Source organism: Schistocerca cancellata, chromosome 5 (genome assembly GCF_023864275.1).
Source record: "Schistocerca cancellata isolate TAMUIC-IGC-003103 chromosome 5, iqSchCanc2.1, whole genome shotgun sequence".
NCBI classification, from domain to species: Eukaryota; Metazoa; Arthropoda; class Insecta; order Orthoptera; family Acrididae; genus Schistocerca; species Schistocerca cancellata.
The window spans coordinates 194,165,923-194,238,011 of NC_064630.1; the positions used below are offsets into that span (position 1 = coordinate 194,165,923).

Below are 72,089 nucleotides of genomic sequence, written 5' to 3' on the forward strand. Positions count from 1 at the left end.
CAAACTCAGATGCAGGCAGGGTCAGTAGTAGTCCTGTATGATAGTTGTGAATGTGCCTTTATTATGTCTACATCTGATGAATGACTTAATCTGATAACTGATACAGTCTATTTTGAATGTGCCTGTCTGCCACTTCATACCTTTGTTATGTGGTGAGTTACAATATACCTATTTTATGTTGTTGACTGTCAAACAATGTTAGACATGGAAAGAAATTATTTTTTGCTGATGAAAGCAACATCATAATCACACACAAAATACCAGAACCACTAGTAGAGAAAGCAAATTAATTGCCAAAGAATGTTTACAACTGACCATCATACAATAATTTTACAGTGAACATATGGGAAACAAGCAGCAAGAATTTCACCTTAAGAGGAAAAATCTGTAACATTAAATTCAGGTGAATATTTCATAGACTGCATAACAAACATCAATTTTTTAGGATTTAATATTAACTCTCACTTTTAGTGGAATGAACAAGCAAATGCATTAGCACAGAAAATGTCGTTAGCATGCTGTGCCCTCACTGCCTCACATCAGTGTGTAATGGACAATGATTTATAGCTACATACTGTTTGTGTATGCAGTTCATCTTTCACACCAAGTAAGGTGGTGCAGTGTTTACCACACTGGATTGGCATTTGGGGGGATGGCAGTTCAAACTTGTTTCCGGCCATCCTGATTTAGGTTTTCCATGATTTCCCTAAATCACTTCAGGTAAATGCTGGGATGTTTCCTTTGAAAGGGCACAGCCTACTTTCTTCTCTAATCTGATGGGACTGGTGACCTTGATGTTTGGTTCCCTCCCCCCAAAATCAATCAACCAATCATCTTTAGCTGTGGAACTATTGTTTGCAGGTTTCATGCACAATATCAGGACACAGTCTGCATAACAAAAAGTGTCATTAGAATAATAATTAAAACTGGTAACCGAGCTCTCTATAAACATCTATTTAGAAAGCTGGACATTCTCACTGCACCATGTCAGTATATCTACAAATCTGTTATGAACATAAAGAATAACATCAGTAATTGTCTCACAAGCAGCACATATTCAAGATCATGGAACAACAGCCAGCAGACAGATTTGCTGCAACATTGATGCACCCCAGTGACAACCCTGGAGACAAGACTGTCAGCATGTACTTTCAGATGAGTTTTAGTTTTGTACAGCTTCACAATGGACATGTGTGGAGCCTCCAAGGAGAACAAACATTTGCAGACTGTATTCTTTATTGTCTCGTACGTCAAGACCTGGTTAATGGTATGGGATGCAACTATGTACACAACACCATCACTTCTAGTTCACCTAGCTGGTATTATGGACTGTAGCTGTTACATTTCTCATGTGCTAAGGCAGGTGGTTGTACATTATCTTCAAGGTAAAAAAAAGGTAAGACTGCATTGTGCACATGTTGTCCTGATCTGCCATGATACAGGGTGTGCTAACTGTTCCCCAGCACATTCTTCAGCTCTCTCAGAAACTGAAAACATCTGGTCATGAATTGCTGAGAGATTGTCGTACCATCACTATCAACGACTATCTAGCATTACGTTGGAGCAGCATGGAAAGAAATGTCTTTCATTCAAGCTAGGTTTGACTTGTTTGGACTACACTTATTGAATTTACCAGAAGTTAACAAACAAGTAACACTACACAACATATTCTACAAGTGAATAAAATTGTACAAGAAATTGCCCCAGGTGGTTAAATAGCTAACGTCCCAATAATTAGATAATTAATAACTAAATAACTTACATTACAAAATCAAAGTTATTTAGACAACACAGATTAGGAAGTGGCAAAAGTTACCTTCCATACACATTATAGAAATGGACATATGTATGTGGGTGTTTCACATTTCTTCCTAAATCACTAGACTGATTTCAACCAAACTTGGTACTTACATTCTTTATTGTCCAGTAACAATTGTTGTGCGGGTGGGGGGTGACGGGGGTGGAGAAGGTCCTACCTATCATAGTTCAGGGGATATGACATCAAAAATAAAGAGAGGAATAAAAAACTGCTCCTTCTGTGCTACCAACTCTATTCACAGTAAATTTTTCAGGCAGTGTCCATATATACTGCTAAATGCACATACTGTATCATGGTACCACACATAGTTAAGGAGATATGATAGCATCAAAAATGAGGTGCACGGAAAACTGTGCATGACATTTAAATTTATTACTTCTTTAGTGCTAACTCTATTCACAACCTATTTTACAGCCAGTATCTACATATGCCACTAAATATAGAAAAATAAGAGGGTAAATCAAAAACCAAAGAGACTTTGAGAAAAGAATATTTATTCTAATGATAGAAAACTAAAACATAACCTCACTGCATTTCAACATATTTTGTGCAATGTTTTACAAGCTTTTTGATTCTGTTGGAAAAGAATTTTTTTGATTTCACCTCTAACCAATTTCTATCTTATCAATGACATCTGCATTGGTTGCAAATCTTCTTCCCCTGAGCTCAATGGTACAAACATATGGAAATTACTGAGTCAAGTATGGACTGTATGGTGGCTGTTCCAGAGATTTGAATCCAAGCTCCTATATTTTTTCAGCCGTCTGTTTGACAGAGTGTGACCAAGCATTATCTTGCTGCAGGATGACACCTTTTCAATGTTTTCTGTGATGTTTGGATCTGGTTGCAGGTTTCAGTTTAATTAGCAACATATCACAATATATCTCACTGTTCACAGTTTTATCATTTAAATTTCTTAACTTATGGTGATGATGGGTGCTTCCAAAGCTTGCTCGCAGTCTTACAGTTTTTGTTCATGATCTACAATAATGATTTGCTGTAAAAGTACATCTCCCACTTGATGATAATGGGCCAAATGTTTATGAGAGCTATCCATCCTTTGCCCCTTATGCTGCACTGACAATTGTTTCAGTACTCACCTTGCATACAATTTCCGAAAATTTAGCTGTAGTGTAAGATGGAATGTGCTGAACCATGACTGATGCGTAAAGTATTGACAATTTCATCCACTGTAATTAATCTGTTTCCCTCACAATAACCTCAGTGATTTCCCAAATGTCCTCAGTTGTTGACATTAATGGCCTGCCTGATCTTTCCTCATCATATAGAGAACTTCTTCCCTTTTTGATGCACTCTATCCATTCATAGATGATTTGTGATAAACAGCTGCCACCTTACTGCATTTGCATTCAATGAATAATTTCCACAGATTTAACACCTTTCATAAATGAAAATCAAATCACTGCCCTTTCCTCTGTGGTACAGACCGACAATGGAGTTGCCCTGTTTCACAGTCTTCGACAATACAATGGCTAACACAGGCAAAAGGGTGACACATTGTATAGAATTGCTGCAGATGACACTACTTCAGCCCTGGATACTAGAACTGTTAACAGGTCCTATGGTGAGAAATTGCAAAAGTCCATTTACTTTTTGACTTACCCTTGTATATCATTGTATGACACATGGTTCAAGAGATATGACGTCATAAACACAGATGTGCAAAAAAAATTGCCACATCATGCATGATGTTTCACTTTATTATTTCTTTGCTGCTAACTCTATTCGCAACATATTTCACTGACAGTATCCAAATATGCTGCTGAATGTATCTACACAGATATGTCACTGTACAACATGTAGTTCAAGGGATATGACATCATAAACACTGAGATAAAAGAAAAACTCCCACTTCATGCATGTCATTTAAATTTCTTATTACTAACCAACTGAACATATTCTGATAAAATTCGGTAACAAGAGAGCCTGAGCCCAGAGGAAGAATGCTGATTTGAAGAATATTATGTGAATTAGGGAAAATATTTACTCTTTGAAAAAGCTATTTAGTCTTCGACTTGTGGCAACTAAAAAGGCAATAACTTTGAATTTTGGAAATAATGAAGTTGAATGGGATCAATTTTTGGACAAGCATGACTTTCCCATGTAAGTGGAAATAATGAAGTTGAATGGGATCAATTTTTAGACAAGCACGACTTTCCTATGTAAGCAGACTGAGGTGTGGACCTCTTTCTCAATGTTTATCTCTCAAGCTCTCTGGCTTTAATGTTGATGTGACTTGTTCTAATATGCTTGTTCAAATTTATGAATAATAAAGTAGTTACCATGTTTTTAAATGGTGTTTATTGTATTTAGTTCCAACCACCTATGCCAGTTAACAACAGTGATGACACTGATTTTGCGGATTGTTCATAAGAGTCTCATTTTGCAGGTGCGGCTTAGATTTGAGTGCGGCTTAGATTAAAGTAAATACAGTATGTTCGTGGATAGTTGGAAGAGCAATCTGGACAATCCGAGTGAATGCTTTGACCATTCAGAAAACCCAACACGAACCCCATCAAACATTTATAGGACATAATTGGGAGGTTACTTAATGCACAAAATCCTGCACTGGCAACACTTTTGCAGTTATGGACAGCTACAGAGGCAGCACAGCTCAACATTTATGGAGGGGCTTCCAATGTCTGGTTGACTCCATGCAACATCAAGTTGTTGCATTATGCAAAAGAAGGTCCAACACAATCATAGTAGGTCACCTCAGTGTTTGGCTACTATGTGCATTATCCAATATTTGAGAATGAGACCACTTAATGACTTACAACAAATTTTACACATAACTTCAAACCTGTACAAAAATGTTTCTCGCTTTCAAGCCCCATAGAAATTATGAAAGGAAAGAGTTTATCACTTACTACATTTTCGCTGTTCATGCAGTAAAACTGTTGCATCAGGATGACAACATGATGTTTAAATTTACTGTTTCTTTGCTACTAACTCTAGTCTCAATACATTTAGCAGCATTATCCACATATGCTGCTGAATGTACCTACAAAATTGTATAACTGTGGGAAGGAAGTGAACAGGAAGGAAGGGGGCAGGGGGGTGGACATAGAAAGGAAAGAGACAGCGAGAGCAGCAGGAGGAGATGGGCAAAGAGAGAACAGAGTAGCTGATAGAAAGATAGAGGTGTGGGAGGAGATGGACAAGGAGAGAGGGGAATAATGAGACTGACTGTGACTGTCCATCTCCTCCCACACCTCTATCTTTCTATCAGCTACTCTGTTCTCTCTTTGCCCATCTCCTCCAATTGTTTCCTTATTTCAATAAAGGAGACATGTCTGATATCATCTTGTAAATCATTTATAGCTGAATAAATAATTAACTAACATTTCTTGGAAATCATAGATTGTTACCGTATAGAAGAGTTGCTGAGTCACAGTTGCTGTTCATGCAGTAAAACTGTTGCATCAGGATGACAACATGATGTTTAAATTTACTGTTTCTTTGCTACTAACTCTAGTCTCAATACATTTAGCAGCATTATCCACATATGCTGCTGAATGTACCTACAAAATTTTATAACTGTGGGGAGGAAGTGAACAGGAAGGAAGGGGGCAGGGGGGTGGACATAGAAAGGAAAGAGACAGTGAGAGGAGCAGGAGGAGATGGGCAAAGAGAGAACAGAGTAGCTGATAGACAGATAGAGGTGTGGGAGGAGATGGAAAAGGAGAGAGGGGAATAATGAGACTGACTGCTGGAACTGAAATAAATACATACTCAAGTAATGGCAGTTACTCAGCTAGTTATTTAACTATAAACAACTGCCATTCTGCAGTAAACTGCCATGGTTCAATAATCATTATTGTAAAATTCTATGTCCAGGATTTGTGACTGAATATTCTATCCTCTTTCCATTCTCTTGACCTTAACATTTCTTTCATAGCAATGAGATTTGTGACAGCTTTCTCAGACAGGCCAAGGAAACACAATGAAAATTCAATAGAATGTCAGAAGTATCATCAACGTCCTGTTGCCAGAATTGGAGTGTAGCATAATGTAGTGTGCATGTGTAGTGTTGGCATTGACCAGTTATGTGATACAGATGAGTAATGGCAGTGTTAATGTATATTTTGATAACATAATATTACTGTATGCATGAATTAGTTAATTTAAAAAACAATTGTTTCCTTATTTCAATAAAGGAGACATGTCTGATATCATCTTGTAAATCATTTATGGCTGAATAAACAATTAACTAACATTTCTTGGAAATCATAGATTGTTACCATATAGAGGAGTTGCTGAGTCACAGGCAGCCACAATGAAAAATAATGCTAGAAATATTCAGCTTTCAGACTAAGTCATCAGAAGTGAAAAACACACACACATTCATATGAGCATAGCTCCTACACAAATGTCCACTGTCATCTCTGAGTTCTAAGACATGATAGACCTGTTGATGACTCAGCACCTCCTCTGTGTGGTGAGTAGCAATTTATCCTTTCTATGTTGTTGTTATTCCATCCTGGACTTGATTTTAACTAACAAATCGTTTATGACCTCACTTATTCTTTTTACTGCCACAGCTACAGTCAGTACTTCCATAAAAGTACTGAGTGCAGTATTAATTAATAAAATAATGTATAGTATATCAAAACATCTAATTTTTAACAATGGTCTCACTTATTTGCATGTGAGTAAAATGTAACTGTTTTCTTTTTTGGACTTACTCATCTCCACATGCTATCATATAAAGACATGCTCCCAACCAAAGAGACCCAAAAAATAAAAGGAGAAGATATTTAAACAATCTCAGCAGTGTAACATTTACATTAAATTTTTCCTCCATCTGGCTTAGCTGCCGAAGTACCTGTGGAATGTAAAACCATTTCTTTTACATTAATTGCCATCTGTTATCACAGTAACTCATAAATGGAAGAACAAATTCAACTCACCTCTTTTAACTTTATCACTCTGTTTAACATTACAATATCTTCCAGTCTTTTATTTTTACCAGAAAAAACAGCTCTAACAAAGAGCTCTAATGGTACTGTGGCAATTATATCTAATATAAAACCACTTTCAGAAAATTTTACAGCTGCTATCTCTGACACTGTTTTTGCAAACCCTGGAAGTTAGAACATGTGTGAATAAGAGCAAAACAAAGAAATGGAGCAGGATATATTCTTGATATAGTTTTTAAAAAAGCTATAAAAGCACCTAGCATCAGCAAATACTACATGCATCTTGCATCAGAAAATACCAGGAGCTGTAATTCTTAATGGTCCACATCAAATTTTAACAATGAAATCAATTTTTGACAAAATAATTTAATTGAATAGATAAAATATCTATTCAGGTGGCAGAACACACATACCCTTTACTTCTCATCCTATGTGGTTAAGTCTACCCTGACCCGCAATTTTGGGTGACTTTGCTGAAATCTACCCTTTGTCATAGACGTCTCCAGTCCTTTACCTTCACCCCTCTTCCCTCCCCTTCAACCCTTCTGTCTGATGTAGGAGCTACTGTCTCCGAAATCTTCCCTAAGTACAGCCTTCTTTTATGTATGTGTTCCAACATCAAATTTTAAGTAACACACATTGTAAACATATTGAATGTGCGTGTTTGACATAGCTGAGTCAATGTAAGAAGATCCCTGACAGCTGCAGCGAGCTGGCCATGGCATCTTCATGCAACTGCCTTAGTAACATGATTCTGTAAATGTCTCCAAGGCAATTCATCAATGCTGTTGAAGATGGCTATTGGTTTTGCCTGAGGCCATTAGCACAATGCAGCTGAAAGCTGGCAACAGCCCTGCTAGGTGTCAGGCATATTCTTAGCTGACTTGACAATAGTTATGTCAACTAAATTTCATTCAGAAATGTTGATCAATGACTTGCTCTTATAAAATCTATATCTTGTAACCATTTTATTATTATATAAAAGTTAGGGAAACTGAATGAATTTAATTGGTAAACAATTCACTAAACAACATTTGGAGTACATCTGACATGGTCATAATGACAACACAATGGTTCAGATGTTTATGTAGTGTACTACAAAAATTCTGTTTATTGTTTTGAGGAATAAATCACAAAGTAAAAATTTCAGCATATAACACTTATTGAATATCAGATTATCAACACTATATGTGTTTATTCTCTCTCTCTCTCTCTCTCTCTCTCTCTCTCTCTCTCTCTCTCTCTCTCTCACACACACACACACACACACACACACACACAAACACACTTCTCTTTGGCTACAGATGATACAATGTAGACCTATAGGTCTGTGTCCTGTAATGGCTATTATGAGATGTTCAGCTAACAACTTTACACAACATTCTTACAGCATGTTTCTTCAGGATAATTACTTTTTTAATCTTAGCTACATTGCTCAATATATTATGCCATAGGAAAGTAGTGAGTGAAAATATGGAAAATAGGATGTCAGTGGTACCTGTAAATTTACAAAATAAGATAAATTTTTGGTCATGAAAACAGTGAAGGTAGCATACAACAAATTTCAAATTCCTCAGAATTGTAACACTTACCTGGAACACAGATAATTAGCAATACAGTTCAGCCACACATTGTACATAAGTGTAATACAATTTTCATTGTGGATAAAAGAAATGATAATGAAATGGATTTCTCACTCAGAAATCATATTTGAGAGTTGGCTGTTTCTGAAAAGATTGTTTTACACCTCATGTAAGAAGTACAAACATCTACCAGCATGTGTCATTATGAAAATGGCAGGAACATGGCCTGTTGAGACTGCAGTATATTGTTCTGTGATATTACTTCTTGCATTGATTAGGACTGCTTGCACTGACCAGTAGTTCATGACTGAGAGTTGAATACAGAATTAACAGATTCAGGAAAGCCATATTCAATGCTTTGCAAGGTCCAAATGTTTCCTCCTACCCACTGTCATATCTCTAGAACTTTTATGGACATATATATTGTTCACTCACCCGTGCAGGATTCTGCAGTCATCCCACATACCTTGAATCATGAAATGGGCTTGTTTGCAACAAGACAAATGTCCACATGGATAAGTCTATGGCATCTACAGTCAAAGGCAAAACACGATAGTAACAAGTCTCCCAAATGAATTACATAATGCATGTGAGCATTGTCACAGAAAAATTTGTGATGACCCTGACATAAGTTATCAGTTTGACTGGAAACAGATGGTTCTCTGATGTATCATGGCATTTATGAAATCAAAAAATGTTTATTTTCACCAAATTTCAAACTATAATCAAATGCATCACAGTTTAAAAATGCTGTGTTGTGTTGTTGTAGTCTTCAGTCCTAAGATTTGTTTGATGTAGCTCCCCATGCTATTCTGTCCTGTGTGAGACTCTCCTTCTCCAAATAACTACTGCAACCTGCATCCTTCTGAATCTGTTTATGGTATTCATCATTCATCTCTTGATCCCCCTCTACAATTTTTAACCCCCCTCCCCCACCCCCACCCCCCTCCCCGCCACACACACTTTCAAGTACTTAACTGTAGATCCCTTTATGTCTCAAAATGTGTCCTATCAACTGATCCCTTCTTTTGGTCAAGTTGTGCCACAAAATGCTTGTCTCCCCAATTCTTTTTGGTACTGTCTCATTATTTACCTGTTCCATCCATTTAATCTTCAACATTCTTCTGTAGCACAACATTTTGAAAGCTTATATTCTCTTTTTGTTTAAACTATTTTTTGTCCATGTTTTTCTTCCATACATGGCTACACTCCAGGCAAATAATTTCAGAAAATACTTCCTAAAACTTAAATCTTCATTCAGTGTTAACAATTTTCTCTTCTTTGGGAATGCTTGTCTTGCCATTGCCAGTCTACATTTTATATCCCCTCTAATTCAGTCACCATCAGCCATTTTACTGCCCAAAGAGCAAAACTCATTTACTACTTTAAGTGTCTCATTTTCTAATTTGATTCTCTCAGCATCACCTGATTGAATTTGACAACATTTCATTAGCCTTGTTTTGCTTTTGTTGATGTTCTTCTTATAGCCTCCCTTCAAGACAATGTCCATTCTGTTCAGCTGCTCTTCCAAGTTTTTTGGTGTCTCTGACAGAATTGCAGTGTCATGGGCAAACCTTAAAGTTTTTATTTCTTTTCCCTGAACTTTAATTACTACTCCAAATGTTTATATTGTTTCCTTTACTGTTTGTTCAGTGTACAGATTGAATAACGTGGGGTATGGATTATGACGCTGTCTCACTCCCTTCTCATCCTCTGCTTCCCTTTCATGCCCCTTGACTCTTATAGCTTTTGTCTGCTTTCTGTACAATAAGTAAACAGCCTTTCACTCACTGTATTTTACCCCTGCTAGCTTTAGAATTGCAAAGAGAGTATCCCAATCAATACTGTCAAAAGCTTTCTCTAAGTCTACAAATGCTGTAAGCATAGATTTGCCTTTTCTGAACTTATCTACTAACATACGTTGTAGGATCAGTATTGCCTTGCATGTTCCTACATTTCTCTGGAAACCAAACCAATCTTCCCTGAGGTCAGCTTCTACCAGTTTTTCTATTCTTCTGTAAAGAATTCATGCTAGTATTTTGCAACCATGTGTTTTGCAAATTGATAGTTTGGTAATTTTCACACCTGTCAGCACCTGCTTTCTTTGGAATTGAAAATATTACATTCTTCTTGAAGTCTGAGGGTATTCTGCCTGTCTCATTTATCTTGCTCACCAGATAGAAGCGTTTTTTCATGGCTGGTTCTCCCAGGCTATCAGTAGTTCTAAAGCAATGTTGTCCACCTGAGGTGCCTTGTTTTGAGTTAGGTCTTGGAGTGCTCTGTCAAATTCTTTGTGCAGTATCATAGCTTCCATATCATCTTCATCGACATCCTCTTCCATTTCCATAATATTGCCTTCTAGTTTATCTCCCTTGTATCAATCTTCTATATAATACTTCCACTTCCTTGCTTAAAACTGGTTTTCCATATGAGCTCATGATATTAATATACATTGTTCTATTTTCTCCGAAGATTTCTTTCAATTTTCCTATATGTAGCATCTACCTTTTCCCTGATGATATAAGCTTCTAAATCATTACATTTGTCCTCTAGCCATTCCTGCTTAGCCAATTTGGACTTCCTGTCAGTCTCTTCTTTAGAGATTTCTATTCCCTTTTGCTTGACTTATTTACTGCATTTTTTTATTCCTCTCTTTCATCAATTACATTCAATACCTCTTGTGTTATCCAAGGATTTTCGCTAGATCTTGCCTTTTTAGATATCTGATCTTCTGCTGCCTTTACTATTTCATGTCTGAAAGCTGGAAATTCTTTTTCTACTGTATTCCTTTCCCCTGCTCTTGAAAATCTTTCCTAATGCTCCCTCTGAAACTCTCAACAACCTCTGGTCCTTTCAGGTTATCCAGGTCCTATCTTGATAAATTACTACCTTTTTTTGCAATTTCTTCAGGTTTAATCTACAGTTTATAACTGATAAATTGTGGTCAGCATACACGTCCGCCCCTGTAAATTGTGCTACAATTTATCATGTGGTTCCAAAAACTCTGTCTTACCACTTCATAAACAATCTGAAACCTTCTGGTGGCTTCAGGTCTCTTCCACACGTACAACCTTCTTTCATGAGTCTTAAACCAAGTGTTGGTGATGATTAAATTATGCTCTGTGCAAAATTCTACCAGGTGGCTGCCTATTTCATTCCTTTTCCTGATTCCATATTCACCTACAATTTTTCCTTTTCCTACTGTCAAGTTCCAGTCCCCCCTCAAAATTAAATTTTCGTCTCCTTTAACTACCTGAAAAATTTATTTTATCACATCATACGTTTCTTCATTGTCTTCATTGTCTGCAGAGGTAAACTTGTAGTATTGTGGTAGGATAGGCTATCTTGGCCATGATAATGCATTCACTATTCTGTTCGTAGCTTAATCTCATTGCTGATTTCTTATTCACTATTAAACCCACCCCTGTATTACATTTATTTGATTTTGTATTTAAAACCCTTTATTCACCTGACCAGAAACCGTGTTTCTCCTGCCACCAAACTTCACTAACTCCCTCTGTATCTAACTTTACCTTTTTAAATTTCTTAACCTACCTGCCCAATTAAGGGAGCTGAACTTCCACTCTCTGATCCATAGAATGCCAGTATTGTTCCTCCTGATGATCTGAGTGGTCCCAACCCAGAGATCCGAATACAGGACTATTTCACCTCTAGAATATTTTACTCAAGTGGATGCTACCATCATTTAACCATACAGTAGAGCTGCATGGCCTCAAGAAAAATTACATCTGTAGTTTCCCCTTGTTTTCAGACTTTTGCAGTAACAGCAGAGCAAGGCCGATTTGATTGACATTACAAAGCCAGTTCACTCAATCATCCAGGCTGTTGCCCCTGGAACTACTGAAAAGACTGCTGCCCCTCTTCAGGAACCAACATTTGTTTAGCCTCTCAGCAGATATATGTCCATTGTGGTTGAATCTGGCTATCTGTATCACTGAGACACCCAAGTTACCCCACCCATGGCAAGACCCATGTTACTTGGTTCATGTGTGGATGGGTGGTGTGGGGGGGGGGGGGGGGGAATTAGTAGTAGTAGTAGTAGTAGTAGTAGTAGTAGTAGTGGTAGAAGTAGTAGTTTATTCATCCAGAGATAATTTACATTGCATGGATTTTGTCAGAAAATACATAGTAAATAAAAATAAATACACACACACACACACACACAGACACACATACATACAACCACACACACACACACATACATACAACCACACACACACACACACACACACACACACACACACACAAACACATATACACACATATAAGGATGTAAAGTATCATACAAATACAAGGGTTCACAGTACCCTACACAACCTTGGATTAAAACTGCACATACAACTTTGATTAATTACATAAAAGATATTTTTCATGGAATACTCAGTTCAGATTTAAATTAAAAAAAAAAAAAAACAGTTGTTAACGCTTCTGTTCAAAATGCTGATTCAGTTCATAGCAAACATTTGGCAGAAAATACAATTTACACTGACTATGGGATATGAAATCAACATAACATATGAAGACAATTATTTGCTACTAGGTTGTTGAAGGTATTCATTTATGCTATAATAGCAGTTAGTCCTTAAATACTTGAATATTGCTCCTTTAAATGTAGACAATATTTTTATTTGTTTTATATGTGCTGGAAGTTTGTTACACAATTTCCTACCTTCAATGTTTGTTTCTGTGCAATAGCCTTGTTTACTCTTTTTATTTAGATATCATTGCACATTTTTCTATTCTATGAATGCAGACCTGAGACGGTTTTGAAATTTTCAATACACCTTTTTATGTTAATTACACTTTTTTGTATGCAGAGGCATGACAGAAGTTGAATATTGAGCTGTTGCAATTGCTGCTTGGAGGGTGTACTGTGTGAATGTAAGGAGACAGTTTTGCTACACTGTTTACTAGACACGTTACAAATTGCTAGTAGTGCAATGCAAGCAGAACTTAACTTGCTAGTGAGATAGTGGATGCAGTCTTTCCAATCTAACTTTTTTTCTATATGGACACCTAGAGTTTTGTGACAGCTACTCTCTTTACTTCTTTATTTCGTATTCTGAGATCCGGTTCATTTTGTGACTTAGTTTTCCTGAAATGGATGTAATTATTTTTTTAAATATTTAAAGTTAAATATTCCACAACTTTAGTTACAGATCTTGATTTACATCAGTTATATCAACATTTGTACTGTCAGCAAACGGGGTTATATTACCACTGATTGGAATTTTGATGTCACTCACATAAATTAGAAATAAGAGAAGTACTAGAACACTTCACTGTGGTATTCCAACTGTCACAATCAGATCTTTAAGCAATACTTTGGTTTTTAATGTTAGCTGATTTAATTTCTTCTACCTGGTGTGTTATAATGATAAAAAATACATATATGAATGGAATAAAATTTAAAGGATAATACAACTGCATTATTGGAAATGCTCTGCTAGTATGAATTTAGGCTATTTGGATTTTCTCTCTTACATTTTGACTGTAGATGCACACATCCAACTTCAGAGACACCAGTGCATGTCAAAAAATTAAGAAGATACTCCTTACTTGGCTCCACTTCACTTCAATAAAAATACTTAGTACTGTTCTTAACTATTTTCTTATCATACACACTTAAAATACATAACACTTGTAATACTTCATATTTTAAGCATTACATCTTAACCATCCTTCCACATGTGTGAGAGGGGAAAAAATCATGTACAAAGGAAATTTTTTTTCTTTTGAAATTTCAGATAACAAAGCTACTGGTCTATAATTTCCCACTTCATACATATTATGCTTTTTATACAGGGGTTTTATTTTTGAAATTTTTAATCTTTGAGGAAACACTCCTTTGTAATTTGCTAGCATAAGATTTCTGAGTAGCACACCGTGATCATCTTTTAAAACAATGTCTCCTTCACTTGTAACATTTTTATTTATTTTTTACTGCTTTTGTAATAAAACATCACGAAAATGTTTTCGTGGTGAAGTTTGGGATGTGTATCATTGTTTATCACAAGAAAAACAATGTTCAGCATACCACATCTTAATACACATATTCTCCACCAATTATGAATGTATCTTGTGTAATTTGGGGTGCTGCTTCTTGATGCTGCCATAGGTTCATTTTGATGTTACTGCATCAACACATAGAATTTAAATAATAGTTTGAATAAGTTTCAGTGCTTCTTGCTTACAGTAAATTCCATTTCATACACTAGATGTTCGGCGGTGAAGGTAAAACTTACAAAGTCTGAATACATGCTGTTAACACAATATTTGGTCTAAGACTAGAGTAAGACTGGCATAAGACTGAACTATGGCAGCGTACATACCACCTTTACTTACATGGTTTTAAACAATTACTGTCATAGTTACATATTGAATTTTGAATTTATAGAAGTAAAATTTTTACATACATCTACCCAAATTACACAGAAATTTACACAGTATAAAAGTGAATAATTTCATACAAAAATGGGAAAGAATCTGTTTCTATTAAGACTATAAATTACATCTGTTATTATTGTAACAACATATCATTAATTTGCATGAATTATTTCACTGACTTAAAGGAACATCATCCTATCGTTTTCAGGTGAACTGAGGGATTAGTTCTATTGAATAAAAGGCCTAGATTTTATTAATTAAATTTTGTACAAGTAAAATTATACATTTTTATATGGTTGTAATTACAGTGCTATTAACCAACACCAATTAAACCATGAGAATGCTAAATTGTGAATGAAAAATCATCATGTTATATTTTTATTAGGGATACGAACAATTTCTGGCTTAAAAACATAAAACAGCTGTCTCTCAATGACTTACAAATGCCAGAATTTTAATCGTTAATTAATTCATAATTATAATAGCAAAATTATTCCTAGCATGTTCCTGAAGTTTCTACTGTGTGTAAATTATGATGGTACATTAGTTCTTAACTCAATATGTTTCCTTCTTTCTATAGAGTGGTGAGACACAATGTAAACAATATCAAAGCAACAGTTTAAATTAGAGTAAATTACTAATATGATATATATGCCCTCTTTGGGGAAGTGGAGATGAGACTGGATTAGGACACAGGGACCCAAGGGATTGTGATATTACAATACCCCCCAAAGAGGTTTGACTATCGACTTCTAAATCTCTGGATAAAATTAAGGGAACATAATCATGACCAGTGAAACAGAAAAACAATTTGACAATTAGTGTGTGGAATATATCTACTAACATAATTAAATTTTACAGGTAATATATGATTTTAATACAAGGTATGTGTTATTGTGTACATGTTATATACAAAGTTTAGTGAGTCAGATTTATCATATACAAAATGAATCTTGTCACTGTACTAGAAAAAAAAATACAAATGTAGAAACTTTCACAGTTTTATCATTTTTGTGCTCTTTTTGATGCACTCCATTGTATGTTCCATTAGATTTCTTATCACCACAGTCAATGTTCATAGATTATTACCTAAGCAATTGTGTTTTACTTCTAAAAGAAACATGTTAATGTGAGATTATTTCTCACAAGTCTCTGTTTAGTTGGGAGTCAAGATATGGATATAGTATCACATAAATTATCATATTTTTTAAAATATGCAGTCACAAGTAAATTGTGGCCATACTTCCATTTTTTTGAGACAAGAACTTGCCTCAACCAGAATGCCAGACATTTGAAGTTATATAAAACCAATTTCAAAGTCAAAATTTAACAGACCAAAGAAATGTATCATCTTCCAAATGTAATGGTCAGAATGATTGCATCTATATCAGTGTCCTTAAATAAATGTGAATGTAGATCAGTAAACAAAATTACTGGTTTCTCAGTGTAACACCTCTGTCATTACAACTACTCTACCTCTTACCTTTATGAGTTTCCAAATGCAGTGAACAGTATTTCAGTATAAAGTGTTGTTTTTTTATCATACTCCATTTCACATCATTTTATTTCAGCTCCTACCTCGGTTCATTTCAAAATTGTATTGTATTGTTTTGAGAATTTCCATGCAAATTCTAGAATCACTTGTTTTGAAGACATGATATTTTAGACATGAATGGGAGAAACGAACCCTAAGTGTATGATTCCTGTATTATAGAGTCATGGTTATCAAGCCAACTCTGTTGTAAATATAACTTAATTGTTTCTAATATGAGACAACATGGGTAACTTACAATAAGTCAATTGTTTATGTGAGAAGTGTGACTTTTATTCTTTGAGGAAGTTCAAATATACCAGTAGTTGTTGAAAAGTATTCTTCGAGTACCTCATTATTCCACAAAGAGAGAGAGAGTCTTAAAGGTTCCTGTGACTAGCATCATTCATCGGAGAAGAAGTCTGTAGAGACTCCAGAAGCCGGCTATCTAGAGAAGTAGACTGGCTGCACATTCCCAAGTAAGTCAACTCATGTAAGAGAAGTGGTGAGTTTGCACATGCACTTTACACACTCTTAGTTGTCAAAAATGTTAGAACATGGCGACCCGTGAAAAAGAACATGAAAAACAGGAATTTTAAGACCAAAAATGAGAAAGATGTATATTGTATGTTGCCATATCAACCAAATCAAATCCAATAAAGATTTTGCTCCAAGACTTTGAAACATGACCAAGTATTCAAAAGAGAAAAAAATTTGAATTGAGCAATAGTAAAGAAGATTCCAGTGTGTTTCTTTAAGAGGATATCCACCGAGATCACTCTGATTAAGAAGACCTGGTGTAGGGAGTACACAGCTCTCACACACATTGCAGGGATGCAGATGTGGAAACCAACATCCGATGCTGCTGGCATCAGTTGCTGTTCACTGCTGCTGACCTGCTTCCACTGCCGCTCACCGACGCCTATGCAGAAACCAACAACTGATGCCATCAGCACCAGTTGCTGTTCACCGGTGCTGATTATGCGTCTGCTCATTGACACAGCACAGATTCTACACCGTGTGAGCGTAAAGCAGAACGTTATTGTTTTAATACAACATGGTATAAACCATATAATAAACTTTGAAGTTAATTTCTAAATGCTCACAAGGTCTAAAGTTTGTAAAACTATAGATCACATTCAGCATGTTGGAGAGATGTCAGAACTGACCATGGCTATGAGAGTCACTAAAGAAGGGCCTGACTGGTCTGAGTTAGTAAATCTAATCAAAGCTCAGAATCTTAGGATAGACTCACTACATTCTAACTCAAATGCTCAGGGGGAAGCTTTGAAGGCTCAGAGTCTTAAGTTAGACTCAGTAAATTCTCAGTTAAATGAAGTTTTAAATGCTCAGAGTCTGCAGTTAAATTCTAAACTAGATGCACAGAGTGCGACTTTAAGTAGAGAACTAGACTCGGTGCAGTCCTAACTGAATGCCCAAACAATGAATTTAGGATTATTAAATGTGAAAGACAACTCACAGAGCAAAGAATTTGGTAATCTTTGCCAAGTCATGGATGCTTTAAAGACTGACTAGTAAAGTAGAGGATTTGAAATTAGACTTAAGGAAAGAATTAAGCAATTCATTGGACATTCATGTAAATCAACTGTTCATTGACTTAAGTCAGAAACAGAATGATCAATTACAAGATTTAGCAAAAAAGTTAGAGTTTGATGAGGAAAAATGTAATACTGTAGAATCAGAAGTCAATGAAAAGTTAAGATCATTTGAAAATGTATGCAATGTTAAGTTTGATGCTGTAAAGCAGGGATTGCATACTTTAAAAGATAGTGTTGAAAAGAAAGATAAGTTAATGCCAATAATCCAATCACAAATTACAGGTGTAAGTACGTGAGGGTGCCTAATGTAGAAAGAAGCTTCCAAGACAAGATAGCAAACTCTGATATATTAAATATAAGTAGTTTGAAGGAACAATTTTAAGGAATCATAGATCGAAAAGTCACTGAGAGAATGACATCCGAGAATGTGTCACCTATTAGAGAATCATCACAAAATCTTTATTAGTTTCTCAAATATACATATATCCCACAATTGTTAATTAATCAAAACACAGTGTAACTTCCAATTCAGAAATATGGTGGACTGTACAATGTAAAGATTTATTCTGTGTTTGTAATACAGTGTGATAAAGCAAAATTAAAGTTTACAGCATTAAATCTAACCTACCATACCAGACAAAATGTAAACAAAGATGCTGTGACTTACCAAAAGAGAAAGCACTGGTAGATAGACACAATAAAAAACACACAAACACACACACAAATTTCAAGCTTTCGCAACCCAAGGTTGCTTCATCAGGAAAGAGTGAAGGAGAGGGAAAGATGAAAGGATGTGGGTTTTAAGGGAGAGGGTAAGGAGTCATTCCAATCCCGGGAGCAGAAAGACTTACCTTAGGGGGAAAAAAGGACAGGTATACACTCTCTCTCGAGCGCACACACACACACACACACACACACACACACACACACACACACACATACACATACACACACACACACACACACACACACACACACACATCCGCACATACTGGTCTGTATGTGTGTGGATGGATATGTGTGTGTGTGCATGTGTGTGTGTGCGCGAGTGCATACCTGTCCTTTTTCCCCCCTAAGGTAAGTCTTTCTGCTCCCGGGATTGGAATGACCCCCCTAAGAAGAGAGATGATGAGACCCACTAAACAAAAGCGCTGGCAGGTCGATATATATATATATATATATATATATATATATATATATATATATATATATATATATATATATATATATAGTTATAATAGAAGGAAACAATCCACGAAGGAAAAATATATCTAAAAACAAAGATGATGTGACTTACCAAATGAAAGTGCTGGCAGGTCGACAGACACACAGACGAACACAAACATGCACACAAAATTCAAGCTTTCGCAACAAACTGTTGCCTCATCAGGAAAGAGGGAAGGATCATCTTTGTTTTTATATATATATATATATATATATATATATATATATATATATCAGCAACAGCACACCTCACAAAACACATACCATATTAACAAAGTTAAGAGTACAAATGCTTACATTATTTTTGTGGTACAATATGTCTGGTTCCTATTACTAGAAACAGTCAAAGAGAGGGGGAGAGAAGAACAGTCTAGGAGCATTCTTCTCTCGTACTAACTGCATACAAGTTATTACATTTAAGGAGTTTACTCCTTGATATTAAGATTAAATTTAATATTTGCTATGAAATAGGAGAATTTTATGCCGGCTATATATATATATATATATATAGCCGGCATAAAATTCTCCTATTTCATAGCAAATATTAAATTTAATCTTAATATCAAGGAGTAAACTCCTTAAATGTAATAACTTGCATGCAGTTAGTACGAGAGAAGAATGCTCCTAGACTGTTCTTCTCTCCCCCTCTCTTTGACTGTTTCTAGTAATAGGAACCAGACATATTGTACCACAAAAATAATGTAAGCATTTGTACTCTTAACTTTGTTAATATGGTATGTGTTTTGTGAGGTGTGCTGTTGCTGATTCTGTGCTTTTCCCTACTCAAAATCCAAACTGGTCAACAGACAGTAAGTTGTATTTATTTAAATAATTCATTAGCCTATCTTTCATAATAGTTTCTAATATTTTTGCAATGTATGAGAGTAGAGTAATTGGCCTATAATTTTCAATTTTTACTGCATCACCTTTTTTGAAGAGAGGTTGTAATTTAGCGTATTTTAAATAGTCTGGAAAGTAGCCCTGCTTGAAAGATTGATTCATTATATCTACTAAAGGTGGAAGTAGGCTCTTGATACAGTCCTTAATTATAAAAATGGGGACTTCATCCAGACCAGCTGAGATTTTGTTTTTCAGTTTGCTGACTGCTTTGTAGATTTCTTCCTGTGTTGTAAGGAATAACACCACTGAGTGTGATACACCACTGTTTGGCTTTTTGACCTGAGGAGCTGTTAGAAAATTTTCCTGTAATTTTATTCCTATGCTACTAAAATAATCATTTATACTGTTTGCCAAATATATTGGTTCTTTTATTAGAGTCCCTTCCTCTTTGATTTTCAAGTTTGACAGATTCATTTTCCTGGTACCAGTTTCCTGCTTTACAGTCTTCCATACTGCCTTATTTTTATTTTCAGCAGAGAGCACCAGTTTGGAGTTATGAGCTCTCTTTGCTGCAAGCAATATTTTCCTGTAAGTTTTCCTATATCTTTTATAAAAGAGTTAGAAAGCAGGATTAGTTTGGCTGTGTTAAATGGAGCTCAGTTACTTTAGTGTTTCAGACGATTTTTTGATGCCTTTTGTGACCCACTTGTTTTTTCCTGCTGTTGATAATGGACGTAACACTTTAGGAAATGTTTCTTCAAAATTGTGCAGGGAGACCCCCCCCCCCAAGAGGGATCATTGCCGATAAAATTTTATTAAATATTTTTTTCCATTCATAATGTACTGCTGTATCCGGCTTGGGTATACTGTGGTGGAAGGTGCTGGCCGGAAGACCATGGTCAGCACATTCCTGCCACGTGCTCCTTGGTCAGGCTCTAGTCCCACAGGTTGGTTATGCTGACGAGCATATGCTACTAGCAAGGGGCATTGGCGGAATCAATCCTCCAATCAGAGACTAGTCATGTGATTGCGTGGGGACACCGCCGGGAGCAGTGAGGGCAGCTTGGAAACAGCTCCACTCTCTCTTAGCTTCAGACCTCGGCCCTGAGTAGTAGCTCCTCTAGCCTCTGCCTCTCTCCTCAAACTTCCTGATGAAAAGACGGCAACCCCTCTTGGGGCTGCTCAGCCCTATGTAGGCACCCATGTATCATCTTTACATGAATAAATATGGTCCATTCAACTTAATTCCAGTGCCCAAGAGACAAGCAATTCATACAATGTTTTGGATAGCTATATGTGTCTTTCAACAAGTGGACAGTGAAGTGTGGTAACATTAACATACATGTGCAATTAAATAATTTCTAAGTATTGTGTCTTACAATGCCTGATACGTCAATAAGTGAACTGTAGTTATTCGAGACAATACTTACCTCATCAATGGATGCTGTTGGCCAGGGTTGTCTCTACTGAAAATGTGAGTGTGATGGGTAATAATGATGCCCAGACTGTCAGAATGGAGATCTTCTGCCACACTGTCAGATTTTCAACAATAAGCACACACCCACTGCACCCAGAATGAAGGCAAATGACATGACAATTCTTTAATATGTAATACTCATGTGGAGGTGTGACCCTCAAAGTGAAATCAACACTAAAAAAATAAGTGCATGCACGTGCAATGGTAGCAACTAGCATATTGACCGTTAGTGTCCCATGCTTAGCCGTCAAACCTATTAGTGCACAAGTGCAAAACCCTGCAGCAAGGCCAAAGCAAACTGAACATTATTGTCAGTGCACTAAATTCAAATATGTAATGAACTATCATATTACATATATACTCTTACAATTTCTAGTAGAACTTTAACATACATAGCATAAGTTGACATATCCATTCCATTGAATAAAAGAGAAGCCAACAAATAAAGGGCATCAACCATAATACGTACATGCAAATACACTGTACATCTCCATACCTTGTCAATGTACAGTGTGGGGGTAATTGTGTAGATACATGGTGAAGACCCCCTGGGTATGGTAAAGTTAAAATTGATAAAAAAAAAAAAGAAACAGCAATCATTCATAAGTATTGCAAAGAAATTAATTATGAATGCACAGTAAGGCGCAGACAAATGAACAAAAGACATCATTCACTTTTCTTTGTACACGATTTTGTTTCAATCTCTCTCGTATGTAGAGGGTTGGTTAAGATGTATTGCCTAAAGTCTTACCTGCTACAAGTGTTACACATTATATGTGATTCTGAACAAGAGAAGAGTAAACAACAGTATTAAGCATTTTTATTGAAGTGAAGTGGAACCAAGTTGGGAGGATTTTCTTCATACTATACTTTAATTTTATCCATTTATATATTTTTTTTAATTATAATACATCTGTCCTAACAAGGCAAAGTTGCACACAGCACTGTTGTAACAATCACCTGGGCAGCTGGCATCTGAAACATAGTTTGTGCATGTAATGTAGAATAAATGTCAGCATGATGAAATGCAGGAACTTTGCTCTCCTCATTATGATTTTCAGTATGCATGTGTTAATGCAGACTCACTTTAGAGGCAAAGCCTGAGTCTGCAGTCACATGTTGCACTGTCGAGTGGCGAAAGTGTTGACTCCAGGTGGTGGTGAAGGGATGAAATGTCCCATTGTAGGTGCAGGAGCTTTGATATTCAAGTGCTGCACTGCAGGATATATGGCCAAGCTGAACAAATCAAGGCATGAACACAGCTGGTGCCCGCAAAAATACTTGCACTATGAAGAAACGGTGCACAGATTCTTACTCGGGGTCACCACTGTGGGAATTCGGTTGAGTTGTAGCCCAAGGAAACACACTCATTTCTGTAAGACTCAGTATATTTCATTACAGATGTCCACATTACAACAAGTTGTACAGCAAACTCAACAAGCAAGATGCCATGGGCCAGTAGGTTAAAAATGTCAAAGAAGTTGCGATGGCAGTGATATGTTGTTCATACTTGTCGATGCCACATGCTAATGTCTTTGGCTCCTGAAAATTTCACTGGCATGTCTTCTATTATAGGTGGTCTATTTCTTTCAGGTACAATTATTTTATTAACTGTCCTCACATTTAATACTAGTCTCTCTGTTCCATCTGGTTTATTAACTACTACTAATGGATTGTTACCACAATTATCAAAGGGTTCAATGATATTCCACTCAATCATGCAGTCAATTTCTATTTGTACTAATATATTAAAAATATGCTGTGACTTACCAAACGAGAGAGTGCTGGTAGAGAGACACAATAAAAGCACACACAAACACACCCATAAATTTCAAGCTTTCGCAACCCACAGTTACTTCAACAGGAAAGAGGGAAGGAGAGGGAAAGACAAAAGGATGTGGGTTTTAAGGGAGAGGGTAAGGAGTCATTCCAATCCCAGGAGCAGAAAGACTTACCTTATGGGGAAAAAGGGACAGGTATACGCTCGCACACACACACATATATCCATCTGCACATATGCAGATACAAGCAGACATATGTAAAGGCAAAGAGTTTGGGCAGAGATGTCAGTCGAGGCGGAAGTACAGAGGCAAAGATGTTGAATGACAGGTGAGGTATGAGTGGCGGCAACTTGAAATTAGCTGAGGTTGAGGCCTGGTGGGTAACGGGAAGAGAAGGGCAAGGTACTTGAAGGGCAAGTTCCTATCTCCGGAGTTATGATAGGTTGGTGTCAGTGGGAAGTATCCAGATAACCCGGACGGTGTAACACTGTGCCAAGATGTGCTGGCCATGCACCATGTCATGTTTAGCTACAGGGTGATACTCATTACCAACAAACACTGTCTGCTTGTGTCCATTCATACGAATGGACAGTTTGTTGCTGGTCATTCCCACATAGAAGGCTTCACAGTGTAGGCAGGTCAGTTGATAAATCACTTGAGTGCTTTCACACGTGGCTCTGCCTTTGATCGTGTACACCTTGGGAACTTGCCCTTCAGTATATCCTCTCTTCCCGTTACCCACCAGGCCTCAACCTCCACTAATTTCAAGTTGCCGCCCCTCTTACATCACTTGTCTCTCAACATGTTTGCCTCTGTACTTCCACCTCGACTGACATCTCTGCCCAAACTCTTTGCCTTTACATATGTTTGCTTGTGTCTGTATATGTGCAGGTGGATATGTGGGTGTGTGCGGGTGTATATATGTCCCTTTTTCCCCCAAGGTAAGTCTTTCCGCTCCCGGGATTGGAATGACTCCTTACCCTCTCCCTTAAAACCCACATCCTTTCGCCTTTCCCTCTCCTGAGATTTACTGTAAATTTCTTTGTTTCATAGTGTCCATTCTATTTCAAATATCATTGATCGACATTTTATTTCATCAATAATTTATGATAGTGCTTTGGTATCCATATCTGCAAAATATCTTTACTTTTCACTAATCCCTTTTTTTAAGTTTAATCCTTTGAATTAAATTGTCTTGGTCACATTTTATCTTATTTACATGTTCTATTTTACAGTCTAGCTTCTGTTCAATGATTCCTAGTCATTCACCTACTTCTGCAACATGACTGAATCCTAGGTCTAATCACTTTTCATCCTACTCATCTATGGTTGTGTTGGGGAATGAAAACTTTTAGTGTACTATCTATGGGACCTAATGTGATTTGATCCTTTCCAAATTGTTGTCTGTTTCTGTCAATCTGTTATTCATTTGAGAAAACCTGTGTAATACCAACTGCTTATCACCTTGTATGAAAGCCGTGTTACATTATTTGATTTTGTAGGTAAATCTAAAGTGTAGAAATAACTATGCATGTTACCAGTTATCTATAGTTTGTGATTAACCTTCATCTACCTCTTGATATCAAATTCTGATTAAAATTTCTGGTTCTCCATGTAGCATTTTGCTGTCATTGTGCTTATGATAATAAATCTCACACCATGTTTTTATTTGCACTTCAGACCTCATTCCTTGTAGCAGTATACTTCACTAACTGGCCACCAAGTGTGAGTTCCATGTGTATCACAAAATCCCCTTCTGATAAGAAATCACTAACACCTCACACTTTAAATAAAAAATCATACATTGGTCTTAAGTCACTGTGAACATGTTCATATTGTTTTGCATCATGCTGCATTACCAACTGCCATAGCCACTATGTAGCATAGCTGGTGCTTTCCTTTTGCTGCTGTCTTGTGGTGAGGCACCGTAATCAAAAACCACTGACTGTCAACCAAAGCTGATATGCTTGAAACACCAGAAGCACAAATTGAACTTGTTATCTCTTGGGTGATGAGACTGTACAGTTATGAGTGTAGCACATCTTCCAAATCTGTATTGACTAGATTAGTTTATTTTTGTACCACACTAAATATCATCTGTTGCTTATCTGATCAGTTTGTCATGTGACCCAGATATTAAGTTTTCTTTATTTGTATGTATTTGATGTTTAAATGCTTAGGAACCTATTGTTTAATGTATTGATGTGCTGCATTTTTTCAGATATAACCAGGTAAAGTCTTCTTAAGGGGAGCCAGAACGATCCATCTCCTCCATGTCGTAGCAAATAGAAGGGTCATTTTTTCTAAAACCATTTAACATATTGCTCTGAAATTTTGACTACATGTTCAGTGAATATTTCTCTACAAAGCTACAATGCCATGTTAAGAAATCTACATCTACATCTACATGAGTACTCGGCAATTCACATTTAAATGCTTGGCAGAGGGTTCATCGAACCACAATCATACTACCTCTCAACCATTCCACTCCCGAACAGCGCGTGGGAAAAATGAACACCTAAACCTTTCTGTTCGAGCTCTGATTTCTCTTATTTTATTTTGATGATCATTCCTACCTATGTACGTTGGGCTCAACAAAATATTTTCGCATTCGGAAGAGAAAGATGGTGACTGAAATTTCGTAAATAGATCTCACCGCAACAAAAAATGTCTTTGCTTTAATGAGTTCCATCCCATCTCACGTATCATATCTGCCACACTCTCTCCCCTATTATGTGATAATACAAAACGAGCTGCCCTTTTTTGCACCCTTTCGATGTCCTCTGCCAATCCCACCTGGTAAGGTTCCATACCATGCAGCAATATTCTAACAGAGGATGAACGAGTGTAGTGTAAGCTGTCTCTTTAGTGGACTTGTTTCATCTTCTAAGTGTCCTGCCAATGAAATGCAACCTTTGGCTCACCTTCCCCACAATATTATCTATGTGGTCTTTCCAACCGAAGTTGTTCATAATTTTAACACCCAGGTACTTAGTTGAATTGACAGCCTTGAGAATTGTACTATTTATCGATTAATCGAATTCCAACAGATTTCTTTTGGAACTCATGTGGATGACCTCACACTTTTCGTCATTTAGCGTCAACTGCCATCTGCCACACCATACAGCAATCTTTTCTAAATCGCTTTGCAACTGATACTGGTCTTCGGATGACCTTACTAGATGGTAAATTACAGCATCATCTGCAAACAACCTAAGAGAACTGCTCAGATTGTCACCCAGGTCATTTATATAGATCAGGAACAGCAGAGGTCCCAGGACGCTTCCCTGGGGAACACCTGATATCACTTCAGTTTTACTCAGTGGTTTGCTGTCTATTACTACGAACTGCCACCTTCCTGACAGGAAATCACGAATCCAGTTGCACAACTGAGACGATACCCCATAGGCCCACAGCTTGATTAGAAGTCGCTTGTCAGGAACGGTGTCAAAAGCTTTCCAGAAATCTAGAAATACGGAATCAACTTGAGATCCCCTGTCAATAGCGGCCATTACTTCGTGCAAATAATAAGCTCACTGTGTTGCACAAGAACGATGTTTTCTGAAACCATGCTGATTACGTATCAATAGATCATTCCCTTCGAGGTGATTCATAATGTTTGAATACAGTATATGCTCCAAAACCCTACTGCAAACCGACGTCAATGATATAGGTATGTAGTTCGATGGATTACTCCTACTACCCTTCTTAAACACTGATGCGACCTGTGCAATTTTCCAATCTGTAGGTACAGATCTGTCGGTGAGCGAGTGGTTGTATATGATTGCTAAGTAGGGAGCTATTGTATCAGCATAATCTGAAAGGCACCTAGTTGGTATACAATCTGGACCTGAATACTTGCCCGTATCAAGCGATTTGAGTTGCTTCGCAACCCCTAAGGTACCTACTTCTAAGAAACTCATGCTAGCAACTGTTTGTGTTTCCAATTCTGGAATATTCCATTTGTCTTCCTGGTGAAGGGATTTTGGAAAACTGCGTTCAATAACTCCGCTTTAACGGCACAGTCATCGGTAACAGTACCATCGGCACTGTGCAGCGAAGGTATTGACTGCGTCTTGCCGCTTGTGTACTTTACATACGACCAGAATTTCTTCGGATTTTCTACCAAATTTCGAGACAATCTTTCATTGTGGAACCTATTAAAGGCATCTCGCATTGAAGTCCATGCCAAATTTCGCGTGTCTGTAAATTTTAGCCAATCTTTGCGATTTCGCGTTCTTCTGAACTTTGCATGCTTTTACCGTTGCCTCTGCAATAGTGTTCGGACCTGTTTTGTGTACCATGGGGGATCAGTTCCATCTCTTATGAATTTATGAGGTATGAATCTCTCGATTGCTGTTGCTACTATATCTTTGAATTTGAGCCACATCTCATCTACATTTGCATAGTCAGTTCAGAAGGAATGGAGATTGTCTCTTAGGAAGGCTTCTAGTGACACTTTATCCGCTTTTTTAAATAAAATTATTTTGCGTTTGTTTCTGGTGGATTTGGAAGAAATGGTATTGAGCCTATTGGTTTTTGTTTTACAATTTTTTTTCAAACAGATTCTTATGTTTTTCTCTAAAATTTTGCATTTTTTCTTCTATGACTCTTGAATTATACAATATTGTTTTACAACTTGTTATGAAAATGAAGGAAAAGAAGTAAACAATATTGTGTATAAATTTCATTGATTTACTGTCAGCAGTTTTTGAGAAAATGTTCCTCAAAGATGAAAATTTGAAACTTAAGGGAAATGGCTTCCTAAGTTTTTTAATACATTCCTGCCCCATATGATGGATTATCTGCATCCTCTTCTTTTTCCTGTGTTAGTTTGCTTTTCACTGGTCTTTTCTTCCCTTTTGCTGCATGTTGTAAACTTTTGTCTCTTCTTCCTGCACCTCTTAGTCTTTCTTCGTCAATTAGGAGATTGTGGAAATGGTGGCGTGTCCTTGTTGGAAACCTAAACGTTTCAGCACATCATATTTGATAATGTGTCTTTCATTGTATGTTGCCATTGCATCATACACTCTAAAATGCAATGTTTTTATCTGTACAAACACTCTTTTGGGAATCCTAATCCAAATTAAATTATTTACACTTTCATTTGGATTTTGTGTTTTCCCATGTAAACACTTTTCCAATAAACTTGGCTGTGATAAATCTCTGAATATGGGCTTAATTATATCAATTACAGTATTTGGCAAACTGTTTTTATGGGCATATTCCTTTCCTGATTAGTACTTATGCCATGAGTCATCACTTGTGGGGCACAGTGGGTGCTCATTTGTTGATGCAGTATGAAAAAATAATGCCCATACTGCTCTCCTCATATGCTCAAGCTTCTTTTTGCCTAATTGCCTAATTGCACACCCATAATACCTCTGCAATCTATCAATTGCTTCATCTGTCAATCTTCCTCTTCCTCCAAGGGTCTTACCATCACTAAGCTTCTGGGATCCTAATGTCTGCTTTAGTTTGTGCATGGGAGCCCCGAAGAGCTTCTGCACATGTCCAATGCACTCTTATTTTTTAATGTGAATTTCACTGCCATAACGTTTAAGTTCCTCCACAGCTTTATATCCCTCACAATCACCATCTTCTAGATAGTTAGTGTTTTATACATTATACCACTCCTGTGATCTATAAAAAATTGCTTTCACTCCCTCTACTTTCATTGCTCTGCTCGTGCCATGAAAATTTGCTTCACAACTTTCACTATGTTCATCCTTGGTATTGACCTTACGTCCGCAGCTCATGGTCTTGCGGAAGCATTGCCGCTTCCTGCGCACGGGGTACTGGATTCGATTACCAGTGGGTTCAGGGATTTTCTCTACCTTGTGATGACTGGGTGATGTGTGTTCTTCATCATCATCTCATCATCATTGAATTACAAGTCGCCGAAGTGGCGTCAAGTAAAAAGGACTTGCAATACGGCGGCTGAACTTCCCCGCAAGGGACCTCCTGGCCAACAATGCCATATGATCATTTCATTTCATTGACCTTACATCTACAATGTTTTGAGAGAATAGCAACATCAATTACTTTGCAACTGTCTCCACTGATAGCTGTCACTACTCCATTTAGAGATTTAGGACCTCTACGTTGCCATGATACATCTAAAGCAACAGTTAAATCTCTACAATTTCTATTATCTGTCACAGCTTCTTCAACTGCTTTTTTCATTGTTGCTTGAGCCACATCTTCAGCAGAAGATCCCACCAGTTCATTATAAAATCCAAACATGGTTGGTGGTTTGGCAAGTTCATAATTCCACATAACATTGTCCCTGCAGCAGTGCCCTTGCCAGTGCAATGCAAGCCATACACATTTATATCATATAACTTCTTTCTACTATTACCACAATGAGGAATACTGTTAGAATTAGAAAACGAAACTTCTGCAGCACATTTGTTACACTTCAATAACATCTCAGATGCCAAACCAATGTGTGAAGTTATTTTCAATTCCACTCCTCTTTCTTTGCAAACTTGGCATAATATGTTATGTTTCAAAATAATTAGAGAGCAAGGAAATTTTAATTATTTCATTCACATCATTACTGCACTTTCATAGTTTTCAAATTTTTTTTGATTTTCACAAAGTTTCTTGTTGGAAGAAGTTCTATCACATTCATTTGGAGTAGTCGGTGAAGCAGTCTGAGCGGCATCTCCCTTTGAAGCAACAAAAGATTTTTTCTTCCTCTCATTGTGCTGTTTCTTAAACACTCAATGGCTGAAATGGGGCATACTGATATCCACAAACCAAATACGTAAAACGGGCATGAGCAAAATTCATCAGATATGCAACATTGAACAGCTAAACAACACAAAGCAAACACAACAAGTCTATACACATGGTATAGCATTTATGTTTAACAATATGAACAGTCACTTGTCACAGAGATAAATCCATACTGTCTAATTCCGCAAATATACCCTGCTTGCAGCCAGTGAGCTGCGCCGTCAAATGTGGCACACCATGCTGTGACAACTATTTACACGGCGCGACAACTTTGCAGTGATAAAAAACATGGTGTCAAAATTTTGTATTTTTTTGAAACTTACACACCTTTGGGTACTGTATTGCAGATGCACTTTCTGCGTTTTTTATTGATATTATTCAGTAGTGACTGACCGATGCAAAACCTTGCTTGGTTCTCCATGTACCACTTTGTTGTCATTGTTAATATGATAATAATTCTGACCTGATGTATTTATTTGCACTTCAGACGTCATTCCTTGTAGTAGTATACTTCACTAACTGGCCACCAAGTGTGAGTTCCACAGGTGACAAACACCTCTGTGTTGAGTAAAAGTCAATGGACCCCTGACAGATAATCCTTAATTAATCATAAGTCAGAAATTCTACTAAAAAAGTAGTCCAGTAACATGAAGATAGACGCATAATTTAATGTTCTTCTGAAATACAGTAACTGGCATGTACTGAGTCTAATGTTTAAGTGATCAAATAACATCATCACTAAAACATCAGTCTAATTGACATTATTGTCCATCAGATGTTCAGGTCATCAATATTCCTCTGAGCAGTGTACAGTGCTGAGGTCTCTTTGCTGTACTACTAATGATGACTTCAGTCTTTGCTTGCCTAGGTGTTGCATGAAGCCTGAAAGAAATACCTTAGGCAGGCAAACAAAAAACAACAGAATGCAATCTCAAGTAACATTAATTTCAAATAGAGACAACTTTAATTCTTGAAAATATGATTCTATCCCATCTCATACGAGCTCAAATTTTGTCTTGCTTGTTCATTTACATACTATGACTGTACGGAAGTTTTTGGTAAGTCCACCAACTTTAATCAGAATTATTACTGATGAAACCATAGAAAATCTTATATCCCTCATGAGGTTCTTGAGATGTACATCAGCTTCTCTTTTTTTATCAATTTCACACCTAATTTCAATTCAACCTTTTAATCTCAGTTTGCCCAAATTGTTTCTGCACACATTTTGCAGTGCTGTTGATTCCTTGGAGAATAATCCCACAAACTTTTTCATAATCTTAAATGCAGCTAACTTGATGATGATGATGATGATGAGTCCCATACTTCTTTACAGAGCATAGGGGAGCGACGCGGGAGACCCGCGCCGCCTTACTAGGCAAGGTCCTAGTGGAGGTGGTTTGCCATTGCCTTTCTCTGACCGTAATTGGGATGAATGATGATGATGAAGACGTCACAACAACACCCAATCATCTCGAGGCAGGAAAACTCCCTGACCCCGCCGGGAATCGAACCCGGGACCCTGTGCTCAGGAAGCGAGAATGCTACCGCGAGACCACAAGCGGCGGATGCAGCTAACTTATCATTCACAAATTCCAGTTACTTGTTTGACATTATTCCACATATGACTGTTATTGCAGATGGATTCTCTTCATCCCAAGTGTCCATCTTGTCTGGGCTCATTTCTGCTCTCGAAACCTGACAGCATTTCTTCATTTTCAGATAGGTTTCTATATACTTGTTCCAGTTCCCATAGTCTCTCCATCAGACACTGGTATTTAATGTCAGCCATGTCCAATTTCACAAAGTACATTTGTTGAATAACAGTTTTCCTTGTAGTTCACAACTGAGCACCACTATTCTGAATATCAGTTTTCTTTTATTTAACAACTGCAACCTGCTGCCAAGTTTAGAATAATTATTAATGGCAAGCCAAATACAATGTACATCCATCTTTCCACAAAGAACACATTCATTGCACAGAATAATGTTGTATACACATACATATATACTCATTGTTGAGATTCCTCTTAAAATGGTCCATGTTATTGATATAAATGTTCCACATTCCAACAAAAACAATAACTGAATATTTTTGAAAATAATTTCCTCAGTGAAAATTAATGTTGGAGCTATGTATAACAAAAAGGCCAATAGCTTTTAAAAATATTACTGGAAATTGACAGTTTAAGATATTTAATCACAGAAGTGAGAGACCATACAATAATACAATCACAAATGCCGCTTTAAATTTACATTGCCCTGTGAGTAGTGGGAGACTATTTCTGGCATTGTAACCTGTATCACAGACTAGCTCACAGCTTCAACTTGCCACAGGCTACTGCCTGTTCTTTCCAATCTCTCCCAACAAGGGGCGTTTGTAAAGTCCATGCAAAGTCCGAGAGATGGCACCACTGGCGTGTATCAAGGTCTTGTGTAGTTAGTAGCATCTTTGGAAAGAATGCACACCAATTTTCAGCGATAATGGTCTATTTCTTTGTGTTTGGCATTTGTGTGAATCAAGGAACTTGAGTGATTGTCAAAAAATGGATGAAAAAGAATTTTGTGTGGTGATTAAGCATTACTTTATGAAAGGCAAAACGCCTCAGGAGACTAAAGAGAAGCTTTATAAACATTATAGTGACTCTGCACCTTTCATTAGAACAGTTTATAAGTGGTTTCAAAATTTTCGGAGTGGCCATATGGGAACAAGCGATGCTGAACAGTCTGGATGCCCTGTGGAGGTTACGAATCCATAAATCATTGACAAAATCCATGATATGGTGGTGGATGACAGAAGAGTTAAGGTGCATGAGATTGCTAGTGCTGTGGGGACTTGAATGAATGGGTACATAATACTTTGCATAAACATTTGGACATGAGAAAGCTATCCACAAGATGGGTTCCGCGATCGCTCACACTTGACCAAAAATGGAATCATGTGAACTGTTGCAAGGATGGTTTGCAGCTGTTCAGGAAGAATCTGTAGGACTTTAACCATCATTTTGTCACTGTGGATGAAACACAGATACATTACTATCCTCCTGAGACCAAAGAACAATCTAAACAATGGTTTATCAAAAGAGAATCTGCAGCAAGAAAGGTGAAGACCATTCCTTAAGCCGAAAAGGTTATACCAACGGGCTTTTGGGATTTGCAAGGGATGAATGTCAACCAAGCTGCAAGAAAAATGCCAGCGATTGGACTGAAAAGAAGTCCTTTTCGATCACGACAATGCACCAGCACACACCTCAACGATTGTGGTCACAAAATTAATGGAAACAGGATTCCAACTCGTTTCACATCCCCCCTGTTCTCCAGACTTGGCTCCCTTGTACTACTATTTGTTCCCCAATTTGAAGAAATGGTTGGTAGGACAAAGATTTTATTCAAACAAGGCGGGGATTGCAGCAACTAATAGCTATTTTGCAGACTTGGACATTTCCTATTATTGGGAAGGGATCAACAAATTAGAACAGCATTGGATGAAGTTTATAAGGCTAAAAGGAGGCTATGTCAAAAAAATAAAAAAGGTTTCTTTTTGCATGGATTTTTCAAATGCCCCTCGTAAGTCTCTGTGAAATGTATCCTTTGAGTAAGAGTCTGAGGCATGCCCAGTTAAGGCACTGGTAACACAGTAAACATGTAAAAAGAAGTATCCTGGTCTAAGTTCCAGTCCAGTGTACAGCTTGCAATTGTCACATTTCACCACACACTCTACAAAAGAGGTGAAAGAGTTTATTTTTCTAAATTACAGTTTTTCTGTGTTCTCTTTCAATGACTTTCATAAACTACATGTTCTTTTAATCCAACACCACTATCAGTTTCACTTATATGTAAATCAAACTGAGACACAATGAAATGGATTACCAATTGACTCTTTTCTTTCTCTGTTTTACAGAAAGGATATGAGTGAAAATCCTACTTTCTGTAATCATTCACTAAAACTGAGATTCTCAGTTACTGATAAATGTATTACATTTCAAATTACATGGTAATGACAAGAAAAGATAGAAGAGAAACATAAATACAATAGTACAAGTCTCAGAGTGTATCATCTTTGCAGTGGAATGGCTATGGTGTGGAGTCCATACTCATGAATTTTTCTTTGTGACTCACATATCAGTGTGGAACACATTTGTTTTTCTGTTATCTTTATGTGTACTGACACACAACATTAATGACCTCACCTTTGTATAGGGTAGTTCAACACAGAAGATTTCCACATACAGTGTGTTAAGAAACTCCTGTTACAAACTTTCAAGGACTTGTACAGGGGAGTGAATACATAGTATTCTGAATAGGAATCCCTGACCAGAAATGTCATCCAACAATGTCGAAGATATAGGCACCAGCAACTGTAAATGTATGTATATACAGAGTAATTCCATGATGATGTTATAAACTTTCAAAGGTGAAGGAGACAGATAAATGTGTAAATCTGAGTTCAGTGTTCCTGTACTAGAAGCAAAGAAGTTAAAAATTGCAAGTGAAAATCATACTGATACATCTGACAGTGGAAAACATGTATTGGTACTGTTGCTGTTAAGAATGTAAGGTATGCAACTTTTAGAGGAGGTGGTATGGACCAAAACAAGAATAAATGCCTGGTAAGTATGGGCACTAAAATACATACCTGAGAAGCTATGAGCATTTTCTCATCTTCAGTAGTGTGAAGCACATCTACTCTATTAAAAAAAATACTCATAGTTCTTAAGGTATGCACTTTAGAGCTCATGTTTACTTGACATTTTTTCTTGTTTTGATCCACAGTGCCACCTCTGAAAGTTGCCTACCCTACAGTCTTACCAACAACTGTACCTCCGCCACACACCGTTGGGTGGCTTGCGGAGTATAAATGTAGATGTAGATGTAGATGTACATGTATTCCACTGTCAAAGGTATCAGAATGGTTTTCACTTATCACTTGTCTGGTACAGGGACCATCACTGAAATTGACCCATTTATCCTTCTCCATCATCCTAGAAGGTCAGTAACATCATCAAGGAATCATCCTGTATATACCTAAATTTACAGGTGCTTGTACCAATAACTTTGAGACTCTGTAGCATCACTGAATGATGTCTCTGGTCATGGTTTCTTACTCAAAATATTATGTAATCATTCCCCTCTACAACTCTTACAAGTCTGTAATGGGAATTTGAAAACGTCTTGTATACTTGGTGTTTCAGATAAAGTGATTGCCTCTGTAACTTATTAAATAATAGGTGACAGTATTATTTATTGAGATTGGTCAACATAAGAAACATTACACAGTTTGAGGAAGAGCAGTAGCAACAGGCAAAGACCAATGAGAAGTGAAGAGATGGTAGTGCTTGTTTTAGCTGCAACACACCATGACACTCTCTTTCAGCTTATGAGGAATTGCTGCAATCACTGCAACTGTGTAGCATGTAGTACAGTGTAAAGGTTTACCTACACCACCTCTTGCAGAAGGTGCATGGGATTGATGTCAATTGGAGAGTTACTTTCTTTGAATCAGACATGTGCAGTTCTGCCCATGATACTTTACAAAGTGATATGTTTTCCTATAAATCCACTTTCACAAATCATGGTGCTGTGGACCATCATAATGTGCCCTACTGGAGCACAGAGTGTCCTAAGTGGGCACATCTTGTCAATTGTCACAATAGGTGATCCATTAATGTGTGATGTGGAATCTGTGGGGATGAAATTATCAGTTGACATAATTTTGTACATTCACTGGCAGGTGAGATATGTAAAGGTTTAATCATCAACAGTTTACGAGCTCACCTTGAAAATGTCCATTTAGGCATTAGATGGCATAGTTGGGTGCACTATGATGGTCACTTACCCCATTCTGTGTGTGATGTAGTGCAAGAACTGAACAACAGATTTTCTGGAATGTAGCTTGGGCACCATGACTGTCAGGAATGGCCCACAAAGTCATCAGATTTAATATTCGTAGATTTGTTTTTCTGGGGATATCTAAAGAATTGTGTTTATGTCACTGGAAACACAATCTCAGATGCATGTCAAGGAAGCTAGTTGCTCTATGACACTGGAAATACAACATGTTTCCCACAGGTCATTTAGAAGGTGCATTATGTTGTGCATTCAGGAATATGAGCACACTTTTTCAACACCTCATTGATATCAACATTCTGCCACCAGAACATCAGTCTGCACACATACAAATATTATGTACAGAATGTTATATCCAGCCCAATCGCTTTGAAGGTTTTTAGTAATAGAAATGTGATTTAAATCAATTTGTACATAGTTCATTTAAATACATCAGCCACATGGCAAAAAATCTAATGTCCTATTCAAAAAATTGTATCCCATTGCTGTAACACAATAAACGATGTTCATAACCCTGCAGAAAATGTCATGTTTCTTATGTGGATCTGTCTCAATAAAAATTCTTTTCACCTATTATTTTGTACATTACAGAGGCAAACATCTTATCTGAAACCACTTGTATGTATGAAGAACGTATAATTTTAATAGCACCTTAAAATTCTATAATACTTGTACAGGTGGAAACATGAATTATCACTGTTTCCACCACTATTGGCTGTATATGTACCATTTCTCTAAATTGCTTGAGCTTTTTCACTTTAACTTCAAGGTTTGTCTGTGCCTCTCATGCAAGAGGGCCCAGGTTTGATTCCTGGCTGGGTTGGAGATTTTCTCTGCTCGTGGACCAGGTGTTGCGTTATCCTCATCATCATTTCATCCTCATCACTGGCATGCGAGTCACCCAAAATGGCATCAACTGAAATAAGACTCACACTCAGGGGCCGAAGTTCCTCGGATGGGGCCTCCTGCCCAGCAATGTCACATGATCATTTTATTTTTTGATACTGCTACTAGTCAGAACTCTCCCACCCAAACTGATGGGGATTGGTAGCTTTCAGTGTAACCAACCCAGTTATCTCTGCACTCCTGGAGAGTGAGTATGTGTTCTTACAGAACCTGTGTTTGGTGATACAGTGCCATCCACAATACTATGTTCTCTTTAACAACAGTACAAAATCAAATTCTGAGTGTAATGTGGGAAGACTGTCAACAAAACATTTCAAATAATTGCATGGGTATTTACAAATTCATGTCTGGTGTTCCAGTGCCACAGTGTATTTTTGGAGTGCCAGAATGACACTGATGACAAGACTCATTCTGGACCACCTTCAACTTCACCTTGTGACTCATGTGCAGAAACTTTTCAACACAGACTGTGGAATGACTAATTATCTTATCGCTCAGACTCTATATATACCTAAAAAAAAACCTGAAAAAAGGGCTGCATGCATTACATCATGCACATACAGTTTCTAGAAACTCTGTCAAGACAAAGGACCTCTCGAACCAAACATTATTTATTATAAATACAAGGTGGGGAGAAGTAAAACGTTCTGCCCCTCCAATCAGGCAATTACTTTTATCCTGTGAGCAGCTTTATAACACTCTTTCATATTATATAGACAATGAAGTGAAATATTATGTCAAAAATGCTAATGCCTAATTTCTTTATCTTGTTTGTATTAGCACTTACCTTTGCCATCATGAGTAGCTGTGATGAGGAGCAGAAATAGGTCTAAAACGTATATTACATTTACAAACATGGTAAAAGGTGCAAGTGATGAAGGTATTCCACCAGCCACACTTGTGTAGAAGGGATAGATAAAAGATACTGCAAGCACTGTCAAAAATACCATACGAGACCACCAATGTAGAAACCAGGACTGCGGTTGCAGTATAAATGGCATCCCAGTTGAAACAAAGGCAGGATCTGCCTCCTGCTGTGTCACCTAATGACAGAAGGGAATGGCCAATAGTACACACATACAAAGTTGAACACTTTTGGAGCTATATTTGAAAAAGCAATACACAATTAGTTAAATTATGATAACAGCAAATATAGATACATTGAGACACTTAGTGATAATTTATTATTTGCATGATCCATGAATCGTAATTGAAAAAACTTGTTATGATGCTTACATTTTTCAGCATACTATTCATGACATACAAATTTTACATTTGTCATTTGATTCATTCACTGTATCTCATAGATTTTATCATAGACAAATAAAGCACTTGCACTTGTAGCATGTAAAACTATTCCTTTACAGGGAGGAGGGACCATCAGGACTTAATATCAGGGACTACTTCCTCAATGAGTTATTAGTAAACTGCTATATTCTATTTGTGTTTGCACAGAGTAGAGTTGACCATAAATTCAAGATAAAGTCATGATTTTAGGAAACTATTTAAGGTCTCCAGCTTTGGTTGGGTAACTTGAAGATAATCTGAGACTGACTCTCATTACTAGGAACAACTTCCATAAGCAGTAAATGTACTGGTAATTGAAAGTAAGCATTCAAAGGGCCAAGAAGAAAGCTCTCCAATATTTGTGGTTATTAATCTTTTTCTTACTTACATAATATTCTTATTTTTAAATTAATTTATTTGTGTTTCAAGCTGTATTGTTACAAAATTTAAGTTCACAACATAAGTGGGAAATGCCAAATAATGTAGCACCCATTTCTTTTAACTGACACATTGTTAGATAATTAATTAAAAATGTATAATACACTGTCTAGAGAACAGAGAAGTGTCAGATACCATCTTGTGACCTAACCTCAACAGCCAAGAAGGCTGCACATGGACAATACATTTTAATTGATTTATTGTCCATAATGTACCATCAATGCAGTGAGCAAGTGAAAGAAAGGTATTATATCTTCTTCAATAACACATACATGGTATCATATATACATATGTTATTTTATAGAAGTAAAAACCGTCACATTTTAGTGTGACTGCAGCCATTTGTGCAATGGCCGAGAAACTACTATGCAAATTTGTAGCCCTGGGCTCACATTAAACATCTCATGTAAACTACATAAAGTTTTAAATATAGACAAAAAATAATCTGAAAAGATGGAGGATATGAAGCAGCTTTTGATTGATACTGTTAAAGCCTAAATTTGAAACTAAAAATTGAAATTCTCACAGGAAACTAGACATCTTGTGCCATTAACAAATAATTCTGATGTTTTGGACTCTTTGCTCTTACACATACCTTGGTAAATAAACATACTTTATTCTCAATATGAACAGAAAAAATATGACATACTTGAATTAGTAGGATGCAGTTATATAGTGCAACAGTACTTCACTAATATTCACCATTAATTATCACTTCAAATGGCACATTGAAGAAGTTTGTTGCACAATGACATCACTGATATTATGTACATTGAGCCTAAGGGTAATCAAATGAATACGAGACAGATGGAAAAATAGTAACTGAACTGTTTATTTCAAAAGTAATTGACATAACTGTTAATACATTTATTCCAATGTCAGGAAAGACATTCAGTGCCCCAGTGGAGATATGTCTGCAGTTACCTATTGTAATGGTCGCCTGGTCGTAGATATTGCTAATTGCTATAATCGCACTATTTCACTCCCATTTACGGAGCTTGTTAGCACTTGATGTTAGGTTGGCGCCATTAAAATGCATTGTGTTGTAGTAATTGCTGCTACTTGCTGGATCGCTGCTGTCTCTCGATGCTGATGCTGGCTCTACATCTGGTTGTCTAGAGTTAAAAACATGAGGTCCCGTGTTTTTTATGTGCTTTTGATGATAAAGAACTAGCAAAACGAACAAATATGTAAACTTCAAATATTTATTACTCTGGTGGCCATCTTAATTCCACTGTCCACCAAAGACCATGACTCAACACAAAGTAGTACTTCCGTTACATGTTCTTTGCATTGTTTATCCACCTCAAACAATAACACACAAACACACTTTACCGAAGTGACATTCCGACTGCCTCCCGACCATCCTTGCTGCTTGTATTTATAACATTGTCAAAGAACTACTAAAAAGAGATATAGTTTACAAGTCACATGTACATCTGTTATCATAATTTGTGCAGAAAAGTTATTAATTTGCATCGAGTGACATAATTTAACATGTTATTAAAATGACAGACAGATTTGTTGACTTGACAGAATAATTCTTTGTTACAAAAAGGCCGTTTTTTAGAAGTTTGTCAATTGACTTCTCTAATTTGCATAAATAAGTAAGTAACATGAATTATTAAGAATTACATTGGTTTTTGTCTAAAATATGATTGATTACGTGAATACTGAGTGATAACGCTCCTAGTGAACAAATAGGTTTCACTGAGTGATTTTTATTTAAGGAGATCCAAAATACCTAAGTTGGCCACTATTTTTCGTACTTCATATTAATTATTTAAGATGAACTTAGTGTTTTTACATGATGACATTTGCTGTATCAGTGATCAAGTGATATAAACTTTTGTGTGGGTCAGTTACTCAGTATAATTTAATGGGTTGACTGTTTATGCAGACATGTTACGCAATCATTGTTAACATACACAATAACTTTTCTATAATCATAAATACTCGTTAAACTGGTTGAATTTGGAGGGTATCGCATACTTCGGTAGAGTAAAGCCTTTAATATGTTCCATTACACTATGGAACCATAATGGTACAGAGGCATGCATCTCTTTCCCCAAAGAAAATCAACAGCTATAAATGTCTTACTTCAGGGTACCATAAATATAGAAATTGCAAGGCGAGAGACCAGGATTGAATGGAGCATACGCAAGGCCTCCCAGCAAAACTTCTGCAGCATAGTTTAAACACCCTTGGCAACAGGTGGGTGAGCATTTTGTTGGCAGACTGTTTCCACTACACTGTAGAAGTTTTGCTGGTAAGCCCTTACATCCTCCATACAGTTCTGACCTCTACCCATGTCATTACATTTTCTGAGCTCTGAAAAAAGGCATATGTGGCTACAAATTGCTTCAGGTGATGAGGTGCATGCCTGGGTACAAATATGGTTTCATAGTATAATGAATGTAGTTCTATCAGAAACTTTGCTTGATTATTGAACAGTTTGATACCATCAAAATTTTGGCCAGAATTGAGTTGATTTTCTTACATAAATTATATAGTCCTTGCCTCTGGATGTTCATAGAGATTACTGACTGTGCAATACAAATTTTCAATGAATATGTTGTTAGATATTGATCTTACACCAACAAAATTAGTAGTCACAATTTTAAAAGTACAATAGGTACAGTAAAGTTTGTGCTTCATTCTTACGTGAAAACAAAATATCTGTCTCCACTTATAATTTTACTTATTTTATGACTGATAATGAATTCAATTTTACAAAATAACAGAAAGTTTCTACTTTTTGTATTTTCAAAATTTAATATTAGCCATTAGGATATAAATTTTCACTTAAATAATTATTTTTCAGTGTGGCCTCAGCTACCTAAGACTGCAGTCATGTATGTGTGCATGAGTTGTGCTTATAGAGTGTGTATGTGTGTGTTTGTCATCTAATTTTGATGAAGGCTTTATTGGGCACATCTCTGACAGTCTTTTTTTTGTGCCTATCTGCGATTCACCTTCTTCCCTATATAGTGAGTAGCAGCTTTTCTTTTCATAATATTGTTACATTCCATCCTGGATTTCTCATTGTTTTATTATTTTCAGAAAGCAATATACAACTTAAAACTGATAAACAGCTTCAATAACAAAAGCTATCTTACTGTTAATTTGATTTGCTACCTATTCTCAAAATTTCTGGAATTTGTATATGTATAACGTTTTTTGTGCAAAGTGAGTCAGTTTGGTACTGGATTTCATGAGATAATCCCAAAATTCTCACAGTTTGCCATCAGTCAAAGGTCTTTGAAAGACATGAAAAAAGTATATTTTCTAATTAGTGTGTTTGTAGTAATTTCAGAAGTAGGTATGCTCAAATTTTAAGGAACAAATAAACACTGATTGCAGACAGAAATTGTTGATTCTCCACGCAAAGTGAGTGGTAAAAATATATAAAATATAAATAATATATAAAATATAAAAAATATATAAAATTGTATAAAATTCAATGCAGCAGCAGCAGAGACCTAGAAGCTGAAGCTATCTTGAAAGGATAAGTACAATGTCTCCAGTTGAAATAAAGTGAACTACCTTTAACAGAAAACTCATTGCTACAACATGAGAAACATTTCTTAGCAATGTCATTAATGAAGAAATAATACAACTTATTTATTGTGATCATCTAAGGGTGGGTTCATTACAGTTGTGAGAATCAGCCAGAATAAGCTATGTTAATTAGGAAGGTTAAAGGATGGGTTTATTAAAACAGGCAGCTGTAAACATTTTTCCATGGAGGATTGACGATCTTAACTCACAGTGGGACAAATGTTTTAACAACTGTAGTGATTACTTTTGAAATAATAGACAGTTTCCTTACTTTTTAGTGTACCATACCTCTATCGGTAAGAAAGGAACCCATATAGGATCACACTGTTGTCCATCTACAGATCTGTCTGTCTGTACAGTGGTTCAAAATCCTTTTTCTCAAGAATGGGTAGTCGTACCAATTGAAATTTATGTCACACATTAGGGTCTACGGTCCCTTGTTGATGAAAAAAAGTAAAGCCTCTGAGTCAATGCACTCAAAATAACATCCATTTCTGTCATTTATTTTGATAATTTCAGACTAACTCACTAAAATCTGCAGGGTACTTCCCTTGATGTACAATCATGGCATTTTCTGAGTGGTAAGGATTTACAGTACAACCAAAGGAACAAATCCTAAAATGGATGATTTTAATTATATCACATGATGTAAAAATTTTTAAAAATGGAAAATCCAGGATGGAATGAAACAGTATTATGAAAAGTAACAATACCAGAGAAGGAAAGTTGCTATTCACAATACAGCGGAGATGCTGAGTAGTGATAGGCACAATAAAAAGATTCACACACATAGCTTGCGGCCATTAAGGCCTTTGTCAGCAGTAGACACACGCACACACACACACACACACACACACACACACACACACACACACACACACAAATGCAGCATCTTATGTTCACATTACTCCCACCGATATAACTAAGCCTATACCTTCAAACTGATCATACTCCCTGTGTCAGTTCCCATATTTTTGCGTGTTATCTCCTGCACTTTTCCGGTGCCACACGATCTTACATCTCTAACTACGAATCCCTCCACACACCCCACACTTTTCCCGTTCTTCCCCTGTTCGCACCCACTAAATCCACCTCATCCAGTCACATCTACCGTCCCCCTTCTTTACTCTTATCCACCCTAAAACCTGCTATCCACAGTAATAAACATATATTTATTAATGATTAGTTATTCTCTATTGTCACGTTTGTAACTTCTCGCCAATTTTAGTGTTTTCACCTTCCACTATCGTTTGTCTTCCTGAGATTGCATCTCTTTTCTTCCCTGTGCATCCATTTCACCCTTTTCGTACTTTTCACACGTATTTGGGTGTGTTTTTGCGTAATTTTTCAGATGTAATTCTACTTTCTTCCGTAATTTTTTGCATTTTTGCACCACCATGGATCCTTGCTCCTTCCATCTGCATCAATACATAAAAGTTTCCTTATCTCTAACCAGATCCCAGTCCCACATACTGTTCCTGCATTGTTGCTTGGCTCATGAAATCCTCCCTTACCATCAAATTACCCAACTCTGGTTGCCACCCCTCCTTCCTCAATGACCTCCACCTGTTCAGATTCCACCAGTCCTTATCCCTCACCAACCCGACCAATCAGACTCAACCAAAGACCGTTACTGAACCTTGCCTACCTCAGTTCACTCCTCCATCTAACCATGATCCACCTCCACTGCCTCCAAACCACCCCTTATTAATGTTCCAGAATTTCTTGTCCTCGAACCTTGCTCACCATCATTCCCCAAATCCCTCAACATGCATACTAACATTACTAACATTACACCACCTAAAAAATGATCCCGATCATGTAATCCTACCTGCAGACAAAGGCTCCACAACTATTGTTTTGAACCGCAAGGATTACATGGCATAAGTACTCTGTCAGCTGTCAGATACTTCCACCTACAAACCATTCCACAGTGATCCCATTCCAGCAGTCCAGCAGGATTTTCACTCACTACTCAAATCCTTAGGTCCATCCCAGAACCTCTCCCCAGAGTCAATCTCTCTATTTACCCCTACCACTCCCTGCACTCCCACCGTCTACATGCTTTCTACAGTCCATAAACCCAACCACCCAGGATGCCCCATTGTGCCCAGTTACTATGCTCCCACTGAGAGAATCTCTGCTCTCAACACCTTCAACCTATTACCTGGAACCTATCTTCCTATATAGAAGATACCAACCATTTCCTCAGTCGATTATACACAGTTCCTTTCCCTTTACCACACGGTGCCCTGCTTCTCACTATTGATGTCACCTCTCTGTACACTAACATTTCTAATGCCCATGGCCTTACTGCTATTGAACACTACCTTTCCAGACACCCTATGGATTCCAAACCAACAACCTCCTTCCTAGTCTCCATGACCAACTATATCCTCACCCACAATTATTACCTACAAACGAATCTGCAGTACAGCTATGGGCACCCGCATAGCACCATCCTATGCTAACCTATTCATGAGCCATCTAGAAATCTGTCCTAAAACCTCAGAATCCTAAACCCCTCACCTGGTTCAGATTCATTGATGACATCTTTGCTATCTGGATTGAAGGTGAGGACACCTAATTCACATTCCTCCATACAGCCTAACCACCTGTGGTCGTCGCATCTGCAGTGACAAGCAGTCATTCTCTAAATATACCGAGGGTCTCACTGAAGCCTTCAATGACCGTAACTATCCTCCCATCCTTGTACAAAAACAAATATCCCTTGCCTTATCTTTCCAGTCTCCCACCACCTCACAAAGTCCCACAGTCTCGCCACAGAGGAGCATTCCCCTCATAACTCAGTACCATCCGGGACTGGAGTAACTGAATTACATTCTCCACCAGGGTTTTGATTACCTCTCGTCATGCACTGAAATGAGAAATGTCCTATCCACTATCCTTCCCACCCCTCCTACCATGGTATTCCACCATCCACTGAACCTACACAATATACTCGTCCATCCTTACACAACCCCTGCTCCCAATCCCTTACCTCATGGCTCATACCCCTGTAATAGACCTATATGCCAGACCTGTCCCATACATCTTCCTACCACCACCTACTCCAGTCCGGTCACTAAAATCACCTGTCCCATCAAAGGCAGGACTACCTGTGAAACCAGTCATGTGATTTACAAGCTAAGCTGCAACCACTGTGCTGCATTCTATGTAGGCATGACAACCAAGAAGCTGTCTGTCCGCATGAATGGCCACTGACAAACTGTGGCCAAAAAACAAGTAGACCACCCTGTTACTGAACACGCTTGCCAAACATGATACCCCTCATTTCAATGACTGCTTCACAGCCTTTGCCATATGGATCCCTTCCACCAACACCAACTTTTCTGAATTGCGCAGGTGGGAACTTTCTCTGCAATAATCCTATGTTCCCATAACACTCCTGGCCTCAACCTTCATTAGTCACTGTCCTCTGCCATCCAGCCCCCTCCCTGTTCCCATTCCAGCACTACCCAGCCGTCATTTCACCGCCACACCCAGTCTTTTAATTTAATTTTATTTTTATTTCTCTCCTTTCTGCTACTTACACCTTCCCACCACTGCACCTTCTCTGCTGCCCTCCATCTAAACTGCAACACTTCACTGTCCGTTTCAGCTCTCTGAGACTTCAGACGCGTTTCTGTGTGTGTGTGTGTGTGTATTTTTGTGTGTTTACTGTTGACAAAGGCCTTAAAGGCCGAAAGTTATGAGCGTGTGAATCTTTTTATTGTGCCTATCACGAGTCTGCATCTTTGCTATATGGTGAGTAGCAACTTCCTTCTCTGGTATTGTTACATTCCATCCTGTATTTTCCATTGTTTAATATTATGAAAAGTAAAGTTCCTACTCACCATACAGCAGAGATGCTGAATTGCAGATAGAAACAACAAAAATTTCCTTTCCTTATCCCTACCCAGAACCCAGTCCCACATACTGTTCCTGCATTGTTCCTTGGCTCATGGAATCCCCCTAATTGCCTTACTATCAAATTACCCACCTGCAGATGCCACCACTACTTCCACAATGACCTCCATCTATTCAGTTTCTACAGTCCTTAGACCTCACCAACATAGTACTACAAAACCATATCAACCAAGCCCAAACCTCCTTGTAGGACCTTCTCTCCATCTGCAAAATTCTCCTGCTATGCAATCCCAAATTTCTGGAATCCTTAACACTCATTGAAACTCTTGCCCTCCAGGAACTAGAGCAACATGCACAATGCCACCTCAAAAAGCCCTCCACCCTGCTCTCTTCCTACTCCCACATTGGAGCATCACTGCCCACCACCTCTACAACAACCTCCAAACCTCCAGCTCGTCCCCTCATAGCTGACAAACTTTGTCTTGCAAATCTACTACATTTATACCATCCTCCAAAACTCCCTCCCACCACCACACTGACTCCAGAACCAAAACAGACCTGAAACACAGTCATGAACCTTACATTCAGAAACCTTAGACCTAGAGATATATCAGTCCTTTCCAAAGGCCTCACCTTTTGCCCCATTCCCAAATTCAGTCATGCAGGACTTGTTAAAGACCTTCACTCCATCTCCCAGTCCCTACAGTGGAATCACTTTTTCACCACCAACCCCACCAATTATACTCAACCAAAGACCTATGTTGAACCCTACCAAACTCAGTTCATTCCTCCATCCAACCGTGATCCACCCCCACTGCTTCCAAATCACCGCCTAACTTTTCAGAATTTCTTAACCTCGAACCTTGCTTCACCGTGATTTCCCAAACCCCTCAACATGTAAACTAACCTTACATCCACAGAAAGAACCAGAGTACATCATCTAAAAATTGATCCCGACCTTATAATCCTACCTGCAGTCAGAGGGGTTGTTTTGAACCAGAAGGATTACCTGGCAGAAGAACTCTGTCAGCTGTCAGGTACTTCCACCTACAAACTTTACCATAGTGACCCCATTCCACAAATCCAGCAAGATCTCCAGTCATTCCTCAAATCCTTAAGCCCATCCCAGAACCTCTGTCTGGAGTCCATCTCTCTGCTCACCCCCACCACTCCCTGCACTCCTACCTTCTACGTGCTTCCTATAGTCCATTAACCCAGCCACCCAGAATGCCCCATTGTGGGTAGTTACTGTACTCCCACTGAGAGAATCTCTGTTCTTGTAGACCAACACCTTCAACCTATTACCAAAAACCTACCCTCCTATATAAAAGATACCAACCATTTCCTCCACCGACTCTCCACAGTTCCTGTACCTTTACCACATGGTGGCCTGGTCATCAAATTGATGCCGCCTCCCTTTACACTAACATCACTAATGCCCATGGCCTTACTGCTATTGAAATCAACCTTCCCAATACTTGATGAATTTCAAACCAACAACCTTCTTCCTAATCACCATGACCAACTATATCCTCACAACAATTACTTCTCCTTTGATGGCATTACCTACAAACAAATCTGGGGTACAGCTATGGGCACCTGCATGGCACCAACCTGTGTCAACTTATTCATGGGTCATCTGGAGAAGCCTTCCAAAACACCCAGAATCCTAAACTGCTTACCTGGATCAGATATATTGATGACATCTTTGTGATCAGGATAAAGGGTCAGACCACCCTATCCAAATTCCTCCAGAACCTCAAAAATTCTCCGCCATTTGCTTCACCTGGTCCTACTCAACAGAACAATTCACTTTCCTAGGTGTTGACCTCCACCTCAAAGATAACTACATCAACACCTCTGTCCATATCAAACATACTAATGACCAGTAATTCCTCCATTTCGATAGTTGCCACCTGTTCCATGGCAAGAAGTCCCTTCTATACAGCCTAGCCACCATGGTCATCGCATCTGAAGTGACAAGCGGTCCCTCTGAAAATATACTGAGGTCTCACTGAAGCCTTTACAGATCACAATTATCCTCCCAACCTCATATAAAAATAAATCTCACATCCCTTATATTTTCAGTTTCCTACCACCACCCAGGATCTCAGAAGAATAATTCCCTCATAACTCAGTACCTTCCAGGACTGAAGTAATTGAATAACATTCTCTGCCAGGGTTTTGAGTACCTATTGTCATGCCCTGAAATGTGAAATGTCCTGCCCACTATTCTTTCCACCCCACCCACAGTGGTATTCCGCCATCCACTGAACTTACACAGTATACTAATTCATCCCTACACAACCCCTGCTCCCACATCCTTACCTCATGACTCATATCCCTGCAATAGACCCAGATGCAAGACCTGTCTCATACGGCCTCCCACAAATATCTATTTCAGTCAATCCACAAACATCACCTATCCCATCAAAGGCAGGGCTACCTGTGAAACCAGTCATGTGATCTACAAGCTAAGCTGCAACCACTGTACTGCATTCTATGTAGACATGACAGCAAACATGCTATCTGTCCACAGGAGTGGCCACCAACAAACTGTGGCCACGAAGCAAGTGGACCACTCTGTTGCTGAGCACTCTGACCATCACAACATCCTTCACGTCAATTATTGTTTCACAGCCTGTGTCGTATGGACCCTTCGCACAAACACCAGCTTTTCTGAGTTGTGCAGGTGGGAAATTTCCCTACAATATATCCTACATTCTCATAATCCTCCTGGCCTCAACCTTCATTAGTCACTGTCCTCATCCATCCAGCCTCTTCCCTGTTCCCATTCCAGCACTTTAAAGCCCTTGCCATCACACCCAGTCTTTTTATTTCTCTCTTTCTCTGAAATCACCAAGAAGGCCCAGAAGCTGTTGCTCACACGAACAAATAGAAGAGGTGTAAAATGTTTTAACCAACAGTCCCAAGCACTATTTAAGACCAATTACAGCAGCGGAGGGAATATCCAGTTATAGAGCACACAGGATTTTATGGAATGATTTAAAATTGCAACCATACAAAATACAGGCTGTGCAACAATTAAATGAAAGTTGTTAGGAAAAGCAAATGGCTTTGTCCTTTGAAATGTTGACTAAAATCAGAAACAATGAAGGCTTCTTAAATTTGCTGGAGATGAGTGACAATGTACATATTCATCTGAGTGGTTATGACAACAAAAAAAACTTACTGGTGTGAGGATAATCCTCATGAACCCTATCAACGACATTATAAACCAACAAAGTTACAGTGTGGTGAGCTGTCTCTTCAATGGGCATATTTGGCACCTTCTCCTTTTTGAGGATCTACATGGATGAGCAACCAGACTCACATCTCAGTGCCATGGTTGACACATTGCTCACACCTGAACTTTAACAGTTTTCTGCAAATGAACACTGGTTTCAACAAGATGGTGCTACATTTCATAGCACACAAATTTCTAAGGCAGTAGGGTGCAGAATGTTTGGTAAGAAAATCATTTCAAGGAATGGGGACATTTTGCGAGCTCCCAGATTTCCAAACTTATCAGTCTGTCTCTTCCTTTGGAGGTTCCTGTAACATAAGGTGTATGCTAGACATCTACGCACAATTGTAGAACTGAAAGACACTATTCACAAAAAAAATCTGAAACATTCCTAAACAGATCCTTAAAGGTTCTCTGAATGATTTACACTACTAATTGTCTGAGTGTCAATATAAAAGACACTATTTTCAAAACATGGCAATACAGAAGCATTGCATTGTTGTTACTGAACATGTTTTACAATATAATCCTCAGCCTGTTTTGCTCCATCCATTTCGGCCCATTTTTCTGGCACTTCCTATATTTCTGCAGCAAGAAACTAGCATGTGATGGTACCTGTAATTATGTGAAAAATAATTTGTACATATTCAGTTCCTGATAGTATTAGAGTAAAAGAGATTTAAAATGAACTGGAATAAAATTAATAGAAGAAAGTTTAGCAATTATTTGCTTATAGAGAGTACCAGCAAATGATACATATGCTGTTAAAGAACCCTGAATATCCATTTCACAATTTGACCAAAGGAAATAAAATCCTGTGGTTTCAATGTTGATTTTCAAAGGGAATGAAAAATGCTCTGCTAAACCTCTTTCTGACATTCAACTTGAAGTTAACTTTAGATGGAGCAGTATGGATTAACAACTGCCTCAGTAACAACCACTGACCAGATATTTACAAATACAACGAAGATGTCATGCAAATAGTCATTTCAAGTTTAGGGGGCCATTCTGTACAAAAAAATTTTGTTTGAATTAAATGTTGAAATGCGTTTTGGAATTACTATGTAACTAACTCTGTAGAAAACTACAGTCATCAGAGCATAAATTCAGCTGTGTAGTGTAACATGAGATTCCTTGGGATAGCATGCTTCATTATTATTCTCTTTGGCCAACAAAGCATTCATGAGAATTGAAGACATTTTTTTAGATATTTACTAACTGGAAAACATCCCAGTGAATGCAATTTTCTGTTGAAATATATGCAGGGATAATGAAAGAATCATGGCATAGGGCATTTCAAAGCACAACAGTGAACAAGCATCTCCACATGCTGCAAAGGAGCTGCTTATGATTTGGTGTCATTTGGCAGTGCTTTGAGAGGCAGAGAAAAAGAGGCAAGGCCTACACTGTCAAGAGATAAACAGACTATTAACATTTTCTGTTCTTGAATGTTCTTTTGAAACATTCTCTTATGTGATGCTATGGAAGTCACTTAGTGTATGTTGTTCTTATATATGAGAGATCTATTCACCTAATTGTGTGATTAAATATTGGAGCAACAAAGTATAGAAGAGTCACTGAAAAGAAATTAACATCATTTAGAAACCAGTTGTCATAGACTTCATTTTTTCACAGGCCTCAGATTACTGCAGAAGGAGACATCATCAAAACAGCAATGGCTAGTGGAACAGACAGGACTAGTGGAATTGCACAGTAGATCCACAGCATCAAGAAAACTAGAAGAAGGTGACTGCAAATATTAAATAAGGTAGAAGTGATTGCTTGAAACTGCAAGGTGACAGATCAATCATCAAGTGCAAAGCAACATAAAAATTGCATTTCATTTCACATGATGATGACACATGTAAGAGGTACCAGAAATATGGGCACATTTAGGAAATTCATGGCAGTTGTTAAGAAACAATGAATAAACATATGACATTGCTTAGAGCAACAAAGATAAACAATGAAGAAAATACAGGCAAACATATACAGTAGTGTCACACAAATCTAAGAAGAAATTACACTGAAAGGAAAAAATGCAACACCAAAAATAATTAATGTAGAGTGATGAAATTTTGGGACTACATTTGTCTAAGTAACATATCTAAGTGATTAACATTACAAGATCAAAAGTTAATATAAGCAGGTGATAGGCTGCTGGAAATGTGAAATGCTGGTACATTAATATCTGGTGTAACTGCCAGAATGTTGAAAGCAAGCATGTAAATGTGCACGTATTGTGTTCTACAGGTGCTGTATGTCAGTTTATGGGATGGAGTTCTGTACCTGTTGCATTTGATGTTCAATACAGAGACAGTTAATGCTGTCTGTGAATGACACTACAGTTGTTGACTGATAAGGGCCCAGTGTGCTCAATTGTATACAGATCTGGCTATCAAGCAGGCCAAGAGAACATGTCAACACACTGTAGGACTTGTCGGGTAACAGTAGTGGTATGTGGGCTTCTGCTGTCTGGTCGGAAAACACCCCCTGGAATGCTGTTTATGAATGGCAGCACAAAAGGTCAAATCCACAGACTGACATACAATCTCGTAGTCATGGTGCATGGGATAACCATGAGAGTGCTCCTGCTGTCATACAAAATCACACCCCAGACCATAACTCAGGTGTAGGTCCTGTGTGTCTACCATGCAGACAGGTTGGTTGTGGGTCCTCAACTGGCAGCCTACTAACCAACACATAGACATCACTGGTGCCAAGGCAGAACCATGTCTCATCAGAAAACACAAAAGACCTCCAACCTGTCTGCCAATGAGCCCCTGCTTGACACCATTGAAATTGCAAATAATGGTGGTTTGGGCTCAGTAGAAAACACACTACAAGGCACGTGGCTCGAAGCTGTAACAGTTCGCTGTGTCAGTGTGGTGTCAACTGCAGTTCATATTGCTGTTGCAGAGGCAGTACAATTCACCAGAGCCATACACTGAATGTGAAGGTTTTCCCTATCAGAAGTGCCAATAGCTGGTGGAGCCTGGTCTTATTGCAACCACACGTTCTTATGACCACCACTGCCAGCAATCATGTAAAGTAGCTAAGTTTTTGCCAAGCCTCTGTGCAATGTTACAGCCAACTTCTTGTAGCCAAGTTACATGAACTCATTCAAACTCAGTGAGGTCTTGATAAAGGTGTCTTTGTTGCCTTAAAGGCATTCTTGACTAACATCAACTCACCATGTCCTCTCTTGAAGGTAACTAACACAACAATTACAGTGTTTATTTAAAGCAAAACTGATTTGCAGCCTCATACTGGCACTACAGCATCAGTTTTATGCAACTGGTGCAAAATTTGAATATATATTCTAGTGCCTCGATAATTTTGATGCCTTCCACCATCTCGGAGAGTGTCTACCTCGTGCTGGTTTTCTGTGTGCGCAGGGGGACGTGTGTCAAGAGAATGCCACAAGGTGAATGGTTGATCAGTGTTGGCAATAGGTTGCCTCATTCATCCCAGAAGTTACATGACCAGCACAAGGAGCAAGCGAACATTACTCCATGATGGTGCTACGTCAGTCAATATTGTGACCAGCTGAACTGTGTAAAAGAAAAGAAAAGGCACTTACTTTTACTTACTTACTTACTGACTCTTATAGAGTTGTGGATGGTAGACTTGTGGGAACCTTGAGAGATTTTGGAACTATGTTTATTGTAAAAGTAATCAATAGTTTCTGACCGACTGGGAGCCATTGGATTTACAAAATATGATTCACTGATGTGAAACTGTTATGTGGTGTTCTGTTTGTGGAAGTGAAATATAGTAGGGTTGATTTAAAAGTCTCCTGAGTGTATGCAATCATTTTAAGAGTAGAGCAAATTTCTCCAAATAGAATCATATCTTTGGAGAAGAAGTTGGGTGGATCATAGGAGCCGGCTATCCTGAGAAGAAGATCGGCAAAGCACCTCCAAGTAAGTCCAATGATGAAGGGGACATGTGAGTCTTCCACACCAGCAGCCCATCCTTCCCCTAGTCACCAGAAACCGCCAGAATATCATCATTCAGATGTATGAACATGCCTTTCAACTTTCATTTATGTTGCATAGCTTCTTGGTGTTGTGATTTTTTTTCTGCCAGTGTATCTTATGACTTGATATAAAACCAAATGAATGTGATTTAACACATCAATAACAACAAATAACTGAGTGTCAAAGTAACTGTCAATGTGAGATTGAAGAAATAGTTAGTCTAGAAGTCTGAAGATTTCCACACGTTGCTTCTGAACCTATGTAGGTAGCAGCACTCTGTGAGAGCATCTCTACTGCAGCTGACCTAGGAACAACAGGAAAAATTTGCTTCATAGGGCAGTGGATAATTAGCTGACCACATGACCAACGCACAGCGGCTCACAATTCATCACCCGTACAGTGCAACTAGCAGTCATTCTGATCAGGTGAACTGTTATCAACCATAATTAATTTCTTATTGGTAGTGATTCACTTGTGGAGTGTAGCAGATAAATGATTCAGTGATTACTTATGTTGGTGTCAAAACTAAGTCATGGGATAGGAAGTGTTGTTGCTGCATGCCTGTGACTAGTTGCACCATGGTGAACTGTCTAACTGAAACACTAGAAAAAGTCAAAACAGTGGATGTGTTGTCCAACAGTCTTAAGAACCTTCAAACCAAAGGGGAAGAAAACAATGTTGAATTATGAAATAGCATTAAAATCAGTAGAGTAGAGTTAGCTACAGAAGTAGAGGCTTAAAAGCTATCTTAGCTAATTTATCTCAGAAGTTACAACCTGAGCTAGAGAAATCTTCGACTCATAATTTCAAAAGTGTAAATAATCAAATCTCAGATATGTGGGAATGTGAAGAGATATTAGAATATAGTGCAGAATTTTTTGAAGTAAATAAGGATCCTATTTCTTAAACTAGTTTGGAAGAACAGAAATAGACATTAGTCGAGGAGAATGTCCAACAGGAAGTTCACCTTTTTCTCAGTATACCTAATATTTTGACAAATATTGCAAATATACTACAGTATGTGACTATCAAAAACTTGCATTTGAAAAATATTTTCTATTGTAGTGAGGAAAGTGAAGAAATGATTTTTGATTTCAATACATATTTATGAAGTAGACAAAGAAGTAAAGATATTCTCAGGTACACTACATTTAAATTTTTTGGTAATATGTGAGGAAAAGCAAATGAATATTTAAAAGAAAATTTAAGTTATAGTAAAGTTTTACATGAAGGATTTAGCTTTGAATGTAAGGTAGCATAGGAGAGTAGAGTGGCAACTGAAAATTCCTGAGTACTAACTAGTTTTAAGCTTTATTTCAGTAGGCACATGACTTTTCAGGAATATATAGGTGGACTATTGAGTTGTAAATATTTGTTGAGTAAATTTCCAGGTCATTTGCTGTTTGTTGAGTGATTTAAACTTATTGCTGGGAGACTCTTTGTAGTATCTGGCATCCTACTTGATGTACATGTACTGTAGCTTGAAGTGAGGATTGTACTGGCCAATGGATTGATGAGAGAGATATTTACAATCAAAACACCAGTGTTTATGTGACCTATTAAGTGCACATAGGATCACTGATCTTGTAGCTGTGGTGTCGATACCTCACACCGACCACACAAATTACAATCTTTGGAACATTAACTGCTCTGACAAACTGCCATGTTTAATTCAGTCTGCCTTTGTACTTCATGCGGTGTTCATGTGTATTAGTCTTTATGGTAAAATATATGTGTATATAGAAAACTTGGGAACTGTTCATTACATACATTATGATCAATATCCAGAATCCCATATAGTGTTACTCAGGAAATCCATGTCTGTATGAAAAAGGCTTTTGTTTTGTGAGATAATTATTGAAATTTGATAATTATCATTGTTGTAATTACTTACCTATGTGGAAGAAAGCCCTGTCTTATTATTTATGGATTTCTAAGTGGAAAATAATGCAGAGGTTTGCATATTTATATAACATAATCAAAGTTATTATGTATTTATCTGTTTGCATCTGCAATAGCATGAAGTTAATGTTATTGCTGGTTCAGAAATGTAGCATATGCTTGAAGCAGAAAAAAGTTTTTGCAGGTGCTAAGGCTTATCTGTGGATTATATTTGGTAGTAAATTTGTTATAACTGAATATTAAATAAGTATTATAAATATTGCAGATGAATATTAGTAGTGAATAAGTTGCTTTTTACATAGGAGACCCGTGATAGCGCACAATATTCATGGTATTCACTGTCTTGTGGAGGATATCACATAAATGTTAGAAATGCTATAAAATATTGCATTTCACTTACCTTCCTACTGATTTCCAAAGGTATACATTTTTTGTTAGTAAGAAAGTCAACACTTTCCTTCCCACATCAAAAATATCAATAGTTACATCAGCAATTTTCTGATCAGTCTTCAGACACTGAATACTAACATTATTTACTTGCAGTGTATAAACAATCAATTCAGTATTTTCATCATCATCATCACCACATGTATCAGAATTTTTATGCATATTTGACTCACATTACCTTCACATCCTCGACTTGATTAATCATTTCATCTTAAACTTTGGCACATTTATTTTCAAACCACTCACACTACTATCTACTAAGTAAAGAACATTGTTCATTACTTCTGAACACTCTGCCACAACATCCACACAGACATTATTATCTCCCTGTCCAGTAAGACCACCCCTACTGGCATCTCAGTTTCACACACATCTCTACAAAAAAATGGTTCAAATGGCTCTGAGCACTATGGGACTTAACATCTATGGTCATCAGTCCCCTAGAACTTAGAACTACTTAAACCTAACTAACCTAAGGACAGCACACAACACCCAGCCATCACGAGGCAGAGAAAATCCCTGACCCCGCCGGGAATCGAACCCGGGAACCCGGGCGTGGGAAGCGAGAACGCTACCGCACGACCACGAGATGCGGGCCTGATGGTCAATTTTGCTTTCTTCCGCTTCAGTCATTTGGGACTTAGTTACATTACTGCTATTTCACAACATTACACATCCTTTCCTCAACATCCTCATCAGCCTTGCTGATCATTTCATTTAGTACTAATTTATTTATTTTATTTACACATCAAGTTCCATAGGACCAAATTGAGGAGCAAATCCCCAAGGTAATGGAACATGTCAGTACATGAAATTGCAACATAAAAGTAATAGTAGATAAAAATAAAATATTTATGAACCTGAAAAAAGTCAGTCCAGAAGTTTAAGTAAACATAATCAACAATACAAGAACAATCAGCTTAATATAACAAGGAACTCCTCAACAGAATAGAAAGAGTGACCCATGAGGAAACTCTTCAGTTTTGATTTCAAAGCACGTGGATTACTGCTAAGATTTTTGAATTCATGTTGTAGCTTATTGAAAATGGATGCAGCAGTATACTGCACACCTTTCTGCACAAGAATTAACGAAGTCCGATCCAAATGCAGGTTTGATTTCTCCTGAGTATTAACTGAGTGAAAGCTGCTTATTCTTGGAAATAAGCTAATATTGACAACAAGAAATAACAGTAAGGAATACATATATTGAGAGGCCAATGTCAACGCCACTTACTGCCCAAACCACCCGTTTCTGAGCCAAAAATATTCTTTTCGAATGGGATGAATTACCCCAAAATATAATACCATATGACATAAGCAAATAAAAATAATCAAAGTGACTAATTTTTGCATCAAACATTAACTCACTTCAGATACCATTTGAACAGTAAAAATGGCAGCATTAAGTCTTTGAGCAAGATCCTGAACCTGTGCTTTCCATGACAGTTTACTATCTATAGAACACCTATAAATTTGAACTGTTCAGTTTCACTAATCATATGCCCATTCTGTGAAATTAAAACATCAGGTTTTGTTGAACTGTGTGTTAGAAACTGTCAAAACTGAGTCTTACTGTGATTCATGGTTAGTTTATTTTCTACAAGCCATGAACTTCGGTCATGAACTGCACTATTTGAAACCAGGCCAATGTTGCCCACATCATCCATTACTACCAAGTTAGTGTCATCAGCAAACAGAAATATTTTAGAGTTAACTGTAATACTAGAGGGCATATCATTTATAAAAATAAGGAACAGGAGTGGCTGCAACACTGATCCTTGGAGCATCCCCCACTTGACTGAACATCACTCAGACCCCACATCACAGCCATTCTCAGCATTGTGAAGAATGACCTTTTGCTGTCTGTTGCCAAAGTAAGAGGTGAAGCAATTGTGAGCTACTCCCCATATTCCGTAATGGTCCAACTTCTGGAGCAATATTTTGTGATCAACACAATATAACACCTTAGTTAAATAAAAAAAATATACCTAGCATTCAAACCGTTTATTTAACCCATCCAGTACCTCACAGAGGAAAGAGAATATAGCATTTTCAGTTGTTAAATGACTTCTAAAGCCAAACTGTACATTTGATAGTAAATCATGTGATATAAAGTGATCTTTTATCCTTAAATATGCAGCCTTTTCAGTAACTTTAGCAAACACTGATGGCATAGAAAGAGAACTAAAATTGTCTACATTATCCTTTTCTCACTTTTTATAAAGTGGCTTTACTATTGAGTACTTTTATCGTTCAGGAAATTACAAATATGGATAAATAAAGGGGTAACAGGGGTAACATGTGCGTCACAGTACTTTAATATTCTGCTAGGCACTCCATCATATCCATGAGAGTCCTTAAGCCTCAGTGATTTAATTATTGACTCAATCTCACCCTTTTCTGTATCACAGAAGAGTATTTCAGACATCAATCTCAGAAGTTATCTGATTCCCTGCAGAAACTAAATTTTTATTTAATTCACCAGCAATGCTCAGAAAATTATTGTTAAATATTGTACATATATATGATTTGGCAGTAACAGAAATATTTTTACTACAAACTGACTTTATATCATCGACCTTGTGCTGCTGTCCAGACCTTCCTTCTCAACTGACCATATGGTTTTAATTTTATATTGTGAATTACCTATTCTGTTTGCATACCACATACTCTTAGCCTTCCTAATAACATCTTTAAGCACCTTGCAATACTGTTTGTAATGGGCTACTGTAACTTGATTGTGACTACTTCTAACATTTTGATATAATTTCCACTTTGTTCTACATGATATCCTTATCCCACTAGTCAGCCACCCGGGTTGCCTGTTACTGCTAGTACCTGATTGAGAACATTCTAATGGAAAGCAACTCTCCAAGAACATGAGAAATGTGTTAAGGAAAGCATTATATATATCATCTATGTTCTCAGCACTATGAAGAACCTGCCACTCTTGTTCCTGAACAAGGTTTAGAAAACTCTCTATTGCTGTTGGATTAACTTTCCTTCATATTTTCTAATTATATGTGATATTTGTTTGAGTACAAAAGCCTTTTAGTGTTAAAATTTGTGCATCATGGTATGAAAGGCCATTCACCCTTTTACTAACAGAATACCCATCTAGTAATGAAGAATGAATAAAAATATTGTCTATGGCTGTGTTACAGTCCCTCTGCACGATAGTTGGAAAAAACTCTGCATCAGATCAAATGAATTTAGGAGATCTACCAACATCCTTTTTCTTGCACTATCACATACAAAATTTACATTGAAGTCGCCACATATAACCAATTTCTGGTACTTCCCACAAAGTGAATCAAGAACCCTGAGCAGAAATGCTGTGCACTTACATTTAGGGAACCTATAAACAACAACAATCAGAAGTTTAGTTTCACTAAATTGAACTACCCCTGCACAAGATTAAAATATCTGTTCAGTGCAGTGCTGTGATATGTCTACGGACTCAAATGGAATACTGCTTTTTAAGTACATAGCCACTCCCCCACCCCACAAAGAACTCCTTGAAAAACAGCCAGATAATCTGTATCCTGGTAAATTAATCTGTTCCCATTACTACATTTATCTTTGTCTCAGTCAAGTCTCCTCATTTACATCATTATTAATTACCAATAACTCACCTTCTCCTTTGTCATTAGCTTCCTGTTCCAAATCATTTACTTTTCCAACAGCTTTCCCATTACCTGAACACTCTCCACTTAAGTCTCACTCAATTTAGATTCATGTGCTCACATTTCGTTTACATCTATGTCATTAATTACGAATTCACACATGCTTTCATTCTAATTAGCACTCCCATATTCTTCCATGGCATCATGAAAATTTGTCTGCTCATGTTCTGCATACATTTCCTTCCATTTCTCATCTAATTTCTCCCATGTCTTTTTAATCAAATCACCTTACCACAGCTGGTATTTCCTTAGAATATTCATTCTTCAACTGCTCATACTCCACTCCCAATCTTCCATATCCCTATTTGTGAGTTCTCTATTCCACCACACCCAAGATCCTTCCCAATAATCATTGTGTATATCAACATCATCTGGACATTCTGTTTTTTCTTGATCTAATTCCAGCTCTTCACTACTAACAGTATCAATTTGATCTGCATTGAAAATTATTTTATTTCTGCCAGAACAACAAATTATCACTAATCCAATTTAATATACTGATAAGAACAAACAACTTTTATTCCCTTATTACATTTGTGTTTTATTACATATTTATTTTAAAATTCATCAGTGACAGGAGGATCTACAAATTATACATCAGAATTATAATTTTGTGTTACATCTTCACTAGCTTCCATAATTTCATCTAATGACATTAATTTAAACCCATCAAAATACTCTTCCTCTTGGGACCAATTCCCACAATAACCTCACATAATGACCTCATTTTGTTGATCATTATACAACACCTAATAACATTAGCACTTTTAACTTCAAATAATTTCCTGTCATCTGTTGCTGCTGTGTTCTGCTTAGTTCTCCAGGTTATAATCTTGACATCAGTTTACTGATTTCTTTATATCCAGTCAGCTGGTATAATACATAATGTAACATTGGCCGAGCTCATGCCATTGATCATGAACTCTCATACTGATTGTCTGCTTGCCAAATGCAGTAAAATTTATGATGTCAGCAATACTGCATTTCTTTTGGTCAACCATTTGTAATGGTTACTGCTTCTGTTCATCCCAGAAATTTCTCTGGGCACTGTCCCTTCAATGCCCAAAGTAATTCTAGTTCATTTGTGGCAACAATCACTTCACAACTGTGAATAAATAGTTCATTGTCCAACAAACAGTTCACTGCTTTGTTATGTGAGTTCTTCAAGATGATACTTTCAGTATAAAGTAATAAGAAACCATAGGGCAACAAATATAGCCTAGACATTACTGTACAAATATATCCTCTGTAGCTCCACCTCCATTGAACCTGTCTGGAAAGTTGGTGGTTGAAAGATGTCTATTATCAATGAAATAGTCTACACCAAAGTTTCAGTTCAAACTCTTTACTGCACTAAGATGTTAAGTAAGCTATGGTTTATGGCCAGATAAAGTCTCATCTATTTTAAATTATGTGCAGATGAATTTATAGCCACATAATGCAGTGATATCCTGCAATATTGTTTGGGACCATTACACTAACACTGAAGTAACTATTCACTAAAGTTCAAGTGTGGCAAATTAACACATAACACAATCACAGAATTATATTCTTGATACTGTCTTTTGGACCTGAAACTCAAATTGGTATGAACATTACATGCACAGTAATTATTATTTAGAAATAACAACATTCATAGTCTTAGGAAATACCACCATTCATAGTCTGATCCTGTTCTCACAGTTTGCTTGAGCTATTATTGTATTATTAACACAGTCCATGAAATTAATTATATGTTCACTCCTAGATGTGAAATTTTGGTAAAACTTGGTACATTTTGTGAGTTGTAATTCATTTTACATCATCTGTGGTGCATTTTCCCATATTGGTGGACATAGATTTTTTGCCCTTTCAAACTCATCACACACTGACATGAAGTAGTTTCTGACAAGCTTCTTTTATAATTTTGCAATAATTATAACTACAGTCAGTTATTATCCTTTATTAAATTTTCATAAATTACAATTAAAATTTCACATTTCTGAGAAACTGAACAGTGAAAATAGTTTTTTTGTAGTATGAACTTTCACACAGAGAAATAATTTCGACTGCATTATGCTGGATATTTTGCATAAATATTGGATTTGTTGCATTGACAGGTATAAATGATATATCTCCACCATTACATGTTCTTTGACTGTTAACCTAATAGCCCATGCCTTCTTGCTTGTTCAGTTGGCTGTATGACTTCTCGTAATATGGACGTCTGTTTGAAACATACAAATTCTTACAGAAATGAGTGTGTTTCCTTGGGCTACAACCCAACACAGTACCCACAGTGATGACCACAAGTAAGAATTTTCATGCGGTTTCCTTGCAATGGAAGTATTTTCACATCTACCGTGCCATCTTTGTTTCATCCTTCATTTGTTTTGCTTGGCCATGTATCCTGCCACACAGAATGTGGATATCAAAGCACCTACACCTACAACAGAACATTTCATTGATTTACCACCACCTGTATTCTCCAACATATTTCCTGCAGTTTTGGCGCCTTAGCACTTTTGCCACTTGACAGTGCAACTTGTAACTGCAGAGTCAGGCTTTGCCTGTCCAGCGAGTGTGCATTGACACCTGCATTTCAAAAACTATAACAAGGAGAGCAAAGTTCCTGCATTTTGTCATGTTTATTCTGCATTTGTGCATAATCTATGTATCAGAAGCCGGCCACCAGGCGACCATTACAACAGTGCCATGTGTGACCTTGCATTTTTTAGGACAGACCATGTGTACTGCTTGTGCTCCTGTGACACCTGAGTGTTTTACTGCTTCGTTGGTTAACAAAGTGGATAACACCCAGTGTATATCAAGAATGTTTCCAGGCCAGTTTCCGCCCCCAGTGGCTATTCGGCCCCTTAGTGAACTTTATGGGCCTGGACCTGATGTGAACAATGTGATGCATAGTGATACTAACTGTGGTTTCTGCACCTCCGAACATAGCCTGGCTTGTCATGTCAACAGTCCAGAGGGAACATTTTATTGTGCTGCTTTGCAAACATCCACTCTTCCAATCCCCCCCATTTCCACCACAAGTAAACGTGCAAGGGGTTTCAGTTGCAGTCATTCAACCACCCACTTTTCACATGGTGCCAGCCATGCATTCTGTGTTGGACTTCTGCACTGCAAACATTGCATCAGACAGTTCCACAGCGTCATTTCCTAGGATTTCAGTGCCATTTTCATCCACTCTGACAGACTGCTCGCTTGCACCTAATGTAGCATCATCTGTGTCGACTGCTCCGGACTAGCATCCACGTCATACGAATGTTACAAAGGACTCAGATACAAAACTAGCTGTGTGTTTGGCACCACCTCCAGGCTGCTTACTGAACCTGCTCCCAATATCCAAGGACAACCCAGCAATGTGGTTTGCACTGGTAGAGAACTTATTTCAGCTGTACCACATCACTAACAACAATTCAAAATTCCTGTGCCTCATGGCTCAACTGCACAGGCACACTTCTGATGCTGCCGCTAACTTCAAAGTATGATTTTGCAAAACAGATTATCATCGAGATCCTTTCGCGTTCCTCACAAGAGGTTATTCTGCAAATACTGTACAAGGAACATCTCAGCGATCACACCCTGTCCATACTTTGGTGATGGCTACACCTCCTGGCCAGCAAGCAGATGATGCCAGACGAAATACTGTGGTTGGTGAGGTTATCAAAACTACCTACAGATCTCCAGGTTCATTTCCTCCCACGTGCCCTGGAATCCATGGATTTGCATATGCAGATAGCTGACCAGATCCATCCACTCACACACCAGTGCCACCAGCAGGAACTCACATAACAGGTTGACATTCCTGCACTGGTAGCTTGCCTGGCCGCAGGCAGGGACAGTCTGTGCACCACCTCCCAGACTGCTGCACAACCTGGCACCCAACACCCACACTCTCTGCACACTGAGCCACTGCACATGATGCAAAAATGTGCCAACCTCATGCAAGAATCCAAAAAGCCAATTGTCCAATACACACCAACCCATGCTACATTCCGTCCACACCTCCATCTCACCAAATGGTCACCTTCATGTCAAAGACTATTCTTTGAGTCCCAGCTTCCTTGTGGACACCCCAGTTCTGACATCTAAATTGTACCTAAACTGAAGGTCACATGCCCTCTCACATGCACACACTCTCTCCTGCAAACTTTGAACTACACTCCAGACCTGTGGCTCTGTCTCGCTTCAACTCCACCTCTCTAACAGCCTCTTCCTCCCCTGGATCTTCCACATGGCACACATCACAGAACCGATCCTGGGAATTGACTTCTTATCACACCACCACCTGTCTCCAAACATTGTTTGAGATTCTCTGTTTCATCACACTTCTAACTCTCACATCCTGTGTGACCGTGCTCCACTACCTGCTCTGAATGCAAAGGCCCTTAACTGTTTAGTGGATCAGTGCACGGCTCTCACGAGCAAGACTTGTGCAACCATCAATAGCTTCCTGGCAGAAAGTGCTAAAACATGCATCCTCTGCTGTGAGAATGCCATTTTGAAATACCGCATTGCATGTGCTGAGGATGAACTTGCTGCAATCACTGCCCAAATCAATTCACACTGCTTGGCAGTGATGACACCTGAGCCTTCATCCACTGCACATGACAGCTCTGCTAAAAACAGCACAAAGGTTAGCAACACCACACCTATCTCATGAGACTCCAGCCTCATCTACATAGTGTTACTCCCACCTCCAACAAGTGTATTCCGCCCAATCTCTCTCTCATCAGTTTCGCAAACTGACACTTGCATGTCTCATGACAATCCAGCCATCTTGGCTCTGATCAAGCCCCCTGCTGCCACATGCTTTCCCCACCCAGTGTCTTGATAAAAATTCCCCCATCTCATGCCTCCTTGCACTGCTCGTTCCATAGCTCCACATGTGCCAACAGGGCCGTCACCACCGAGTGAGCCTTTCTCATGCACTATGGACAATAGACAGACTCTACACATACTGCCCACATCCAAAACAATCTCAACACTCATTAACTGCCATCTACACTGGTGTAGACATAACAAAAATGTGACTTTTTCGTTGCCATTCCCCTCTCAAGCAGAAAACTATGCTGTTTCCAAGCCATGCAGCCCTAATAAATCAACAAACACCATGCCCTGCCCATACGCCATCATCGAACATTTGGTTTCTACCATCACAAACAGAAGTGGTCATTGCATCATCATGTCCAAGTGCAACAGAGGGTAAGTCTGTTGTGACTCTTCCACCGACTCCCTCTGACCCCTCATCCCCACCCCATCTGCTGTTTAGAGTTGGCACACTATATTCTCTAGCACACCCTGGAATTAAGTCATTCACATGCCTCATGTCTGAACAATTTGTATGGTGAGACATAAAGCTCGACTGTCAGACCTGGGCCCAGAACTGCATCACCTGCCAGTGCAACAAAGTCACCGGGCACACTGTTCCATCTCTCCACAAATTCAACATTCCATCTCGCTGCTTTTGTTATGTGTGCACCTGGACCCCATTGGCCCCCTTCCCCCCTCAGAGGGCTTCCATTATGTTCTTTCTTGCATCGATCATTTATCTTGGTGGGTAGAGGCTATACTTCTCACCAATATTACCACCGAGACCGTGGCTAAGGCTTTTGTTTCTTCTTGGATTTCCCAACTCGGTTGCCCTGCTACCATCACAACTGGCCAGAGCCAGCAGATTTAATGAGTACTCTTTGCTCAACTCTGCCAGCTGTGTGGTATCAACAAATGTCACGCGACTTCCTACCACACCCAAGCAAATAGGCTGGTAGAAAGGTGTCATCACACTTTCAAGATGGTACTGCAGTGTCATGACAGTTTTTTGGACCGAGGTCTTCCCATGGGTTCTCCTCAGCCTATGCATCATCATACAAACCAAATATCAAGGACACCATGAGAGAGTTTGTCTATGGTGAAAACCCTGTCCTCCCTGGAGAGCTGTTACAATGTACATCCCCCGACAATCCCAACCCACTTCCTGACTTCCTAATCCAGATCAGGACACATTTTGCAAACAGTTTCCTGAACTCCCATGTAGCCATACTTTCCTCCACTCCTACATGCCCTCTGATCTCTTTTTATGCAAGTTAATTTTTCTCCGTGATGACACCATCCAGGTGCCACTTGCCCTATCATATTCACGCCCATACAAGGTCATATGCCACACCGCTAACACAATGGATATCTGGGTTAAAAGATCGCCACTCACTGTTTCTCTCCACTGCGTGAAACCAGCACACCTCGACCCAGCATCTTTCATGCATGACGACGTTAAGCAGGCTCCCAACACTAAAGACTCGCGCTCAAGCTATGATCACTCAGAGCTGCCACTGCAACCCTTACCCGAACATGCATCTGCATCACCATCAAAACTGTTCTTCAGGTTCTTGGCCTCTCACTCTACCTCCTCCCACCGTACCTGCTCTAGAGCTTCTGCAAACTGACGTCCCACCTTAATGTGTGGAGGATGTCACCATCCTCATCGAGGACAACCACATTTTCATCCTACTGCAAGACAACTTGCCCCACCTGATCTTGGACCTGGTTCATCTGTTGATCGCTGGTTTCTTCCCTCTCCCATGCGGGGTTAACCACATGCTCCTCTGAGCTGCAGTAACCTCCCTAGGGCAGGTTATAGTTCGAATGCTGCCAGCCACTGGCCATATAGCTCCATATTCATGTTTGGGCTAATGCCTCATCCACCTACACCACCTACAGAAGTTCCATGTTGACCTCCCAGCGTGGTCCCTGCTGCAACAACCTCCAGAGATGGATATCCCCATCACATCACTGCTGTCTCCCTCACTGGCTTCACCACCAGACACCCCCCCCCCCCCTTCTGCTGCATTCAAACCGTGCTCCACACTGTGGCATGGGGGGGGGGGGGGGGGGGCTGTTTGGTATCGACAAGTATGAATGATATATCTTCACCATCGCAAGTTCTTTGACTGTTAACCTAATGGCCCCCTGCCATCTTGCCTGTGCAGTTGGCTGTATGACTTATTGTAATGTGGACATCTGTTTGAAATATACCAAGTCTTACATAAATGAGCATGTTTCCTTGGGCTACAACCCAACAGACTACCCAAAGATTCTATTACAGTAATAATCTTTTTAATGGGGATGTTCATTATTCCAGAATTAAATGAGCCCAAGTTTTAAAAACATATTTTTGTCATTAGCTGTAAGGTTACCTACATTACCTAATTATATAGCCTTTTCATGTACTTTATTGAGAAATTAGTAACTAGATATATGTTTACAAATGAAAAATGACTACAAAATCTGAAATTGCTATTGTTTTGTTATAAACACAGATTTTAGGCAAACTAAGTGGCTCACTAACTCCTGATGACCAAAGGAATATTATAGGTGCTAAAGTTAAGTTGGATTATGCCTGAGCCAATATTTGGGATTTTAGGTACTGTTTGTATGTAACAAAGTAACATTATCACAAAATTTGAGACAAAAATAACAATGTTGAGGGGGGAGAAAAATGTAAAAGCTGGAAAGGATACAACTGCTTTGTGACACCCTGTCTTGGAATCATGCCACATTCAATGGATTAGTGCAGGCCATGATAATGAACTATGTCATGAGAGAAAGAAGGAAGCCAGTTCAGCTCTAGAGTCTTCCCAGAAGTCCAATAGAGAGTTGACTCTTAACTGTCTATGAATTTGTAATATTGTAAGTAAGTAACAGGCCAAAACTGCAGACAGTTGTTGGATGAGATGTTCTAAAGTTGTATGGAAAAATATATGTACATCTTCAGAGAGTCACTTGTTTTATTTGGTAGATAACAGAACTAGATAAGCACAATTCCCATCTCTAGCGCAGCTAAAACTGCACAGGCAAAGAAGTCCATGATATGAAGAATAAAGGTATCAAGAGGATAAATATACTCCACACATGCCAGTCGGTAATTTCAGATCAGTATACATAAGCATCAGAATTAACACATGAACTCCCCCTCTGCCATCCATCAGATACTGCAGGGAACACCCCAACCAGCAGTACTGCAGCAGCTTCAAAATTATATTCTATACAAAGCTCATTTACATATACAATTTCATAATATATTTTAAGTATTTTATTAATGTAGACAGACATACCACCATGTTTCATATTTGCTGTGTAGTAATCTGTACCAATTCATAGCCATTTAGTACACTTAATTCTAATTCCCCACATGATAGTCAGTGTTCATTAACCATAAGCATACCTCACTTTAACTTTTCCAGCAGTGAAGTTCCAGAAGTTTATTTTTTAGGGACTGTACATTTACACAAAGGAACATTAGACATTTTCATTGCAAGTTGGTATTAATGATTATACTTCAGAATTATCAGGATCACATACTCTACTTATCAGGTCTAGCTGTTATATATGATTTTCTTTTACATATTGCTGTGTGCTGGATATTGACCCACAAAAGAGTGAACTGGTCTGTTTATAGAGTAGTTTCTCAGCACGGTCAATCTTTATATTTAGCCTAAAACAAATCTGAGATGTGACTGTTGATCCCAAAATCACAATGGTACATGAGCCTAGTTGCTACTGCAGTGAACACCTTCTTAATTATAAGATATTTTCTCATCCCATTTAAATGTAAGCGTTGGAAAGTGTGAAATCTGTGACCAATACCACTTACATTTATTAAACTAACATTTTTGGAATGTGTAAATATTTCTCTGAACTTTTGGTTTGCTGTATTTATTTCTTACTTGTCACATTGACATGAAATGTTGGCTTCCAAAATATTCACATGTGTCAGATGGGGTGGGTTGGGGTAGTGTGAGGTGGGGTGAGGGATGGAAAGAGGTGAGAGGCAGGAAGGGAGTTGGGGGGGGGGGAAGCATCTATCGGCTTGTGAGAGAGATGGGAGCTGTCTGGGGCTAGCTAGGGGTGGATGTGGTTGGGGCAGATGGCTGGACACGCAATTTCATAGACTAGGGCATAACTAGCTGATGTGGAGAGACAAATTGGGTGTGAATAATGGGGCTGGGGTGGTGTGTGTACACACACACACACACACACACACACACACACACACACACACACACACACACACACACACAAAAACGCACACACTATTTGGGGAGGGGGGGGGGGGGGCAAAGAGTTACCTTAGGTTTATTCCAGGAAGGTTACAGGAGAGAGGGATATGCTGTAAGGATAGTTCTGATCTACACAGTTCAGAAAAGCTGGTGGTGGTGGGGAGGATCCAGATGGCATGGGTTGTGAAGCAGATGTTGAAGTCTCACATTTTGTGCACTGCTGCATGTTGTGCCATTGGGTGCTCCACATTGTTTTTGGCAAAAGTTTGATGGCGGCCACTAATCCTGGTTGACAGCTGGTTGATTCTCATATCAATCCAAAACACTGTGCAGTGGTGGCAGCAGAGCTGGTATATAACATTGCTGCTTTCACAGGTGGCCCAGCCTCTGATTGGATAGGATAAGTCTGCGACACGACAGGAGTAGAAGGTGATGGGTAGGTGGATTGGGCAGGTCTTGCATCTGGGTTTTCTACAGGGGTATGACCCCTCTGGTAGGGGATTGGGGAACAGAGTGGCATGGGGATGGACTAGGATGCTGTGGAAGTTTGATCGTTGGCAGAACACCACTTTGAGAGGAGGTGGAAGTATCTTGGGTAGGATTTCTCTCATTTCACAGCAAAATGACAGATAATCAAATCCCTGACAAAGGACATGGTTCAGTCATTCCAGTCTGCGGTGGAATTGGGTGACAAGGGGAGTGCTTCTTTGTGGTTGTTTCTTGGGATGGATGTGAGGATCAGGTGTGTGTGAGGATATGGCATGTGAGATCTGTTTGTGAATTGGATCCAGATCTGAGAGCGCATCAGTTCCATATTAAGCCTGATGGACAAGAAACAGGAATAAGTAGGAGTATTTATTCACCTGTCAAAAGCTCTTGATATGGTGGACCATAAAATTCTGTTGTCAAAGGTTAAAATGTATGGTATTTGAGGTATGTCCAACAACTGGATCAGTTCCTTCCTGAGCTGTCGTAAGCAGGCAGTATACATCATGCACACAGATACCCATCTGAAAACTGTATCTGAATGCTACCAGACTGTAAACAAAATGAATATGGTGTACCCCAAGGTTCAGTAATGGGACCCTTTCTGCCCCTTCTGTATATAAATTATCTCAAATGTGGATGCAAATCATAGTTTCAGATGGCACTACAATTAAACATTGTCATAAAACAACTTAGCAGCCAGGCACAGGATAATCAGCTTGTAAAAATAGTAGAAAATTCATTGCCCTAAAATTCCACAATGCTCCAAACAATGGCGTGTTTATCCCACTGGTTTATATCAATGATGAACTAGTTGATAACAATACTGACACCAAATTCTTCAGAATTGGCTGCGAAGCAATGTAAAATGGAATAAACACATTGAATACCTTAATGCAGAACTGAGCAAGACATGTTACCTTCTTTGCTCACTAAAATCATGCTGTAGTGAGAAAAACAATAATGAATGCACATCATGCTTGTGTCCATTCAAGCCTTAAATATGGAGTCACTTTGTGGTGAAATTCTAAAACAGCTGATATCACTTTCAAACTACAAAAAAAGGCAGTTAGAGTCTTGTTTGGTTGCAAACCTAGAGACCCTTGCAAATATCTGTTTAAGATATCTGGTATTACTCCATTACCATGGGTATACATTATGGAAATCCTTGCATTCCTCAAAATAAATGTAATAGGTAAGGACTGTAGACTGCAAAAAGCTATGGTATATATGAACACTTTACAAGACAAAACAAAAATTTATATATAACACAAATCAAACAGCTCTGTACCAAAAAGGTACTTTCCACATGTTAGATACAGTTTATAAGAAGCTTCCTGAAAACATAAAAGCTATTATTGAGATCAAAACTTTTGGAAAATCTTTATATTACTGGGGTCAAAACCTTCAGAAAATTAAAGTCATAATCGTTTTCTGTGTTATATTTTTCATCTTTTATCTGTTTTTCAAGGTTTTCTCTATCAATGCTATCTACATCCATATCCTCCTGTTACATTTGCAAATAGAGTAAGGGGAAAATGACTATCTATATGCCTCCACACAAACTCTAATTTCTCTAATCGTAGGCAAAATGTATGATAGCAGCAGTAGACTCATTCTGCAGCCAGCTTCAGATGGCAATTATCTAAATATTTCTCAACAGTGTTCCACAAAAACAATGTCATCTTCCTTCCAGGGATTGCCATTTAACCTCATAAAGAACCTTTGCAACACTTACATTGTGACTGAATGTAACAGTAACAAATACAGCAGCACGCTTCTGAATTGCTTTAATGTCTTCCTTTAATCCAATTTGGTAGAAATCCCAATACTTGAGTAATACTCAAGAATGGGACACACTAGTGTTCTATACATGATCTCAATAATTTCCTAAAGTTTGCCCAATAAACTGAAGTCAACTATTTGCCTTCTCTACTGCCATTCTGATATACTAATTCCATTTCATATCACTTAGCATCATTATGCCTAGATAGTCAATCAACATGACTGTTGATTGCTGCTCACACTGTCCATTGTATGATTTATGTAAGTAGAGAATAAGAGTGGTCCAGTCAGACTTCCCTGTGGCAGTCTTGATGATACAATTGTCTCTGCTAAACACTCACCATTAATGACAATGTACTGGGTTCTATTGCTTAACAAGTCTCTGAAACACTCATGTATCCAGAAGTCTCTTTCATATGCTCATACCTTGGCTAACATGTTAAAAGCTAACCATGTTAAAAGCTTTCCAGAAATCTAGTAATATAGAATCTGCCTTGTGCCCTTCACCTGTGGTTTCCAAGATAACAAGTGAGGAAATGGCAAGCTGAGCTTCACATTAGTGGTTCTTTCCAAATCTATATTGCTTTGTGGACAGAAGCTTTTCCATCTCAAGGGAATTTATTATATTTCAAATCAGAATATGTTCAATAATTCTGCAGCAAACAGATGTTAAGGATATTGGTCTGTAATTTTGTGAATCCATCCTTTTACCCTTCTTACATACACATCAAAAAAGGTTTTGCATCATCTCGGTTCCCAGAACTCCTGAAGATAGACATTGACTGTGGATATTGTATCACAGACACAGTGCCTTCGACTATTCAGAGATATCACTAAACCTGCCCAAAGATGTAAACAACCATGCACAAGCAGCGCCTATTAGACGGAGGGGTCTGGCAGCCAATCAGTTCCAGTCATTCCACCAGGAAGGAGGTACACAGCTAATGTTGTCTGTAATTCAACCATGCCTAGACAGTCAATACCACAGTGTGACTGCATCTGTGTTGTTACTCAGTGCCAGGTAGGACTCACAACAAGGGAAGTGTCCAGGCATCTCAGAGTGAACCAAAGTGATGTTGTTCAGACATGGATGAGATACAGAGAGACAGAAACTGTAGATGATATGCCTTGCTCAGGCCATCAAAGGGCTACTACTGCAGTGGATGACCGCTACCTATGAAATATGTCTTGGAGGAACCCTGACAGCAACATCACCATGTTGAATAATGCTTTTCATGCAGCCACAGGACTTCATACTATGACTCAAACTGCCTGCAATATGCTGCATGATGTGCAACTTCACTCCCGATGTCCATGGCAAAGTCCATCTTCACAACCGTGACACTATGCAGTGCAGTAAAGGTGGGCCCAACAACACGCTGAATGGACCGCTCAGGTTTGTCATCACATTTACTTCACAGATGAGTGTCACATATGCCTTCAACTAGACAATCGTCAGAGACGTGTTTAAAGGCAACCCGGTCAGGCTGAATGCCTTAGATACACGTCCCAGCGAGTGCAGCAAGATGGAGGTTCCCTGTTGTTTTGGGGTGGCATTATGTGTGGCCAATGTACACTACTGCTGGTTATGGAAGGCACCGTAATGACTGTACAATATGTGAATGCCATCCTCCAACCAATGGATGACAGTTTGCATCCCCATCATGCACATCTTG

The 72,089-nt window shown here is 38.3% G+C and overlaps 1 protein-coding gene across 3 annotated transcripts; it reads right to left on the minus strand.

The window, feature by feature from the left end:
* Window positions 1-6,482: 6,482 nt before the first annotated feature.
* LOC126187879 (uncharacterized) lies at window positions 6,483-42,343 on the minus strand. 3 transcript variants are annotated; one of them, XM_049929212.1, is made up of 5 exons: window positions 42,220-42,343; window positions 37,450-37,705; window positions 8,189-8,260; window positions 6,754-6,926; window positions 6,483-6,668 (listed from the first exon to the last, which is right to left on the minus strand). In XM_049929212.1, the coding sequence occupies exons 2-5, from the start codon at window positions 37,661-37,663 to the stop codon at window positions 6,525-6,527; spliced, it is 603 nt and encodes a 200-aa protein (XP_049785169.1). In that variant the 5' UTR covers window positions 37,664-37,705; window positions 42,220-42,343; the 3' UTR covers window positions 6,483-6,524. The 3 variants fall into 3 exon arrangements, with proteins under 3 accessions (XP_049785169.1, XP_049785170.1, XP_049785172.1); XM_049929213.1 differs by having other exon boundaries at window positions 42,237-42,335; XM_049929215.1 differs by lacking the exon at window positions 8,189-8,260.
* Between the last annotated feature and the right edge of the window lie 29,746 nt (window positions 42,344-72,089).

Excerpts from the sequence above, each read along its gene's own strand:
- LOC126187879 (XM_049929212.1), bottom strand. The coding sequence starts at position 37,663 with ATGCCATTTATACTGCAACCGCAGTCCTGGTTTCTACATTGGTGGTCT. Across the intron at positions 8,261-37,449 it reads AGCTACTCATGATGGCAAAG|GTACCACTGACATCCTATTT; the intron begins GTAAGTGCTAAT and ends GTAAATTTACAG. Across the intron at positions 6,927-8,188 it reads TAATATATTGAGCAATGTAG|GGTTTGCAAAAACAGTGTCA; the intron begins CTAAGATTAAAA and ends TCTAACTTCCAG.